General features: G+C 45.6%; 1 protein-coding gene across 1 annotated transcript; it reads right to left on the reverse strand.

The window, feature by feature from the left end:
- Positions 1-12,183: 12,183 nt before the first annotated feature.
- Positions 12,184-44,535, reverse strand: ATP1A1 (ATPase Na+/K+ transporting subunit alpha 1). Its single transcript, XM_055584624.1, has 23 exons — positions 44,209-44,535; positions 32,890-32,994; positions 32,210-32,269; positions 29,956-30,159; positions 29,197-29,310; positions 28,679-28,813; positions 28,450-28,567; positions 27,731-27,999; positions 26,998-27,196; positions 26,674-26,783; positions 24,633-24,767; positions 23,767-23,959; positions 21,387-21,562; positions 20,262-20,398; positions 18,840-18,990; positions 18,079-18,247; positions 17,810-17,964; positions 17,316-17,439; positions 16,022-16,167; positions 15,766-15,896; positions 15,176-15,277; positions 13,039-13,130; positions 12,184-12,547 (listed from the first exon to the last, which is right to left on the reverse strand). Exons 1-23 carry the CDS (start codon positions 44,218-44,220, stop codon positions 12,519-12,521), a joined length of 3,066 nt encoding a protein of 1,021 aa, XP_055440599.1. The 5' UTR covers positions 44,221-44,535; the 3' UTR covers positions 12,184-12,518.
- Between the last annotated feature and the right edge of the window lie 27,554 nt (positions 44,536-72,089).

Consider the following 72,089-nt stretch of genomic DNA (forward strand, 5'->3'; position numbering starts at 1 on the left):
CTAGGGCAACAGTTCTTCATCTTGGCTGCAAGGAGGAATCAGCAGGAGAACATTGACAACTCCCACTGGCTGGGTTCCACTTCCTGTGCTCCTGATTTAACTGGCCTAGGAAGCAGCCTGGCCGTGGAGATCATTAAAGCTCTCCAGCTGATTTTGTTTTGCAACAAAGGATGAGAACCACTGTTTTAGGGCCTTACTATCTCTTCCTATGGCTTCCCAGGTGGCTCAGTGGTAAAGAAATCTGCCTGCCAATACAAGAGACACAGGTTAGATCCCTGGGTTGGGAAGATCCCCTGGAGGAGGAAATGGCAATCCACTCCAGTATTCTGGCCTGCAGAAACTCATGAAGCCTGGTGGGCTCCAGTCTGGGGGTTCACAAAGAGTTGAACATGACTGCAAATGAGCATGCGCACATCTTTTCCTGTGGCTTCCCAGGTGGCCTAGCGGTAAAGAATCTGCCTGCCAGTGTAGGAGATGCGAATTTGATCCTTGGTCAGCAAGATCCATGACCAACTCACTCCAGTATTCTTGCCTGGGAAATCCCATGGACAGAGGAGCCTGGAAGGCTACAACATCAGTCTCTTCCTGCATTCCACAGGTGGATGTGGAAAGAGAGTGAGGACATTGAAGGGTGTATGGGCCAGGCCTGGAGTTGACCTGTAGGAGTGTAGCTGCAGCTTACAGGGCAGACTGGGAAGTGTGGTCTCACTGGGAGCTCAGGAGGAAAGGGAGCATCGTTTGCTGAAAAACCAGTGAGTTGCTGCCATAACTCCATGCTGCTTTGGAACAAGCATACCTGGAGAGATAGATGCCCACAAGTGTGGATTCAGGAGTCTCTGTGAGCCAGTGTGAGGGTGCAGGAGTTCAAGGCTTTAGGGTGAGTAAGTCCGGGTAAAAGCTACCAGTGGTAACCTGGGGTGCTTTTATGTCCCTGGAGGAAGGCATCTTGATATAGTTGAAAGATTCAAGGCTTATAGACCTGTGCTCCTTCCTCAACCACCTTTTATGAGTTACTAATCTCTCCAGCTCTCAGTTTTCCTTTTCTGTAAAGTGGGAACAATATCTACCTATTTGCTTCATAGGTAGCCCACCAGGCTCCTCTTTCCATGGGATTTCCCAGGCAAGAATACTGGAGTGGGTTGCCCTTTCCTTCTCCAGGGAAACTTCTCAACCCAGGGATCGAACCTGTGATTCCTGTAACTGGCAAGCACTGCCAGGCAGATTCTTTACCACTGAGCCACCTGGGAAGCCCCTAATCTCTCCAAACCTCAGTTTCCCTCCTCTGTAAAATGGGAACAATATCTACCTATCTGTATCTGCTTTGGAGGATTAAGTGAAATAAACCTAAAGCCCAAAGAGTGCTGAAGGCACGTAGTACATGTTCAGGGAATGTTAGTTCCCTTTCGTTTAGAAAACGCTGCCCAACTGGTACCAGAGACCCTTCCTTAGTCGCTCAGTCGTGTCCAACTCTTTGCGACCCCATGGACTGTAGCCCACCCAGGTCCTGTGTCCTGGGATTGTCCAGGCACCAGAGATAAAAGAACTGAAACAGGTGACCTGCCAAGACTCTGGGCTTCTCCCTCCAGGTCATGCATATGCGATGAAGCTCTGGCTGGGAGTGATTTGCTGTCTATTCTTTGGGAGAAAATACCCCACAGAACTCAAGGCTGAAACTTGATTTCTGGGATAATTTATTTGGCAAGATGTCCTTGTGTGTCTGTCATTTTGGGAAGAAATTAAAAACTTGCAACTAGTTTTGTGTGTGTTAGGCACCCAGCCATGTCCAGCTCTTTTCGACCCCATGGACTGTAGCCCACCAGGCTCCTCTGTCCATGGAATTCTCCAGGCAGGAATACTAGAGTGGATTGCCATTCCCTTCTCCAGGGGATCTTCCCGACCCAAGGATCGAACCTCCCAAGTTGCAGGCAGATTCTTTACCATCTGAGCCATCAGGGAAGCCTGTTGCAACTAGTTTTAAAGGGAGCAGTTATTTATACTACAAAATATTCTTTGAGTTAATGAACAACCTTTTTAAGCAACTTTGCTTTCCTGTGCACAAATTAACTACACTGGGGCAGCCTGGCATGCTAGAAGGGAAGGGATCACTGCTTTCTACAGAAGGCAGAGCTGGGAAGGGCGATGTGAGCTCCTGACCACTGAGAAGCAATCATTAACACAGAACCTGAGAATGTAAGGGAACTTCCATCCTTCCACAGTTCTGCAACATTCTGGGAAGCAGATCCACCACCAGCTTAATAGGAGAGGCAGCACAGAGCTGGCCTGAGGTTACAACCACCCGCCTTCATGCTCACTGCCCAGTCCCCAACTGCAGGTTTACTCACCCAGCAGCTCCTGAGGGCAAATCCATTTGAGGAACTGTGGAACACCATGTGCTTAACTTCCAAGAAACTTTCCATGATCTTATGTTTTAACACCAACTCTAACCTTTGTTTTTCATAAAAACTGCCCTTCTGCAGTTCTTGGCCCCAGCCCTAGCTTTCTGCCACAGCGTCGACATGTTCTTGCTGCTGCTGCTGCTAAGTCGCTTCAGTCGTGTCTGACTCTGTGTGACCCCCTAGACGGCAGCCCACCAGGCTCCCCCGTCCCTGGGATTCTCCAGGCAAGAACACCAGAGTGGGTTGCCATTTCCTTCTCCAACGTGTGAAAAGTGAAAGTGAAGTCGCTCAGTCGTGTCCGACTCTTCGAGACCCCGTGGACGGCAGACATGTTCTTAGTGCTTGCTAAATATGGGCCAGGTACAAAGTCTTAGGAGTCTGGGCTTCAAGACAGACTCGCCCATCTCTGTCACTCCTTAGCTGTGTGACTTCAGGCAAGTTACTCCACTTCTCTGAGCCTGTTTCCTCATTTGTAAAATAGTTGTAGTATAGGCCATTGCCTGGCCCGAGTAGCTATTTCTCTTCTGGGAACACCACGTTTGCTCTCCTAGGTTTGTCTTCAGTGGGTATTTGAAGCCCAGTTACTGTGCAGATGTGCTGGTGGGCGAGTGTGGGAAGTGAGTTTCCCTTTAATGAACCCTGATGAAGAGTCAGGTACTCCTCATGTAATCTTCAGTTGCCTCCGTTTTGCAGACAGAAAGAGGGTTATTTATTTGTTTTTAATTATTTATTTATTGTTTGGGGCTATGCTGAGCCGTCGTTGCTACGGGGGTTTTTCTCTAGTTACAGTGAGGTGGGACTACTCTCTCGTTGTGGTGCCCAGGCTTCTCATTGCAGTCGCCTCTCCTGTTGCAGAGCACAGGCCCTAGGGCGCTCAAGCTTTAGTAGTTGTGGCCCATGGGCTCGGAAGTTGCACTTCCTGGGTTCTAGAGTACAAGCTCAGTAGTTGTGGCATGTGGGCTTAGTTGCTCCGTGGCACGTGGGATCTTCCGGTCCTGGGGATTGAATGCATGTCTCCTGCATTGGCAGGCGGATTCTTTACTGCTAAGCCACCAGGGAAGCCCAGAAGGAGGTTTAGAGAAAGTCCAGGTCTTCGTCCAGATCTCCCACTTCACAAACTGAGGAAACAGACCTCCCACACCACTGCTGAGACCGCTTCTCTCTAGGCACACAGGCTGAGAGGGACAAGGAATAAAAAGGAAACCCAGCACCTGAAACCATCTGAGCCCAGCCAGGAGGCTCTCTGGAGCTCTGCACGCCTGGGTCTGCCTCCAGGAGGACAGAGAGCAGGAGACCCACCAGCTAGGCCTTGCCTTTGCTTTCAGCTACAAGATGCTATGGACAAGTCTCTGCCTCTTTTAATTATAAGTCTTGGTATGAGTCACTTTGGTTCCATCTTATTTGAAACTCTCCGGGCTTCTAGCATCAAGAAGATGTGTTTTTTGTTTCTGGTCTGATTGGGTAGGGTCCACTGTCCTGTTTGCGTTCATAGATCCTTTTTTCCCTCCCTCTAGTCTGCTGTTGAGCTCTGCTAGTGCTTTGCTGTTGCTGTTAGTTCAGTTACCGTATTCTTCAGCTCTGTGACTTCTATTTGGTGCTTTCATATATCTCTTATATCTTCTTATTGACATTCTCAGTGTGCTCATCCATTTTTCTCCCAATTAGGGTGTTACGATCGTTATTTTTAGTTCTTCAGATAAATCATTTATCTTTATTTCCTTAAGGGCCTTTTCTGGGATTTTGTCTTGTTCTTTCATTTGGAACATATTCCCCTATTTCATTTCCCTCGACTCTCTTTTGATTTGTATGCATTAGATGAAACAGCCACCTCCCAAGTCATGAAACAGGGACATTATGTAAGAGATGAACTTAATTGTTCACCTTGCCCTAGCTCTTGGTTGCCTCTCAGACCTTTGTGATTGTCTTAGCAGCCTATTTTTAGTGGTTAGGGCGATGCCAAAGAATGTTCAAATTACTGTACGGTTGTGCTCATTTCACATGCTAGCAAAGTCATGCTCAAAATCCTTCAAGCTAGGTTTCAGCAGTACATGAACCAAGAACTTCCAGATGTACAAGCTGGAGTTAGAAAAGGCAGGGGAACCAGAGATCAAATACCAACATCTGTTGGATCATAGAGAAAGCAAGGGAATTCCAGAAAAACATCTCCTTCTGCTTCATTGACTACACCAAACCCTTTTAGTGTGTGGATCACAACAAACCGTGGAAAGTTCTTAAAGAGATGGGAATACCAGACCACCTTACCTGTCTCCTGAGAAAACCTGTATGCAGGTCAAGAAGTAACCATTAGAACTGGACATGGAACAACAGACTGGTTCCAAATTGGGAAAGGAGTACACTGAAGCTGTATATTGTCACCCTGCTTATTTAACTTATATGCAGAGTACATCATCCAAAATGCTGGCCTGGATGAATCACATGCTGGAATAAAGGTTGCCAGGAGCAATATCAATAACCTCAGATATGCAGACGATACCATTCTAATGGCAGAAAGTTAAGACAAACTAAAGACTACTTGATAAGGGTGAAAGAAGAGAGTGAAAAATCTGGTTAAAACTCAGCATTCAACAAAGATCATGGCATCTGGTCCCATCACTTCATGGCAAATAGATGGGTAAAAAGTGGAAAGAGTGACAGGCTTTATTTTCTTGGGCTCCAAGATCACTCAAGATGGTGACTGTAGCCATGAAATTAAAAGACACTTGCTCCTTGGAAGAAAAGCTATGACAAACCTAGACAGTGTATTAAAAAGCAGAGACATCACTTTGTTGACATAAGTCCATATAGTTAAAGCAATGGTTTTTCCAGTAGTCATGTACAGATTTAAGAGCTGGACCATAAAGATGGCTGAGCACTGAAGAATTGATGTTTTTGAACTGTGGTGCCAGAGAAGACCCTTGAGTCCCTTGAACACAAGGAGATCAAACCAGTCAATCTTAAAGGAAATTAACCCTGAATATTCATTGAAAGGACTGATGCTGAAGCTGAAGCTCCAATCCTTTGGCCACTTGATGCAAAGAGCTGACTCATTTGAAAAAATCCTGATGCTGGGTAAGACCAAAGGTAGAAGAAAAGGGATGACATAGGATGGCATCACCGACTCAATGGATGTGAATTTGAGTAAACTGGGAGATGGTGAAGGACAGGGAAGCCTGGCATGCTGCAGTCCACGGGATGGCAAAGAATCAGACACAACTGAGCAGCTGAACAACCACCACCACCACCCCATAGTTAAGGGTGTGCCAAGACCGTTCAGTGTCTCAGAGGAAAAGACCTCAGCACCTAGATTCAGACTGACTAGGATCCAGACCCTGAGGCAATAGATTTTAAAGTATGCAAATAGTATACAGTCCAGTGGGACTGCAAACGTAAGTCCTACAGGCCATTAGAGCTAGATCATGGCATCCGGTCCCCTCACTTCATGGGAAATAGACGGGGAAACAGTGGAAACAGTGGCAGACTATTTTTTTGGGCTCCCAAATCACTGCAGATGGTGATTGCAGCCATGAAATTAAAAGGCACTTACTCCTTGGAAGGAAAGTTATGACCAACCTAGATAGCATATTCAAAAGCAGAGCCATTACTTTGCCAACAAGGGTCCGTCTAGTCAAGGCTATGTTTTTTCCAGTGGTCATGTATGGGTGTGAGAGCTGGACTGGGAAGAAAGCTGAGCACCAAAGAATTGATGCTTTTGAACTGTGGTGTTGGAGAAGACTTTTGAGAGTCCCTTGGACTGCAAGGAGGTCCAACCAGTCCATCCTAAAGGAGATCAGTCCTGAGTGTTCATTGGAAGGACTGATGTTGAAGCTGAAACTCCAATACTTTGGCCACCTGATGCGAAGAACTGACTCTTTGTTAAAGACCCCGATGCTGGGAAAGATTGAAGGCGGGAGGAGAAGGGGACGACAGAGGATGAGATGGCTGGATGGCATCACCGACTCCATGGACATGAGTTTGAGTAGACTCCGGGAGTTGGTGTTGGACAGGGAGGTCTGGTGTGCTGCGATTCATGGGGTCGCAAAGAGTCGGACTTGACTGAGCGACTGAACTGAACTGAACTGAATGTCAAGATGTCCTCTGGGTAGCTGTTGTAAAAAAAATGGGGTTGCTAGATGATGAAAGTTCCTTTTTGGAAACTTCAAGTTCTGGTTGCAGTTACCTGGAATGAGGCAGAAGGAGCGCACAGAGATGGCTTCTGTAATCCCTCAAGTCCACCTCAGTAGGGGCCTAGATGTGTACCAGACCAGAAGGCTACCCCTCAGCCTACAGCTTCAGGACAAGAAAGTAGGCCTCTTGCTCAGGAAGACTAGGGGTGTATTTCAATCTGCTGTTTGTGCTTTGCCCTGGGGTGGGATGGTCTATCTGTCACAGGCCTGTGGGACTCAGGGATGCAAGCCCCCCTGCCCACGAGAGCCAGGCAATCAGTGTCTCCTGGGTGCCAGACCGAAAACCTGGGGCACCAGGCATGTGCAAAAACTCCTCTCCAGGAAATGCTGATGCTCTCGAGTGCAGAGGGAGAGTACAAAGATAGAGCCCGCATTCCGAGGTCTCTGGAAAGGTTTCTGTAGAACTTTAGGTGCGTGTCTGATTGGAACCCTCAGGTCTCACCTATGAAGATAGCCTACAGGCCCCTTTCATAGAAAGACCGGTCTCCTTGGAAACCATTGCCTCATGATGTATGCCTTGTGGGGTTGGGGGTTGGCTGTTTAAAAACTCTTTCTCCTTTGGTTACAGTTTTGTGGGACACTTGAGCATAAAAGCCTCGCTGGGCACCAGAGCCAGATGATCTCAAGGTGTCCCTTGAGTGGCAGCCACAAAAATCAGGGTGTCAGAAGGGGGTTCAAGCTCCTTCCTGGGAGGTCCTGACAAGCTGGGGGCAAGGCGGAGTGGGGGTGCTTGATGGTGTCTGACAGTAGGCTTCATCCCTGGAAAGAATCCTGCAGGCCCTAGATGTGTGTTGAATTAGGTGTCTGCCCCCGGACTGATGCTATAAGATATGCAAGTAAGCCTATTTCATGTAAAGTCTGGGCACCTTTCAATTGGCTCCCTTTGTGTTGGTCTCTGGGATGAACCTAAACACGGGAGCCCTTTAAGAGCTGTTCCTCCATTCACTACAGCCTATGAGCCTTGTGGCTGTGAGGCCGATTGGTTTTCAAAGCTAGAAGTCTGCAGAGGGGGGTAGGGAGGGGGAGGTGGGGTGGGGGTGGGGGTGGCGGCGGCATGTCTCTCAAGTGCAGGTCTTAAAGTAGGGGCACCTTTGTCCCCAGGAAGAAACTCTGGTTTTAGACTCCCCCCTGACTGTGGGTCATCGCACAGTGGGTAAAGTCTTCCAAGGGCTTTGCCTGATGTGGAGGAGTTGCTCAGCTAGTTTTTCAGAGGTTTTCGTTTTCAGAGGAAAATGTTCCATGTGTTCGGCACGTCCGTGGGAGGAGGTGAACTTAGGATCTTCCTACATTGTCATCTTGTGCCGGAACCCGCTCTTCTCTTTAAATAGTGTTGGCCACTCTGCTAAGTGCCAACTTCTCTTTTTAAGGCGCTGAACTGAGCACCAAGGATAAAACAGAAAAGAACAGACCAGCTCCCAGACCTCATGGGGCTTATAGGTTTCCAGGCAAAAATAGATGTTAGATTCATTATTACATAATTGAGTAATACATAGTGAGAACAGTGAGTTCTATGAAGAAGCAGAGTACTGATCAACTACCTAAAAGGAGATTCTAACTTAATCGGGGAGTGGGAAGGGTTTCTCGTGAGATTATTTGAGGCCCAGGGATTTGAAAGCTCTGGAACTGAGGCAGGCCTGTCTTGGTGTCTCTGTGTACATCTCCTCCTCTTCTCTGTCTTCTTGTGTCACTTGCCATGGTCTGCCAGTCCATTTCTTGCCATCCTAATTCCATCCATGACTCATTTTTAATAATCCCCTAATTTCCAGTTTCAGAGTCTTGAGAAATGGGGAGAGGCCCTAACTCATAGATTTCTGGCAAGCCTGGGCATGGATTTCCTTTGGGGACTGTCAGTTCTGATCCAAAAACAGACCCAAGATGAAGGTGAAATGTTAAAAATATGGCTGTTTTGGGTAGCAGGAAAAACGTAACAAGCACGTGTTCATTCATTCAACAAGCACTGATCGTGTCTGATGTTAAGGAGGGTGTGGCCTGGTTCACTGCTCTAGGGAACTCTAGTTCCCTGGTGAGGGAATAAACCAATAGACAAAGGTCTGGGGGGTACAGCAAGGTGTGCACGAGGGAGGGGCCACTGAACCTTTCCAAGGGAGCAAAGGCCTGAAAGGCACCTAGAAAGGTCAGTTGATTAGCCAGGAGGACTGGCTAGGTTAGCAGGTTGATCCAAGGTGGATGATTGGAAGGAGGATGCCAAGGGGAACTGCAGACTGCAGAAGCAGCATAGAGCCCATTAGGACCGCTCAGGAATTTGGATGGCTGACCAGAGATGGGTTTATGTGCTGAGGTCAGGGTGAAGACAGGCCTGGTGGGAGGCAGCCAAGTAGAGCTTGGAGGATGGTGTAGAGCAATAGTTCTCAGATTTTGACACGCATCAGAATCACCTGTAAGGCTTATATAAAAGAGACTGCGGTTCTCGTCCCTCTCTCTCCCAACCAGTTTCTGATTCAATAGTTTGAATTAGAATGCACTTTTCTAACAAGCTCCTAGGTGATACTGGTCTAGAGATGACCCTTTCTGAGAGCCACTGAATTAGAGGAAGGCAGAAAGTGGAGACCAGCCAGGACATCCAGATGTGAAGGGCAGTGACAACAAAGGCTTTACCAGCCACTGTGCTAATCTCTTTATGTGTAATCTCACATAATCCTTTTAACAACTCTGAAATGCCACCCTTATTCTAGAGTAAATGAAGCGCAAAGAGACTAAATTCCATGCCCGTGGTCAGTTAGTGACAGGACCACTGTGTCCAGGCTGTAGAGACACAAAGCCCTTGCTCTCAGCCACCACACGGGAACCAGCAGTGGGTGGTGACTGGTGGGGTGGCGGGGCCACAGCAAGATCAGGGAGAGAAGCCTCAGGTGACTTCTAGGGTTCTGAAGTGGCCACAGGGTGACAGATGTCTTTGCCCAGAGCACGTTCATTGTGAGGGACCTCAGTCAGATTCAGTTTTGTCACTGGGGTTGAGGCTCCACAGTGTGCTGTGCTCTTTCTGAATAGACGTTGAGAAAAATGGATTTATGGGTCTGGGGCTCAGGCTTCCCTGGTGGCTCAGACGGTAAAGAATCTGCCTGTGATGCGGGATACCTGAGTATGATCCCTGGGTCGGGAAGATCTCCTGGAGAAGGAAATGGCAACCCACTCCAGTATTCTTGCCTGGAGGATTCCAGGGACAGAGGAGCCTGGCAGGCTACAGTCCATGGGATCCAACACAACTGAGCGACTCACACAGAGGAAGAATATAGGTGGGAAAGGGAGTGGGAACCTCCCCGAGGGAACTAGCAACAGAGGGGCAGGTGGAGATGAGGGCAGAAAGGTAAGGAGTGGGCAGAGGTGATGTCAGAAAGACAAGGCAGTTGATTTCAGGAGACGTGTGATGGCGTCATAGATGCTGCAGAGGCCGAGGAAGTACCCAGTGGATTTGACACTCAGGAGGTCAGTGGCAGCCTCAGCTGTAACAATTCTGGTGGGCCAGAGTTAATGGGAGGCAGTGGAAGGAGGCAGGCGGGATGATGGCTGATAAGCCAATAGAGGGAAGACGTGATGGGTACTCTCCTTAGAAGCCTGTCCATGAAAGGAAGGAGGGTGAGACCTCAAGAGATAAGGAACCAGTAATGACACCAAAAAATGACTGGCAAGAGCTCAGATATTGATGTGGCCAAAGGGGCACGTGGTCAGAAGTGTCAAGAGGGCATTACCCCAAACATGTTTAGGAGGCATTGCGGGGAAATGTGGCTGGGGGTCAGGAGGGCTCAGTTGCAGATTTGTAGGGGTAGACAGTAGCTGATGCCAGTGTTCAGGAGCCGTTTCTGTTGTTCTGGAGCAAATCGTAGCTCTTACTGACAGGGCTAAAGTTAATGGGTGAGTGTTGGGTAGGACGAGGCCTGGGCTGCCTATAGGAGACTTGGGAAGATCTGGCCCTTTAGGAGGCCTGGCTTTGATGCCAGCTTTGCCTACCCCCGTATCTGAGGTCTCTAGATCAAATGTTTGGCTATAAAACTTTTTATGCAAGGGACTCTCAAAACAGAACAAGGACAGAGAGATTCTGGTGGAAAGAGGGCAGGAGGTTCCGGCCAGCCCTTGTGTTGCTCTGCCCCTGCCTCCCCATGCTCCTGAAGTCCAGGCCTGCATAGAGTGCGAGGAGCCCTGGCAGAAAGCTATCTGTGGTCACCTACAAGTCTACAGTCTCAGGCTGCTTCAAATGCCTCTAAGTCAGGGAATACCCATGACCTTCATCAGGGTTATGTTCACTGGTCAGCTGTCCAGGGGTGCCACAAAACAGATATATGGGGATTAGAGACAGCAAGCCTCTGAAGTCCCTGCTGGTGTAAGCATGTGGGCAGCCTCATTCCTGCCCTCAGAGCTATATATTCTCAGGGGGGACACAGAGATCACTTGTCTGCCAGCCCTGAGCCTGAGATCTTTTAGTTCTTAGCTTTATCCTAAGTTTCCTTATGTTGGGCTGAACAAGTGGCTCTTTAACAATGACTTGCCCACAGGCATAGACATGATCCTGGAGAAAGAAGGGAAGAACTGATGTGTTGGATGAGGGAGGCACAGGTCACCCTGCCCTCCCAGTTCCCCAGTGGGAGAGGCTGGGGACGATGCCCGGTTGGTACGTGCGAGTCACTTATTCCCCTCCCATCTGCGTAGCTTGGAAGTGAGTAGCACAAGAGGCAGGAGCAATGAATCAAGCTTTTCAGAGAAAAACCACAAACTTGAACCCAAACTATCATCATCTGGCAGATAATGATCACTAGTGCCAGAGATAAGGGCTCCCCGCTTATTGAGTCTACTTGAAGCAAGGACAGCCTTGAAGTACAGCTAGTAAACAGCACTCAGGATGGATTACTGAATGATGGGACTTGAAGGGGTCTTTTACACTAACTTTACGAAAGCAGAAGGAATACTTGATCTTGACCCTGCAGTAAACAAATCTTTCCACCTTTTTTCTTAAGTACCTTCTGGCACATAACCACTCTCTGAAATGAAGCTGTTCGATGCTAAATTAGGAACGAGTTATATGGAAGGGAAGCAGCTGGTGATGTGCACATGTATTCCAACCAGCTGTGTATAGGTAGCTTCCTACTTCTCAGATCTTGGTACAGAGACACTTTTTGAGGCCGGAGTGGTCCTGGTGATTGGAGACCACGGCTGCGGCTGCACCCAGGATGGGAAGGGGGTGGGGGTGGGCCTTCTCTGAGGGTCTGAAAATCTTTCTCCTGACAGGTGTGTTCATCAAGAAACAGATGTGGAGGCAGCAGTGGGGGGGTTTCAGCCATAGCCCCTGCAGTAGAGCCCATGGGGAACCCCATCCAGGTGAGCTTGTCTCCTCAGACACAAAAGCATGGGCAGGAAGTTTCCCTCAGCCTGTGGTTCTGAAACTTGAATGTGAATCAGCATCACCTGGAGACTTATTGAACAGATTGCTGGCTAGAGTCTTGTTCCATGGCCGTGGCTTCGCTGTGCTAACCAGTCCCCAGGTGATGCTGATGAGGCTGCCAGCCAGGGACGCGTGCGCTGGGAAGCACCGTTCCAGATGAATCTTGCGTGGACATCCGGACCACAGAACTGATGAAGGCTGTGAGGCGGACTCCATTATAATAGCCATCTTTATTTGTAAAAATCCGAATATAAAATGTATTCTTTCAGTCTTTCCAAGTTTTCCATTTTACAAAAACAAAAAGGCACATAAAAACCTTCCCCACGGTCGTTTCCACAGACGGATGTTTCTCGGGCAGCCCTCCCCCCACCCCCACCCCCCCCATAGAGCTACATGCTTCATTCCGGGACGTCTCCCTTCCCCACATGCTTCGGTGCTTTCCTACCAGGGTGGAATTCTGAATTCCAAGACTGAAGTACACAAAGAGGGGGTGGGTGGTGGGTGCAGAGTTTGTGGCATGATGCTCCACGGCGTGCAGGAGGGGGTCTAGTAGTAGGTCTCCTTCTCCACCCAACCTGCGGGTAGCAGACAGAGAGACAGAGGTCAGCAACTGTGAGCTTTGGGGAACTAAGTCTACGGGGCCCTCAACTGTATGTCGGAGAAGGCAATGGCACCCCACTCCAGTACTCTTGCCTGGAAAATCCCATGGACGGAGGAGCCTGGTAGGCTGCAGTCCATGGGGTCGCTAAGAGTCGGACACGACTGAAGTGACTTAGCAGCAACTGTATGTGTTTTTAAGAGTAATGTTTTAATTGGAAAGACAGTTTAGACTTCTGACCAAGTTTCTACCACATCCTATTCAGGTTGTATTTGATCAGTTCTAAAACCTCAGTTGAGATCTCCATGGGCTGTGGATGGGCTGTGACTGGAGTTAGTTAGCGTCCCGTGGACTTAGCTAATCAGGCTGACTGTGGAGGAGCCCAGACACTTTGAAAGAAACAGAGCAAGAGCCAGAACTAGGCAGCCCTCCCCAGCCCCAGTCCTAACTGAAAATGCCTGTACTCACCGCCAGGACGTCGCCTGATGATGAGCTTCCGGACTTCATCATACACGAAGATGAGAAGAGAGTAGGGGAAGGCACAGAACCACCAGGTAGGTCTGGAAGCAGAACCAGGCAGCAATTTACATGTGGACACCACTCAAAGGCAGGCAGAGACTGCACGTCAGCAAAGGGACAGCGGAACACATCAGCCCCAAAGGAGAAGCCAGGCACAGTCCTGGCTAACTGCTGAGCACTCACACAGAACTCATGATAAACACACCCCACTTCTGCACGCTCAGAGCCTAGAGGCGCAGAAGACAGCAGACTGCCACCTTCAGCTGGGTTTCCATGAGAACCGGCTGGTACTGTAGGTCAGCTTCGATTTTTTTTGTTGTCAATTCCAGAGCCAACAGGATATTTCCTTTTCTAAAATATTTAAGAAACTCAAGTACATTTGGCTCATATCCTGGCATTTGAAGAGAAAAGAACTGCCAGTGTGGGTCATGACTGGTTTAATCATCCCCTGAATCTGGTCTCTGACAGTAGAGTTTAGAAGAGTCAGGAGTGTGTTGAGTCCCAGACCTGGGGAGTAAGCAGCTGAGTCCTAGCAGAGATCCGAGGCCTTTGGGGACCCAGGGGCTGCTGCCACAGTCCCCAGCCTGGAGACAGGCACCCTGGGCAGCCTCTAGAGGAGGCTGACACTTTGACTCCCAACTTCCCAGGGCAACCACAGGAGGAAGGCCGTCCCAGGGCAGGGCTCTGGCATCTCCCCCTCTTCCTGTCTGGTGTGTCCTCCACAGCTGCTAAAAGACGACTTCGCTTGACTTGGGAACCTTTGTAACTAAGCCACCTTCCACACTGGGTAGAACCCACTGGGAACAAGTTCTCTCTCAAGTCACAGCAAAAGATGCTCCGAGGCATCAGTTTGTTGTGCGACTTTTCTTTTTGGCCTTTTTCAAGAGCTCTGATCCTCCTGGTCTTCTCTTAAAACAATGGCCCAAGATGATAGAATTCAGCTTGGGCAAGGCTTGCCCCTGTTGTGTGCAAACTCTGTGGGGGGCTGGGAATACAAAGCCAAAAAATGATCCTGTGGTCCTTGCTTTGAAGATTGTCGTCTATGGAGCGCACAAGCAATGGCAGAGGGGTGCAGCTGCGCGGGCCCGGGAAGCCAAGAGCAAGGGAAGCCCCAGGGGAAGCAACCTGGAAAGCCATCAGGGCTGGTGGAGTGGGGCGGAACGGCCTCCCAAACATGAAGGCAGAGGAGGAGTGCTCAATCCACCTAAAGCAAGCCTGGATGGGTACAAGGCTAGGGAGACCGTCTGGCACAGTAACGTGACCCTGGATGCCAGTCTACCCTTACACCGCCGACAGGGAACCCACGAGGTCTGGTTACTTCTGGGATGAGAACAGGGAGAAGTGCTGAGGGCAACAGGCTACTTGAGAGTCCAGATGGGTTTGAACAAGGATGGGGAGAATGACGTTCAGATCACAAGTCGCACTTTCTGTGGCTTAGCATATTCTAATGAGGATGCAGCTGCCTAACCTGAACCAGTTGGCAAATACCACAAACACACTCAATCCTTCAAAACACTCTTGGGAGTCTGTGGCAAATTCTGCATGTGAAAATTCAATCTATCAAAGGTGTTGTCTTTCACCATGTTCAAGGCCAGTTGGGTTCTGACCGAAGACAAGTGGCTGGCTTCCTACCTATGCATGATCTCCTGACACTACCAGTGCTCGACTATAAAGACCTCAGATTTGCGGCTCCACCATCCTCCTCTGAGAGCAGAGGAGTCAGAGGCCCCAGAGATGAGGGGCTTGCGATGTGATGCACTTCACTCACTGGGTGAGCAAATCAAGATTTGGACTTGTGACCCCAACTTCACAGCTGAGGATGCCCCCAGCTGGCCTCAAGACAACTGGGCTTTGGCGCTCAGCTCAGCTGGCTGGTGAGCAAGCCCAAGGGTCAGAGCCTGGGTGGCCCTAGCAACGCTGATTCCTGGTCTGCATCACTGAGTCAGCCTTTGTTTCCCAGTTCAGAGGAATTCTTGTACCTATCACCCAACAGCTCTGAAATAAACAGCTACTAACTTGTGCCATGTGAGGAACAAGCCATGCTAGTTATTTCCAACTTTTTGGACCTAAAAGAAGAGGGACTTACTTGAGGGGATACATCCTCAGGGCAACACCCATTCCAGGGCAGTAGGAAAGAAAAGCAGCAAGGGCTGTCTCTTCAAAGAGGCCAAATATTAAGATCTTGTTCCTAAAAACAAGGAGGGGAGAGAGGTTAAAAAACTGCAAATAAAAGTATATCTTCTAACATTGTTTTTTATTATTTTTTTTAATGTGGACCATTTTTAAAGCCTTTATTGAATTTGTTACAACATTGCTTCTGCTTCATGTTTTGGTCTTTTCTGCCCATGAGGCATGTAGCTCCCTGACCAGGGTTCGAACCTATGTCCCCTGAATTGGAAGGTGAAATCTTAACCACTGGAGTGCCAGGGGAATCCCTATTATGTTTACATGGCAGGTTGATGTCTTCATAGGTCTTTATGTATTTGTACTTAGGAACCTGAGTTCAGATGAAAAAACCTAGAAAATGACATTTTGCTTCATGAATTAGCTCCCCAGACAAGATTCTAGAACTTCTGTCCAATGTGTCAGGTGCTGGGCTTTTTATTTAGCGCAGGGTTCAGACATCCATCACCAGACCCGTCTTTGAGCTGAGACCCCCGACTGTGGCCTACTCACTTCATCCCCTGCTGGAAGACGGAATTCCTCCTGGTCTTGCAGATGACCAGGTCAGCCCACTGCACCACCACGATACTGACAAAGAAGGCCGTGTGGCAGGTGAACTCCACGATCTTCCTCTGTTCGTAGGTCTGAAACGCACAAGGCAGACGGATGAGCCTGGCTCTTGGCCCTTGTGTCCAGAGGCCGTGAGGCCCTGTCCTTTGGTGCTAGAGGAGCTCTGTCTGGCACTGGTGGGCGGGCAGCCTTCACTCACCCACTGCTGCCCATAGCTGTCCTCCACATCGTTGATCCAACGGTCATCCCAGGTCACTCGGATGCCCAGCAGGTGATTTGGGAGGAAGCCGTTCTCAGCCATGATAACAAAGTAAGTGAAGAAACCCCCCAGGGCCTGGATCATACCTGAGAAGTTGAAAAGAACTTGAATGCCAGGGCCTGGTACAAATCATCTGCGGGCACACTCTTCACCCACACCTGTTCCACTTCGAGTCACTTTTTAGAGCTTAAAAGAGGGACCTGGCCCTTGTTCTTAAAAACACCCACCTCTATTCCTTGGTCATCTGCTTCTATCAGGACATGACCCTTAGGGGTAAAAATCCACATCCCCATTTTTTAATTCCTGAAAAAAAATTACGACTCCTGTTCCATCTCTCAAAATTTTTACACATGGCCTTTTTGCCAGCCACTGTGGAAATCATGAATGTGGCACTTTCTGACCTGATCCTCCACTTCCCCCACTTCCAGGATCCTTCTCTCTGGGATCCAATCCAACTATACTGCCTTCAACTCTTTGGGGTGGGATTTCATCCTATACTCTGGACCATTTTCCTACTTCAAAATTAGGCCTTTCTAGCCATCAGCCAATTGCTTTGTTGTCAGAAATGGTTAAATCAATCTTTGCCATATTTCCATAACGTACTTGATTTGTTGCATTTTTACCCAAGGGTTCACAGTGATGCAATTAGTCTAGAAGAACAAGTTGCTGCTGGTGGCTTTATGAAGTTCTGCTAAAGGCAGTGTTTAGGATCAAAGGGCATTTTCACTGTCCACCAGCTAGACTACCTGTTAGCTGGTTCTGTTCCATGAGTGGAACAGAAATCAAGCACTGGGGGTGGGGAGAGTGAGGCTGCAGAGTTGCTATGTGATGGTGACCAGTCAGCCAAACCTCCAAACTCCACTGGGTGCAGAGTTAAGAGTTTGCCGAGTCCAATCAGTGGTAGTACCTTATTTCCCCAGAAAAGCTGCCTTTGAGTTAATACTGCAGCTCTTAGGAGCAGTGCCTGGCATTCAAAAGGCTCCATGAGCAGGGGCCTTTCTTTGTTCTAAAGCAGACGAGCTCAGTTGCAACTGCCCAATCTAAAGAACTAAGGTTTCTGGGAAGATGGCAAAAGATGTCTTCTCACTTGGAAGGGAATCTAAAAAAAATCCCCAGCACTAGCCTAGATCCTGGCTCATCTTAGATTTGGAAGTTACCCAACTTCTGAAGCCTCAGAAACCCTGTCTGAGGGTTCTGAGTCACCCCTACAGATACTTGAAATCTGCTGGCTCACCAATCTGTCCATAGGCCATGCTGATCAGCCGCTCGTTCACGAGTTTGTCCGTCTGGGGGTTTCTGGGCTGCCTCTTCATGATGTCGCTCTCAGCCTGCTCATAAGCCAGGGAGATAGCAGGGACCTGAAGGAGGGGCGAGAAGTCATCAGAAACCGGCAAGCTCATGTTGTGACCCTTTTGTTTGTTCTCAAATTCTTGCTCTCCCTTAAAAAAAATGTTTTCCATAACGAGATATTACAAGTCCCCCTTCTTTTTTAAAAAAAGGGCAAAATGATACAAAAGGGAAGATTTCTATCTGCTAAATAGGTATTGACAGCTGTCTTAAAGAATGATTAACACTGAATCTTTGATGCTGAGGCTGCCACACACAGGCCAAAAAATTCTCAGTAGTGACGTTTCCAAATGCTGGCCACAGGGACCCAGAGAGCACAGCGGTGAGTGCTAATGCCACACCTTAGCACTGTGATGTGTGGAAGGTGTGCCAGTCACTCACCATGTCCGTTCCCAAGTCGATGCAGAGGATGGTGACGGTCCCCAGAGGGAGTGGAATGTTTGCAATAATAAATATCAGGAAGGGGGTAATCTCAGGAATGTTACTGGTGAGGGTATAAGCAATGGATTTCTTCAAGTTATCAAAGATCAGACGACCTGTGAAAGCAAGACTGTTTTTAACGCAGAGCTTAATGAAAAGGACCGGAAATCACACGCAGAAATGGATATTGCTCAGCAGCATCTAGACCAGGTTTCACGCAGCACTCTCACCTTCCTCTACTCCAGTCACAATTGAGGCAAAGTTGTCATCTAGGAGAATCATGTCAGCAGCTTGCTTAGACACGTCTGAGCCTGCAATCCCCATGGCAACCCCAATGTCTGCCTTCTTCAAAGCCGGGGAGTCATTGACACCGTCTCCAGTTACAGCCACGATGGCACCCTGCCAGGAAAAGGAGTGGAATTGCGTGGTTGGGCATAAGTGAGGTGCAGCCTCTATTTGCTTCTCATTACAGACACTGTTCCTTTCCCATTGAGACTCTATCTAGACTTAGATCTATCTCAGCCAGGAATGCACACCACTAATACCAAACAACAGGATCCAGGAGACACCCCCACCTTGTTCACAAGGTCTACCTGAAGTCGTGACTCGGGTGAGTATCACTCAGGAAAGTCCCGCTCCTTTATGCACCATCACCCCCAGGTCCCTCCCAACTATGGGATGAACCTCCTGGACACTCACATCTCTGGTGTGGACATCAGGACCTGCACTGCTCTTCTGGTGCTGAGTGCTGAAGCTCTGACTCTGGGCCACAGCGAAGACCAGTACAGTAGAGCATGTGTCTTGGCTAAACCATGATCCAATCACCACCCTCTCTACGCCTGGAGCTTCTTACTGGCCCATGTATACTGAGACAGAGACGAGCTAGCTGGCTCAGGTTTCCAGCACTGTTGCCTTGTTTTTTGTTTTTACTGGAACTGCAATCACTGAGGTCAGCAGCGCCTGAAAGAGCCCGCCCCGCCTGTGTGCCGACCTGTCTCTGGCAGCCTTCCACAATGATGAGCTTCTGCTGCGGAGAGGTCCTGGCGAACACAATCTCCGTGTGGTACTTCAAGATGTCATCCAGCTGCTCGGGAGTCATGTCCTTCAGATCACTTCCATGCACCACGCAGGCCCGGGCATCCCTACGATCAGGACCAAAAAAAAAAAAAAAAAAAAAAAAACAAAAAAAAAAACCACACACACAAATAAAGGTCACCTGTCTGTCCCTTCTTCACTGAGAACAGAAGTTCTCTCATTATGCAGTGTTGCGTTGGTTGCTCAGTCATATCCGACTCTCTGCTACCCCACAGGCTGTAGCCCACCAGGCTCCTCTGTCCATGGGATTCTCCAGGCAAGAATACTGGAGTGGGTTGCCATTTCCTCCTCCAGGGGCTCTTCCCGACCTGGGGATTGAACCCAGGTCTCTGGCATTGCAGGTGGATTCTTTACCACCTGAGCCACCAGGGAAGCGTAACACCATAAAGCCAGGAGGAACTGTCCCATTAAGTAAAAGGTATTACCTGTGCAGTGTTTTACAGGTTACAAAGCATACTCATGTATATTATCTCATTCAAGATTCACGACCACCATGAGGCAGGCCTGCCTCTCACCTTCCTTACCCCATGTTTACAGGATGCATCGAAACAATGTAACTAAGTTTTAGACAGTGGCAGAGCTGATGAAAGACCAAACCCAAAGTAGGGTTCGCTGGGGGTGGCCCTAAGCCTTAACAAAACGTTAAAAAAGCAAAACTAATTTGTCTCAAGTTATCTATTTCACTGTATTGCCAAAATTCTCCTTGCTGGCCTGAGTCATAGTGCCTTGCCCACTTCGTTAGTGTGGACCTGAAAATGACAAGGTGCTAGGTGCTGGGCAGTAAGGAGAAGGGGAACAGCATGAACTCAGAAGCCAGACTCCTGAGTGTACCGTGCGACTCGGCCTCAGCTTCCCTGCTCTGCAAGCTGGGAGCACTACCGACCTCTGTGGGTTTCCATGGCAAATGCTTAGAACAGTAAGCACCATCTAAGTGTTGCTTACAATGATTGCTCTTATTGAAAACCCTCCCTGGGGTGTTCAGGGCTGGTGCACTGGGATGACCCTGAGGGATGGGATGGGGAGGGAGGCCTGAAGGAGGGTCAGGATGGGGAACACATGTACACCCATGGCTGATTCATGTGAATGTATGGCAAAAGCCACCACAATATTGTCGTCATTAGCCTCCAATTAAAATAAATTTTAAAAAAAGAAAAAAAAAAAGAAAACCCTCCCTGGGAAGCAGGCTGCTTTCTGCCACTGAAGGGGCCTCCCGACCCAGAGTAACCCTAGAAGGAAACCACGTAGAACCAAGCTGAAGATGCCCGACTACCAGCATCTGCACATTCCAGGCAGCAGTGCTCTGACCTTCCCGCCTTACCTGGGGTTCACCTGGCTCACTGGGATGTTGAGGCGGGCAGCAATGTCTTCTACAGTCTCATTACCTTCTGAGATGATCCCCACACCTTTGGCAATGGCTTTGGCAGTGATGGGATGGTCTCCGGTGACCATGATGACCTGTGGCAGAAAAGAGGACAATCTGCTGAATGCAGCTGCCAAGCAAATGACCTTGAGAAGTCTTACAAGTGGGTAAGAATAAATATCAAGGATGACTCAGCTTGCAATATCAAAGGGAAAGAAACGCAAACAGAAAACTGATAAACACGAACTAGCCCAAAACACAAACACGAGTTCACAGAAGACACCAAGCAAAACCCAGATTTTATCTTGGCACACAATCACACAGGATAAACAGTTATCTTTTTACACCATCAAACAAAGATACTCAGATTTACTAAACCCAACAACAACAACAAAAGAATGAAAATCTCATGCTGGTGCGTAATAGGGCCCACACATTGCTGGTCAGCATCCTGAAACTGGCCCAATTTGGAGGGAAAGCAGTAAGTAACAAGACTTCAAATCAATTACTGTTCTTTTTGACCCTATGATTACAGTAAGAATACAATCAAAGTGGTAGGAGAAGAGTTTTACAAAGCTTTTCAGAGCAGTATTACTCGTGAGAATGAGAAGCTGGAAATAAGCCAAACAACCGGTAACACGGCAGACTGTATAAACCACACTGAATCGGCACACCTGAACACTCTGCAACTTAAGACAGACACAGAGTGGTACACCAAACATTCCCTTCAAAACCAACTGTCTGAAAACACAAGACAGGCCATTCATTGCATGAGGAGTATTAATTTAGAATAAGGCAATATTTCAAAATTTAAAACCTTACCAAGTCTTCAGCGCTTTTTAATTTGCTCAGTTACATTTCTCTTAAAGGTTTTTTTTTTTTTTACTTTTCGATCCCTCATCTGCAGCTTACACCAACATTTTAATACCATTTGGCTTTCTCCGGGGGTAACTAAAAAGCTTTGGAGATGAGAAATGGATACTCCAGGTGAGAAACACCAGCAATCACGTGGACCCTGAGGGGCACTAAGTAGGGCATCCAGAACTGCTAAGAGGTGATGCCACGGTGGGGTGGGGGCAGTACCTTGATTCCAGCACTTCGGCATTTGCCCACAGCATCTGGGACAGCAGCCCGTGGTGGGTCAATCATGGAGATGAGTCCCACGAAGCAGAGATTATCAAGAGGGAAGTTGACATCGTCGGTATCAAACTGGAAACCTTCGGGAAACTGCTCATCTGGCAGCAGCAAGTGGCAAAAACCTGCAGGAGGGCAGGGAGTCTGTGAGGACTTCCAGTGACAGAGGAAGCTGCAGGACCCCAGCTTGTTGTGCAGCAGTTTGTTAGTTTGGAAAGCTTTTTTTTAAAAATTCTACTTTTATAACCAAATGAGTTTCACTGAACATTTATGAATGATAGAGTCCTTGGAAACCACGCAACAGACAGAATCCATCACCAAGCCTCTGAGGATGAGGTTCTGTTTAATGTGAAGAAATGGGAGTCTGAGCACCATGGTTTCAGTCCCAAATTGGGAAAGGAGTATGTCAAGCTTGTATATTGTCACCCTGCTTATTTAACTTATATGCAGAGTACATCATGAGAAATGCCGGGCTGGATGAAGCACAAACTGGAATTAAAATTGCCAGGAGAAATATCAATAACCTCAGATACACAGATGGCACCACCCTTATGGCAGAAAGTGAAGAGGAACTAAAGAGCCTCTTGATGAGTGTGAAAGAGGAAAGTGAAAAAGCTGGCTTAAAACTCAACATTCAAAAACTAAGATCATGGCATCCAGTCCCATCACTTCATGACAAATAGATGGGGAAACAATGGAAACAGTGTTAGACTTAATTCTGGGGGGCTCCAAAATCACTGCAGATGGTGACTGCAGCCATGAAATTAAAAGACCCTTGCTCCTTGGAAGAAAAGCTATGACAAACCTAGACAGCATATTAAAAAGCAGAAACATTACTTTACTGACAAAGGTCCATATAGTCAAAGCTATGATTTTTCCATCATGCACAGATGTGAGAGTTGGACTATAAAGAAGGCTGAGTGCCATAGAATTGATGCTTTTGAACTGTGGTGCTGGAGAAGACGCTTGAGAGTCCCCTGGACAGCAAGGAGATCCAACCAGTCAATCCTAAAGGAAATCAGTCATAAATATTCATTGGAAGAACTGATGCTGAAGCTGAAGCTCCAATCCTCTGGCTACCTGATGTGAAGAACTGACTCACTGGAAAAGAGCCTGATCCTGGGAAAGACTGAAGGCGGGAGGAGAAGGGGATGACAGAGAATGAGATGGTTGGATGGCATGACCGACTCGACGGACAGGAGTTAGAGCAAGCTCCAGGAGTTGGTGATGGGCAGGGAAGCCTGGAGTGCTGCAGTCCATGGGGTCAGAGAGTCAGAAATGACTGAGCGATTGAATGGAAGTGAACTGAGACCCCGCCTCCTCAGTTACTTGGACTTTGGCACATCATGTGATTACTTGTCTCTACTCTCCTCTCTGGAGAAAAAACCAAGGCCATGGCTCTGCTCACTGTTCATCTAACCAAAACATACACTGCTGAGCAGCTGTGTAGAAGAAGGAAGCCAAGCTTCTTTGAGGATAAATGCAGATCAGACACACTCTGCCCAAGGGGTTCATCATCTAGTATTATTGTTGTTAATACAAGAATCGTGATACTTAAGACATTTCTTTCGATGTATGGAGGTTACAATGTCCTTTAAAGTGGTATCAAGTGTTTTGTAGATTCATAGGAGAGACTGCTTCTACTGTGGGGTGGTGGAGGTGCAGAAACAGGGAAAAAAAAAAAAAAAAAAACACTTAAGAATGACCTTTCAGTTGAATAGAGACCTAAGACACCTCAAGTTAGACTGAAGAACAGGAGAGAACAAGAGTATGGGGACCAGGTAATCAGTTCTAAGTTACCCAACTAAGGAGAACAGAGGAATTACATTAATGATGTAATTCAGTTTTTATCTGTACAAAAGATGACAGATGCCACTTTCCCTATGACACTGGGTGAACGTGCTTCTTGTCCGCAGTGGCTGACACAGAACAGGTGGCATCCAAGGCTCCAAATTCACCATTCACCTAATCTGTGAGCTGGTGACACAAGCGCCCAGGTAATTCACAGCCATTCTGTGGCAGCTGGGAAGCGGCTTTATTCTAGATGCCCTAGGAATGAATGAATTTTCATTTCATGAAGCTTACAGATCATGGACATAGCAACAAAAGCCAGACAACTACTCTTTCCCCCTCCTTTTCTGAGCAAACAGAACTGACCAGCATGAGATTAAAGGTCTAAGTCAGAATCAGAGGCAAACCGGCAGGATTTTGTTGCCCCATGTCTTCAGCGCTTATTGTTTTGAAAACAAAGGGGGCAAATAAAGGCAAGTTAACGAGAAGCAGAGGTTAACGCGGTAACTTGCAGTTGTTTCCCGGACTATCAGCGTACCCAGCACACGCTCTCCGAGGCCACCCAGCTCCAGGTAGGCATTCTGAAAAGCGTCCTTCAGCTCCTCGTCCAGGGGCTGCTCCTTGCCATGGATGAGGATGGAGCTGCAGCGGTCCAGGATCCTTTCTGGGGCACCTTTCATCACCAGTAGGTGCCGGGGCTCACCTGCATTGGCGTTCTTGTGGATGGATAACTGTGAAGAATGGAAAAGGATGCAAACTTTAGATAGCTGGGCCTGACAGCCCATGGAAGGAGATTTTTTTTTTTTGGCTGCGACATGTGGCTTGTGGGATCTTAGTTCCCTGACTAGGGATTGAACCCAGGCCCATGGCAGTGAAAACGACATCCTAACCAGTGGAGCACTAGGGAAGTCCCTAGTAACTGTTCTGAAAGATACAAGAGCCCTTATTTCTGAATTTAGTGTCTTACACCCTGTAGCACACTTTGAATGCTACAGAGGAAGAGCGTGGCAAGGTGCTCACGCATCCCTGACACATGTTCACGTACACAATTTTCCCAAAGAAAATTCAGAACAGGGACTGGCAGACTCACGTGCACCCGCAGCCCTGCCCAGCCCTCTCCCCCATCCCCACACCCACTCCAACCCACAAAGGAGAACTCAAAAGGGCCTGGACAACACGTTAGAAAGAAGAGGCTCCATTTATCCTACTAATGTTCAAATAAATGAGAATTTTCTACACGGACACAGAGTCAGATGTTAAATTCAAGCACTCATAAAGAGTGTGACTAATTCGTTTTCAGAAAGCATTTAAACCTGGAAAATTCCAAAAGGGTGGATGGATCTTTTTCCAGCCTATGTCCTTCCTTTCTGTGCCCCCTGGCAATGAGATCCCAGATGCTCAGACCTGGTACTTGTTGGTGGAGTTGAACGGGATCTCGACGATCTTGGTGTATCTCTCTCTCATCTCCTTCACAGAACCGCAGCACACCTCAATGCACTTCAGGAGCGCAGACTCTGAGGCATCGCCCGCTACAGCCCGCTGTGAACAGATGTCTCCATTAGTCACCCTGAAAGCGCTTCGCCCTGTAGCACTTGAGCACCACACCACTGAAACCCAGGAGAAAGCTTGGACTGTCTTCCCATCTGTCAGGAGGAGAGGGGAGGTGGGCGAGGAAGAGCACCGTTCTGGGGTGTGACCACCCATCACAGTCCTTTATCTCAAATTCCAAACTCCTCCTGGCCGCCTGCCCTCCTCACCCTACCCAAAATGGTGCGAGGTGTCACTGACCCTTGGGAGAGGCATGACACAGTCTTCCAACCCTCTCCAGGCTTTTATTTTTTTTAACCTTCCCTGGGCCTGCTGAGAAGTCTCAAAGACAGTATTGTTCCCAACTACCTATTTCTAGTTATGAATCAGAAAATACAGAGTGAGAATGTAAATAGTTACAGTCCCCTTCACTGCCCTGCAATTTAAGAAGAAAATGCCCTGGGTTCTCAGGAGGGAGGGCAAATGGTCTGTGTCAAGGACTAAGCAGGACTTTACACTCTAAACATAATTTAATTGTGCAGGATTATCTGGGCCTGAATGATGCGAACTTGAAGTGATTTTTAGTTCCAACACTAATGTCCTCAGCTACCATTTTAAAGCCCACACTTCAGGTAACACACATTTGTGTGCTATATACTGTGACACATTTTGACACACTAAAACCATTTTCGGCTGTACTCAACTTTCACACAGAAGAATATTTTACACCTTTGGCACACCAGACCACATGTGCAGATGGGCAAATGAATGCTCCCTTATAAATATAGGAGTTCTTTTTAATAAGAAATGTGGCCAGGTTTCGTAAAAAGCAGGAAGTAAGTGGGAAGTAAGTAGGATCACTTTAATAAAAGACAATTATCAAAGCAGAATAGGGCTGTAGGCCCCTCTTTTTTTTTGATAATGTCATTAACATAACATGGCCCCAGACCCCTGAAATAACAGCTCATGCTACCTTTCTGGAGCTTTCAAATGAGAAAAGGTTGGATACTTTTGAGTCCCTGTGCTCAAAGCCTAGAAAATTTCCACTTTGAGGTAAGGAAAACGATGAAGCAGACATCTCAAGCTTTATCCCAAGATGAACAACATCCCCAAATCAACAACAATTCAATGCCAAGAAACTCCTTTAAAGAATAAAGGAGCCCCATCCTCACAACAGAGGCCATCTCAGTTCCATCTGAGCCATATTCTCTTGGACAACACAGTTTCTACCCAGATCCACCACAGGCAGCTTCGGGGAGAGTGAGCAGCCCCAAGGGCTCCACGCAGCTCCTCTCGGCCTCAAAGACCTTGTATAGCTCATGACCTTTCTGGGACCAAGTCTTTACTGGGTCACACAGTAATATCTTAGTCATTGCAAATTTCATGCGAATTCCAGAAGGCTGAGCTTGATTAGCTTATTTTTGCATCATTAGTAAGCAAGCTAAGAACAAATAAGATAAGAGAAATAGCTGAGCTATTTTAAGAAAATAAATGGCTTAAGGGATTGACTGGAATCTGCTGTATCATAATATGCAAATACGATTATTGAGTCACAAAAGTAGCCCTCACTGTCCACTAGGTGAGGTGATTAGGATATAAACTCAAGAGGAGTCAAGCCGGATTTTACGAGTTAGGTGGATTGCCTGGCCCCCTCCCACTTAAGTCAGTTCTTCCCATACATTCCCCCTTTACTGATCTTTATTGACCACAGGGTATTGTAAGTACTTGGGGATCTACAGGCAATACAACTCAGGTTACACACAGCAAAGAGTTACACACCACTCCAAGTGTCTTACAACAGACAACGACTTTACAACACCCAAAGGTCACATGCTGTTTAAAGGGAACCCTCAGGTGGTGGCTCCTGTGTGGCATGAGCACAGCCTGAAGGCAATCGTAACAGAACCTCTGAGTGTACCTTCAGGATAGGCAGGTTATCCTGGTTAGCCTGAAACACGGCCCTGTTACAAAGACCTGCGATTCTGGACAGAGCGAGCCACGTGGCCGAAGTCTTGTCAAATGAAACACCTGGTGGAGGCAAAAAGAGACAAGAACAAAGTGCTTAGCTGTGTACTGAAGTCCCAGAAAGATGTGAAATGACACATCTCCTTTCCCCATAAACTAGTCAGGGTTCAGGCATTTTCCCAACCATGCTTGAATTGACCAGAAACATCGAAAACCCATGACGCTCTACCCAGCTTCAAGCAGGGGAGGCTGAGCTGTGGGGGCGGGCCGGCCTTACCGCTCTGATTCTCTGTCGTGTCCGCCTCGTGGATTTGGTTGTCGAACCACATGTGGGCCACTGTCATTCGGTTCTGGGTCAGAGTTCCAGTTTTGTCTGAGCAGATGGTGGACGTGGATCCCAAGGTCTCCACAGCCTCCAGGTTCTTCACTAAGCAGTTTTTCCTGGCCATGCGCTTCGCAGTCAGCGTCAGGCACACCTAAAGCATTGGGAACAGATTATTAATACTTCAAATGGCCAGGCAGCTGTTCTATAGGAACTCTGGCTACCCCTGCCCCCGTAGACGTCTTTCTTAAAACTAAATCTCTCTAACCTTCCTCTGAAGTCGGAAGAAATAATAACGGCCACGTGTATATGGGGCTCCTTCCACCCCCCTCCAAAAAGGCTATTAAGCAAAGTGAAAATAGTCAGGATTTACCATATTCTGTTTTTCCCACTCAGCCCTAAGTTCTTCTCCTTTCTGGGCTACACTGTTCTGGATCATGTGATAATTCAAGGGGGGAAAAAAAAAAGTATGCTTCTGGTTTACTATCTTCCACATAAAAATGTGCTGAGGTCTTCTCACTGTCTAACCCTACCCAGCTGGCTCCGAAGAAAACCCATATATAAACACATGCAAGAAAAAAAACACAAAAAACCAAGTCGGCAGCCCCCAAGGAGAGGGCAGTGGATGAACCTCACTCTGAGGCAGGCCTTCAGAGTGGGCAAGCATCACCTTCCCCCAGCCTCTTACCGTGACGGTGGCCAGCAAACCCTCTGGCACGTTGGCTACAATGATGCCGATGAGGAAGATGACAGCCTCCAGCCAGGTGTACTCAAGGATCAGAGAAAGGATGAAGAAAGACACGCCCAGGAACACAGCCACACCCGTGATGATGTGGATAAAATGTTCAATTTCCGCAGCAATGGGAGTCTGGCCCCCCTCCAGCCCAGAAGCCAGCGTGGCAATTCTGCCCATCACGGTTCGATCCCCAGTATACACGACAATGCCACGTGCAGTGCCTTAAAAAAGAGTACGGGAAATTGTACCCCATTTTATCAGTGCAGCTGCAGAATTTGCACAACTACACAGCACGGTTGAAAAAAGAGAAGGAACACCCATCATTTTAAGGGCCACATCTTTGGTAGTATATGCTGTTTGTTTTAAACTATATGGACTCTGGGATTTCACTCCATTAGCAGGACCGCAGCTCCAAACCTTACTTGAGCTTAGTGTTGCCAACACAAGAGGGCCATGTGAGGCAGAGGGAACAGGGAAAAACAGCCACGAGGTTTACTGTGTCTTCCTGCCAGCATGTCAACTGCTTCTGCCGTGTTTGACTAAGGTGGTCAGAAATGGGACCCACAAAACAAAGAGAAATTGTGGCCGTGGGGTTATTTTTTTTGGTGATTGTCATTAAAGCCCAAGATAAATGCCACGCTGTGCTGAAGAGTACTTCAGAACGGTCCTACCTTCAACACAGTTGGTTGAAAAAAAGGCAATGTTCCGTGTCTCCAGGGGATTTTCATTGGTGAAATCTGGAGACCTGGTCTGTGGCTCTGATTCTCCCGTGAGCGAGGAGTTATCCACCTGCCCATGAATAAAGTCAAACATGTCATGTGAGTGACACGAGCCTCATCTGGGGCTGCGGGATCACTCCACTCCCTCTGCCCCAAGCGCGGAGGCTCTGTTTAAACCTACCTTGCAGCCATTCGCAGAAATGATCCTGAGATCGGCAGGAATTCGATCCCCTCCTTTCACTTCCACCAGATCTCCGACGACAACCTCTTCCGCGTTTATGCTCATTTTCTCACCATTTCGAATCACGAGGGCTTGCTTTTGGAAGGGGACACGTTTACACCATTCCGTCAGGTAAGAATGGATACCACCGGGAAGGCAGTGTCCAAATCACAAAACCATCTGTGATCTTAACTATCTGCATTACAACCAAGACTTAGCTTTTTATGTACACGAGTTAACGAAAGCTTGCTCAGGCTACCTAAGAGGCAGTCTTCACGTTGCCGTTGTGTGGTACGCTCAGAGGGAAGACGCTCCCTTTCCAGGGTGTAAGAAAAACAGATGTGGTCTTGGGTGGGGGAGAAGGTGTCCCTCTCTCTCTGGTGGAGCCACTGAATACTCGGAAGGCCTTAACCCCACACTGGTTCACACTATTGGCGCTGCAAGTTGCCAGATGGGGAAAGACAAAAAGCAGCAGGTACCTGAGGAACCATGTTTTTGAAGGACTCCATGATCTTTGAGCTTTTAGCTTCTTGATAGTAGGAGAAACACCCGGTTATGATGACGACCGCGGACAGCACCACACCAAGGTACAGCTGCAACAGAACAGACAAGTTAGGGCGGCACAGCTCTCAGTGAAGGACTGGGGACATTCAGCTAATTGACTGAATAAAAAACACTTTAAAAAAAAAAAGAGAGAGAGAGAGATCAAGGCTTCAGAAATACAAAACTCATGCCTTCATGCTTCTTCCTAGAGACAGTGTCCAAGAAAGTCAGAAACGGAGTCACACTGATACTTGGTCACTAGCCTGGGGAAGCGTTCCAGATGAATCAGTTTCTCCTGCTTTGTTAAACGTATTTCAAGACAGCTTGTGACCTGAAGAATGGCTACCAAACATTTCTGGATGTGTGCAATGTTCCAATGTTAAAAACTATGCCCTCCACTTAGTGGCAACAGGACCTGCATAGGGCCTGAGCAGAGCTGCCGGTTCATGGTAGCAGCGTGCAGGGCAGATGCCCAGCTTGGAAGAACATCTAAACACAGGGAGGGGACAGAGAGAGAACCCGAAGTGAAGAAGGAAGACGTACGGGCCCTGAAGGCAATTGATGCTGATGTTACTTTTCCCAGAGTTTAAAACCATCAAGTAACCCGTAGTGACTGAAAATAAACAGCTGGCAGAGGGTGGCCTGTTAGGTGTTTACGCATACCTAACAATCCACACTAGAACTATGGTACTCACATTATCATTTTGAGGTTCCTCTTCTGTAGCAGCTTGGATACCATAGGCCAGGAAGCAAAGAACTGCTCCAATCCACAGTAACATTGAGAACCCTCCAAACAGCTGTCGACAGAACTTGACCCATTCAGGGGTCGTGGGAGGGGGCGTGAGGGCGTTGGGTCCATCTCTGGCTAGGATCTCGGCAGCTCGAGCAGTTGTTAAGCCCTGAAAAGCAGAGGGATATAAGTAAGACCAACTGCTCCAGGGCTCACAAGCTAACACAGCTACCTGACAGCTGAGAAGGAAGCAGAGAGAAACTACATGTCCCAGGCCAACGCAGAAGCTAGAAAATCCTGGTGACCACCCTATGGTTCAGGCCAACAAGAGCCCAAGTGTCCTGAAGAACCTACAACATTCAGACTTTTCTTTTAAAATTGATCCATGGACAGACTGGAATCTGGTACGGTCTCTTCTGAGTTTTACAGAAGGAATTCATGCCAAATTGCATTTACCAAAAAGACATCCCACCTTAACTAACTGATTCAGTTTTGCAAATTAAGAGCTTAAGAGTTTCCTGTGTATTGAATCTGTCAAGGAAGTGGAAAAAGAAAAAAACACTATTCATATCAAAGGAGGAAAAAAAAAATCTGTCAGAATCCACCCTGTTACTGGGTTAACTGCCAAGTTTCAGTATAGAACTTCATTCCTTGGATGGCAATTAAAACACCTGTCTGGTGGGGAAGGGGTCACACTTGTGTAATATCTGAGCTAATAACCCCAGGACACCCATCAGTTAAGAAGTAGTCAATGGGGGCGTTCTCTGGTGGTCCAGTGATTAAGACGTGGGCTTTTACTGCCAAGGGCCCAGGTCTGATCCCTGGTTAGGGAACAAGAGCCTATGAGCCACTTGGGGTGGCCAAAAAATTAACAAATAAAATCTTAAAAAAAAGTATTCACTGGAAGAAAAGCCCACTGGACTGAGGCCCTGCTGTTTCCTAATGGGCCTTAAATCTGAGATGCACTGACAGCAGATAAGAGACACACAGCTCCCACCATGAGGGGAAAATGTGGCTACTTTCACAAAAGACATAAAAGACATGTTTGCCTGAAGCATGTATATATATTTTGTTCTCAAGTTATCTTTAATATTGGAATTAACGAGGGAATATGGGGAAAGGGACAAGAATACCTACGGGGTCCACATGGACTTATTTCAGGACCTTCCTCTGCCTCAAGTTCATGACACAATCCCTGGACAGAATGACCACCACCGACACCAGCCATCTGAGCTGTCTCTGCAGCTCAGAGACACTGAGCTGCATTGAATCCAGTACTTCCAGTATTGGGCACTGAATCCAGTACTTCCAGTTAACTTTAATTCTCACTACAACCTTTACCCAACCCTTTCATTAATCCCATTTTACAAGACAACAGCCCCACAGCATTTGAGTAAGTGACCTAGGTTGCCGAGAAACACACGTCATAGGAACCTAGAGTAAACTTCAGTGAGATAACCCACATGAGGTGCTCAGAGAACAACTGCCTGCTGGGTCTTAGTGCCAGGCCTCCTCTCAGAGCCTAAGGCCCCAAACTTCTCAGAGCTTGTTGGTAATTTACTGAAAAAACAGCTCCATCGTAGCTGGCACTCAAGTCATTCCTTGGACTTATTAGTGACTGTCCAGAAAACAACAAACCCCCCCCACCCGCCCCGATTTTACTTTTATATTGTTTGCGGCAAACAATTAACACATAAAAATCCACTAGATAACAAGGATATACAGTATATATTTTACTGAAGTTTCTTTGAACTGTGTAAAAAAAATTTCCTAATAAATGACAGAATAAACCAAGGTTCTGACCTACTACCATGAGCTAGCTGATAAAAATACAGACATCTGAATTGTTCAAGATTCAACTAGTTGAAATTTTCAACTCAATTCAACAATGTCAAAGAATAAACAGAACATCTGTGTTCACAAGGTCAGGTGGTGAGCATGACCTTGCATCTGTTCGGTTTCAAATCCTGGAGCTCCTACTGGTTGGCTGTCACTTGCTACAAGATGGGGAAAATAATGCCTATTTTCAAAAAGTTTCAGGGGAAACAAAATAGTAAAACAGCATACAAGAGCCCAAGTTCTGTGCATGTCACATAGCAGACATGATATGGATGGTGGCTATCAATATTCTGGAGTCGCCAAGGTTAGGCCTGTGATACCAGGGGAAAATGTGAGGAGAAAGATCAGAATTCTATGCAAAAATAAAAATTAGAACATACTCGGTTCAAGTCTGTTCCATATTTGCGATGAAGTTCATCAAGGCTAAGTTTATGATCATCCTAAGGAAAAACAAAAGGAAAAGAATTAAACATTTTATCACTAAAAAAAGAATTAAAAACCCATCAGGGTCATCCCTCACTATCATCAGGCTCAGAATACAAGTTAGTATATGTACTCTCACCATTGCCAATGGCTTGGTGACCACACAGCTCCTACTGAGTGGTCTTCACTAGCGAATGGCTCAAGCTGTATGATGGGGGCCTTCACAGCCTGACCAGGCAGATTCTAGATAGGTTGCATCCATGGAGGCCTCCACCACCTGAAGAGGTTGGAAGTTCCCTACACGCAGTATGATTCAGAAACACAGAAGCAAAGGCCCATGATATCAACCGCTCCTCTGTGGACCTTTGGTTGAATACTGAGTATTGAATATTAAATACAGAGTATTGAATACAGAGTATTAAATAACTTGTCCAACCCGCTGACATCTTTTACAATGAAAATTTTCCATACCAACCTCTACGATTCAGTAACATTTGTAGGACTGCTATAATCTCTTTACTTTGAAAATGAAGCAAATCTGATTGAAGAATGGCTGGGGGAGGGGCACCACACACTCAAGGATGTAAGATACAATTCCTATTTAAGAACAGAAAGCACCCTTCCTGCTGGTACTTACCATAGAAACTTCTTTCTTCAGCTCGTCCATATCCCTCTCTTTCTTAGCTTTTTTCTTGTCGCTATGCTCTGAAACAGCTGCCGGTTCATATTTATCACGTCCAACCTATAGAGGAACAAGGGAAAGGTGTGACTGTGAATTAGGAACAGCACCTCAAAATTCAAGGTGGTAGAGAAAGGGATTTTCAGGAGTTTTAGGTGAGCATCTTGAAAAGTTATTGGGCTAATATCCATGGAAATATATGTGCTGATGATGCATATTCAACAACAGTCCAGTATTATCCAGAATAGTGCCAACTCTAGCTCAAGACAGGCCATCTGCACCCTAGGGCACTAAGACCACTGGGAAGGCCTTGTCAGGACTCAGAATGGCCCTACCAGCTGCTTCCATTTGGGGTGAGGGGCCGGGGAGAAGGTTGTACTGTCAACATTTCCATACCATGGCCCTTCATCTTCCCCATTGAAAGATGAAACTATCTTCACATCACTAACTTAGAGTATAATACACTATACTTATGCACTTGTACTCTGAATCAGACATCAAATCCTGGGCTCTACCACTTAACAGCTGTGTGTCCTTGGGCAAATCACTGATTCTGAAATTGCACTATTCTCTTCCCCAGCATGGAGATAATGGTGCCCATTCCCTTAGATGTTTGAGAGGACTAAATGATATACACCTAAATGCTAATGACTTTATTATCATGTTTAATTCTTATCTTTGCAAAGAAGTCATTACATACCAACTTTAAATATAATACCTTTAGGGCTTGCCTAAGAGTACGAACTTTTTTACCTTATTTAAAAAAAGAAGTCAGCCCAAGAGTCCTTCAAATTCTTTAAGTGAAAAACAAAAAAGGGAGTCCCCACCCCAATCTGCAGCCTGAGAATAAAACTCCCAAATGAAAAGTCCCTGGAAATGTTTTGACAGAGGCAGGATATAGGAGAAGCATGTGCATTATCACACAATTCACAGGATCCACCTACGCCTCTTGAAAACTGGAACAATTTTTACAGAAAACGTTGATTCCATAGTTTAAATTTAGATTGTTCCACTCCCCCACCTCCTGTCGAAAATGCTTGTGCTCAGCTACACAAAGCCGGAACTTAGTGCTCCTAAGGGCGGTCTCCAGAGCAGAAGAGACCCCTCACTCCAGAGGCCCCCAGCCCACAATCTGCTTGCAACCACCACCATCTCCTAAGAAGGGCAAAGAAAAGGCAATTTTCTTACAATGGGTGCTCTGTGGTGCAATTTCTGTTCATTCATGGCTCTCCCTTATTCATTTCTAATTTTCAGAAGTACACCAGCTACTAAAGCAGTAAGTAGAAAAACACTGTCTAGATTAAAATTATACTGTGTTGAAAATAAAAAAATCAAAACATATCGATATAGCAGATATGGTTGTAAATAAATACAATAATCACTTGAATTTGAAAAAATACCCTAAGACTCTAAAGAGATTGTAACTTCAAGTTCGTGCTGCCAAGACATAAGGACATGTACAGTATTCACACTGCTCAACTTGTGTGGTTACATGTACAGTGTTCCCTGCAGATTAATTTTTTCAAAGTGTCCTTTAGCTTCTGTATCTTATCTGTTAAGAATGAAGCAGAGCTAAAGATAGTCAACATTCTCAACATTCCCTCCACTATGGAGCAACCACACTGGTGAGAGCCTCTCTGGTAGAGCCCTGGTGCCAGAGTTAAAATGGAAAATCATCACACACACTGGAAGCAAATAGACAACACAAACCAAAAAAAAAATGGCCGCCCCCTCAGCCCTCCTCACCACAGACCACTGCATTTCCTTCATATATTTAATGAGGAAGCACAAGCCTGAAACTTTATATTAAACACATTGACTAGGGAGCTCTCAAAGACTCACGTGGCCAGTTTGTATTGATTTTTAAAATCCAGTCCACAAATTCTCTAAGCAAAGTTGAGTATCATTAAAGGTATTTAATTTAAATATATGAAAATCAAGAGTTAAAATCCCTCTGCCTCATCATCTGTAGGCTTTATTTTCTGGCTTTCAACATTTTACATTCTGAAAGAGGGGGAGAGAGTTATTAGAGCAGCTAAAACTTGGATATGTTCCAAAGTTCTATCCCCATTTACAAAACAGACCCCTTGCCTGAAGCTTCACAGTTCTCAATGCTTAAGGTAGCTGGAAATAGAGGCTCCCTAATAACCCTCCCCTTTCTCCATCAATTCATGGCACACTAAGAGGCGGTAAGTTTAAAACAGGAGATTTGTGAAAGAGACAGGGGAAGTACTAACAAGAGATAGTTCTTTTCCTTCAAGATTTTAATTGCTTCACCAGGCACTGTTTGTCCAGAAGACCAGGCTGCTTATGCAATTCAGTTCTTTCCTAGGAAGCTTCCCCTATGGCCCAGAGGTTAAAGCGTCTGCCTCCAATGCTGGAGACCCGGGTTTGATCCCTGGATCGGGAAGATCCCCTGGAGAAGACAATGGTAACCCACTCCTGTATTCTTGCCTGGAGAATCCCATGGACGGAGAAGCCTGGTAGGCTACAGTCCGTGGGGTCGCAAAGAGTCAGACCCGACTGAGTTACTTCGCTTTTTCGCTTTCTTTTCTACAAGTAAAACAATAATACTACTTCATCTTGATGGGAACCAAACATTACTCCAGTCCCTACCAATCTCAATTACTAGTTTCAAAGCAGGGAAAAAAAAAAATCTGTGTGTGTGTAATGGTAGAATGCAGGGTGGAACAGGGAACAACTTAAAATTGGGTAGATAACATTTTATTATTTCTTTGAAAAGCATTTGGGAAAAACAAAGGTCATGGAAAGGGGAATGATAACATGGCCTCCCCAATCTACTCCTATGACCTTCCCACTCCTCCAGGTATACAAGTCAATTTTTCAATTAGGAAGTGCCCGGAGGCCAGGCAGGTACCACGCTCTGTGCGCAGCACCCTTGGGGCACCACTGTACTGTCTCCCTAGGATAAGTACAATGGAGGCTCAAGGTTACCGTTATACCCTCTCCAAAAGGGCCATTTGTGAACCTTCCCCCAGCCCCGCCCCCCCGTCATTCTAATTTAGGAAGTGGGAGGTCACAACAAGGGCAGGGGCTTGCCCAGTGTGACACAGGCTCAAATCAAAAGTGTTATTACTTCACCCCGTGCTTCCAGGGGATTTCATTTTCTCAAAGGTTCACTGTGAGTTCTGCCACCACTTGATCTGGGTAGAGGGAAAGGGTGCTCAGGATGTGGGGAGAGAAAATTCCTAATCAAAGGAGCCAAGGCTGAAAACCTGGAGCAAGGTTCATTTATTTAGTATTTATTTTAAATTGTTTCAAATTAGTTTATTTAGGGGTTTCATTTTCATTTCTCAATAGACTATGTATTTTCCAGTTGCTTCTTCATCTGAATTAGCTCATCTAGTTCTGAATGGTTACTGAGTGTCATCTTGATTAGCCAACCATCTTCACAACAAAATGCTATGACAAGCCCTGGATTTTTGGCAAGAGCTTCAGTGACTTCTCCTGATAGAAGAGAAGAGAGTTCACTTGCAGCTTTCCCCACAGCCCCAAGCACCAAACTCCTTTTGTTTGTTCAATTCTGTCCCAACTGCAGGCAGACAACAGTAAACAACATCTTCCAAAGCTTCCTGTGCAAAGCTGCTGATTCCCACTGGCTCGATCCCTGGGTTGGGAAGATCCCCCGGAGAAGGAAATGGCAACCCACTCCAGTATTCTTGCCTGGAAAAATCCCATGGACAAAGGAGCCTGGTAGGCTAGAGTTCATGGAGTCGCACAGAGTCAGACACGACTGAGCGACTTCACTTCACTGCTCTAACAGCATTTTCTGTTGTCATCTATTCATGTTTGTGAATCTACACACAGAGCAGAACGGGGCTGGTATGCAGCACAGGGGAGGTGCCCACCCTCAGCACTCCAGCCCCCAGGCTGAAGCCCCAACCTTCACTTCTTTAAAAGCACAGACTGAATCCTTACAATGAGCATGACCTGTTGGGGCTGGCGAGGCACCTTCCTCCTCTTCAGTAATTGACAACTTAAAGGGGGAGGAGTGGGAAGCAGATATGACAGGTACAGAGAATTATCCATATGAAAGTGAAAGTCATTCAGTCATGTCCGACTCGGTGACCCCATGTACTATACAGTCCATAGAATTCTCCAGGCCAGAATACTGGAGTGGGTTGCCATTTCCTTCTCCAGGGGATCTTCCTGACCCAGGGATTGAACCGGAGTCTCCTGCATTGCAGACGGATTCCTTATCAGCTGAGCCACAAGGGAAGCCAAGAATTATCCCTGAATTTTTTAAAAAGGCACACAAAGAAGGTACAATGAGTTTAGGAGAGAAGCTTCTATCCCAGAGGTTGAGTCACTGGAGGTCTGAATAAGCTAAAGTTGCCCCGAGGCCCACAGATCCATCTCTACAAGCCCTCAGGAGGGCAGGCCTTGGAAACGTCCTCAATTGAGCAGAGTGGACATCTGACCACAGTTCCCACCCTATCAGCACAATCCCCTGTGGCCAATAGGGAGGTCAGAGGCCTTTCAAACTTCAGAAGTTGCTGTTGACGAAGTCTGGAGGGTACTTGGGAGCAGAGACATCTATACCCTTGGGATAAGACTACGGATGGTGCTTTTAAGTCAGCCCCAGGTCATTCTAGCTCTGCCATATGCCAGCAAGACAATCCTGAACAGTCAGCCTGTTTCTTCCTGGCCTAAAATGGAAATAACACTTGGGGGTAACGACTGAAGCCTCTAGATGGCATTCCAATAGTCGGATGAATCAAGGGGCCACCGTCAAATCCCAAAACAAAACACCTAAAACTAGCACTGTTTCTAAAACTGACAAAGCAAGCTTTGGACTATCAAGAGGGGCCAGAAGAAGGGTAACAGTAACTGCCCCAAATGCAGCCCATTTAAAAGCTTGCCAAGAGGGCTGTAGAAAGGGTACCTCTGATTCCAGTCAGGCAGGGAAGTCGAAGGGATGATCTCTCTCTGATCCTGCTGGTTGCCTAGGAGTACTGCCTAGAGTGGACTACATCTTTCTTTTATATATAAAGGGGCGGGGGCGGGGGGGGGGGGGGGGGCGCGCGCGGATCTTCCTGATGTATTATTACATCATTATCAAACCTAATAGTGTATGTGAAGGTACTCTGCAAAGCACTACACGAAAGTTATTATAACTTGGTTTTAATTAACTTATATCACTGCCGTTCCTCATTGACTATGAAAAGTCATAACCTTAAAAAAAGAAACCTCATTTTGGGCATTTGTTAATTTTATCATCAACTAAAACAAAGAAAACATAAAATATTACCACACCAAGTTCATTACAGCTCTGATCACTCCCAAATGACTAAGTAGTTTATGTACAAAGAATTTTCTCTTGCCAGGGATCTGAGGCTGGAGATGGGAGAGGGCAGGCACTGCTGTGATTCTGCAGGCACTGCTGTGATTCTACAGCCACGCTGCAGCCCAGAGCAGCATTTAAGGCGGTGAGGAAGAGGAGGTGACCCAAAGGACCACCCTACCTTCACATTCCTTGTCTCCCTCACCTAAACCGCGGTGGAGCTGGGGAATACCAAGCAGCCAGGCCATAGCAGGGGGTCTCTTTGTGAACTCAGCTCAGTCCCTCCAAACTTGGGCTGCAGTCCATCAGCCAGCAGAGTGCAAAGAAAACAGCTCCAGCACTAGCCGGTGGGTTCCCTCAGCCCAAAATGAACTCGGCTTAAAACCTTCCTCCCCAATCTACCTGCATGTGAAATTTAAGGAGCCTGACAGCCCACCCTACCTGCAATAGTTAGTATACATTCATGATCATTCAAAAAAAAATCTAAAGCATCTAAATAATCAATATACTTTAGATTTACTACCTCTTTAAAAATGTGCTTTTTCAGTTGTTTTAAAAATGGGGTGATACTTTTTACCTCTATACTAGGTACCTGGGTTGTGAAGAGTTAAAATATTCTGCCTATTCCCCCCATTTGCTGCCCTCCTCATCTCTTTTCTCATTTTGTCAGACCACTCTGGCTAGTGCTACTCAAACGAAGTTGTTGGTTTGAGAGACCATGGACTAACAACTGGCACAAGCATTAAAAGCACACTGAATTAATTTCCAAAGTCCTGATCACTCCCCTCAATTGGTACCCCAAAGCCTAGGGTGGGAAGTAATATAGCTGTAGGGCTGAAAAGAACAAAAGCAGTGATAACCTGGAGAAATGCCCCCTGAGTTGAAACAAAACCAATATGGCACCATAGAAGCATCATATGGAGGATAAAAGAAAAATGCAAGAGGATAACACCCCAAAGTGCATGAGGCTCTGCCCTCACCATGCGGACAAACGGGAAAGATAAACTAAGAACCAAGTCCCCCCGATCCATGAAACCTGAACAATGAAAACAAGGCAGGTCCCAAAGACCAAAGCACAAGCATCCAGGATCCACTTTTCAGATCACCAACAGAAAAAAATCTACTAGCTGTTACTAAACAGGGTTTGAATAAAACCAGATACAGAACTAATTAACGTTCAGATATAATTCACTGTCAAGTCACAACGGAACTAAGGAATGGGGTCTACTGGCCAAAATTCCCTTGGCTCAGGATGCATATGAAACCAGACAGAAAAACTGCAGGGTGGGTTGGGGGGTAGAGTGGGGTGCTTCTATTCTCTCTGACAGAATCTGCTATCTCAAACATCAGTCAAATAAATGAAGAACTTCTTGTGGATTCCTGATGACAGATTTAAGCACAACTAAGGAGGTGACTCATATGCAGAGGAATAGTCTCCCTCCGACTCCAGCCAAAGAATACACTTCCTCTCACACACACACTCGATTCATAGCAACGTGAGAAAGTTCAAGCCTGATTTGGTTACGTCTCCTTTTCCAAAAATACATCAACGAAGATGAGTTTAAGAAAATAGTGGATTTTGAAAGTCTCTGTCCTTCACATTATCACTTACTGGACCTATAATTTCAGCGGAATCCAGAACTGGACAGCTCTGGCAGGGCCGGGGAAACATTCTGCCCAGCGCCGTGCTGGCCAAAAGCAGCCCCTCTGATTACTGCGAGGCCATCTGATCTGACGCTCGTGTTTCTTCTTCTGGCTTGCTGGCTGGCAGAGGGCCCTGGGCAGCTAGGAGGAGGCACCATGGCACAAATGTTCGTCCTCCCACCCCTCACAGAGGGCTGAAAAGCCCATTTCATTTCATACGACCTTGACCAAGACTCTGAAAATGTAAAGCCTTTTACCTGAAAAGTGAACGTAGACAAGAACTTAAAAAGCCATCACCCCAGCAGAGTCCACTGACACTTTCACTTGGCCTCCCCGGAGAGGGTAATTCATAATACTTTCCATTCTTTTCAACCCTCAGTATTTTCCTTTTTTTCAGGTGAAAGAAAAACTGTTTTCTAGTTTTGAAAAGGCTTAAGACTAACTGGTGAACAGCACAAACCCATACTTGATACATGTTTGATCTCTCAATGCCCAAAGCCCAGCAATAACAGGTGCCACTCGCACTTGCCCTGCACTCTAAACCAAACAGAGCTGAGGTCACTTGGGTGAGTACTCTAGTTAAGGGTCCGATGAGAAACTGACGCTTCGGGGCTTTAAAAACCTTTTTTGTTTTAAATAAACTAGTTTTACTTTTCCACACAAACTCCTTTCAAGAAAATTATCTTTAAATCCACCGTCATTCTTAAATTTGGATATACTCTGTTCAAGAACACAGCCTGACTGAACAGAGAGTCACTAATCTATCCATTTGTTGCTAAAATAACCAGGAAACAACGCTCTAAAAGGGTTCTGGGGTGGAGAATGGATGGGCTATGTAACGTTGAATCCACTTTTTTCTTTTTAAAATGCAATTTAAGAATAACACTTGGGCAGGGGGTGGGGGCTGGATATTTTAAGTTTTACTCTTCACCTGCCTAAACATTTTACTAGGTTTTTAAAAATTCCTCCCCCTCCTTTTGGGGGAGGGGGGGTTGTCAGGCCGAGCCTACTCTCCATCTTCTCAGATTTATGATGCAGACCTCCCCTTTCCTACCCTCCCACCCAAAGGTGAGTCACCAGTGTTACAAACTTACTGGCAGAGAAAACTACAAATTAACTAACAGTAAGTTTCCCAAAGAGAATACACCCTCAGAGCAGCAGCAGGGTACAGAAAGCGGGGGCGGGGGGGAGGTAGCAGGGGGAAAAAAAAAATCATACTCATATACACTGAACACTTGACAGGCAAAGGGTCTGATGCAACCCCAACCTTCTTCTCTGGCTGGGCCCAGGCAACTTTCCATCCTGAGAACTCTGCCTTATGATGTTTTCAGTCCAAAGTACTGGCTTTACAGCAGCCATAGGAGATTCAGTCACTTTCAAGTTGAGCTCCAAAAGGGCAGCTGACAGTGTGACCCTGCAACCAGGGTTTCTGCTGACACGTGTATACCTTGTGTAACCTCCACCTGCACCTTCTTCCCAGCTCTTCTTTACATCTCTACCCATAAGCTATAAGCTATGGTTTCTTTTCTAGGTAACTAAGTTAATGTTCTAACAATGGAGAACTGCGGTGAAAGGCCTGGTGACATCCCTCCTCCCCACCCTGGTCTTCTGTAAACTTGAGAAAAAGAAAAGTTTCTTGTGTATCTTTGGTTGGCTAAAGAATTGGGGGTGGTAGGCCGAGCTGCGGATTTAAGCCAAGTCACTGGCAAAAGCAGCCAGTATGAAAAAAAAAAAAAAGGACAAAATCCTATTTCATCCAAGAATGATTCAGCAGGAGCTGGTTCTTTCATTTCATTACCCAAAGCTTAGGAGATCGATTTTTTAAGGAGAACTAAAATCACCTGAAATACAGTCAAAACCTGGGCCCCCAACAGTAGTGGGAAGAGGAGGGGAAGAAATGAACGATGACCTTAAAAATTAGCTGCCAGCACAGGCTTCTTGGTTAACCAATTATCAGCAGGGCTTTAGTCACCACTCCACCCACATTTTAATCCCCATGTGGAAAAATCCCAACATTTCAGCATAAAATATCCTTCTGAACATTTGGACTATCAGAGTAAGTCACTAGGGACAAAAGCAGTTATTTTATCCCAGGAGAATTACCACCACCACCACCAGAACACACACACACACACACCACCACCACAACACACACACACCACCACCAGCACACACACACACACACACACACACACACCTGCTCCCTAATGTTCAATTCATCAGAGTACTCAAAATACTAATGACAACCCAGCAGATAAGCAGCATATCAGCCTGTGTTAACCAGTTACAATTCTAACTTTGGGTTTGCTAGCCCCTAGACATGTTATTAGAATCCGTAAGACATCGAGGTTGAACCTCCACAGCCCAGGTACGCTGTTATCTTTACCACTACTGTGCAAGTGTGGGGTTACCCAAGGGACATACAGGTCTATGGACATAATTTACTGAAACATTTTTCACTAATCCAACATAACAAACACCCCAGTTTCATCTGAAAAACAACTTTAGAGTTCTGCATATAAGTCATTGTTAAGGAGTAAGTGAGTGAGTATTTAGGCTTGGACACTACAGGCTGTTCACGTATCAGGAACATCTGGTGTGTCACGAACCAACCATTTGACCTTGAGCAAATCCCTTCACCTTCCTAGGCCAAGCTCGGGTACATATCTAGGAGGCTCTCCAGTCCTGCAATCAGTAATGTGTGGCTCCAGAAATCAACTATTTTTCTGAAGAAGAGACATAGAAATGAGCTTTTAAGAGCCTGTTTACTGGAATGACCTAGGGTTTGATAGTGTGTACCAGCACAGGCCACTAACCCAGTTTGCACCCCCCGAGTACAGAGGCTGGCGCTCAGTTCTCTTCAGCTACTTGACCTGAGCCAGCAGCCCTCCACATTTTATGCTTTTTAAAGATTCAAGCTGTGCATTCCCACTTCTCCTTCCCTTCTCCACCAGGTCCAAACCTTTCAATGACCTCCTTCAAAATCCATTTAGAGTCCCCAAAGAATGAACCCTCCCTCTTCCCCCATCACTCACTCCACACGGAGGAGCCCTCAGACCCTTCAAAGTCCTACTAAGCGCCGGACAGCGTGCAAGCCCTGGACACAATGGAGGGGATGCTCTCCTACCGGTATTCTCACGACCTGGTCATTTTATCCCATCAATTGATACTTCTGATCGTCATTTTGTATAAACTTTTCTCGACTGGACTTTGGCCTCGGGCCTATAAGTTAACTGTCTGAGTTACAAAAATGCAGGAACCAGCCGTCGTTCTGGTAATCCCACAGTGCTACTCTCTCCTGCCTGGGGAGGAGGAGATTCGTTCCTTCTAGAATCTCTCTTTCGTGCGTAGACACTCCTAACCTGTACTGTCCTCGCTTCCCTTCCTTTTTTCGTATTTATAGTATCCGGAGACACTGGTGGATCAGTCTGTGCTCCTTCCAGGCTATTCCAAAAAAATCTACATTCACCCTCCCCACCATCAAGATGACCACTCCTGTTGCTCAGGCTGCCCCGAGTGCATCCCGTGTTTATGGAAAGTGGCCCATCAAAGCTCTCAAAAGTATACCTTCAAGGCCATCCTAGAGCGAAGGCACACCCTTTCTGGCACCAGCCCGCCCGACCGGCTCCACACTAAGGGGAAGCCAGTTTTTTTCTTTTTTTTACCCTTTGGGGGAGGGCGGCCGCCTCTGCGGACAACTGGGTAAACCCTGGCGCCTCCAGGAGGAGCCTAGGACCCCAAGGCCGGCCCCGCATAGCAAGCCCCCTAGGGCCCGGGCCGGAGCCGCGGCGAGAACCGCAGCCCGGGAACCGGCCGGGCAGAGCGCCCACAGGGGAAGGGGAGGAGCACGCCTTTCCTCCCGGCGAGAAGGGCGGAGGGAGAAAGGAAGGCGAGAGACGGGAGGTGAGGGCGGGCGGAAGGAGGGAGGGAAGGAGCGGGCTGGGGATGCCGCCGGCGGCCCGCTCCCGGCCAGGGCCGCCCGGCTGCCGTGCTCCCTCCTTCTCCTCCAGAGCCGGCGGCTCCCAAGCGCCGCCTCCAGGAGCCCCGGACCCCGGGCGCGCTCGGCCTCGGGGGCCCGCAGACCCTCAGGGTCTGCGCTCCGGCCCCTCGGCGCTCTCTTTCCCCGTCCGCCGCTCATTACCGCACTCCCTCCATTTCCAAAGTGCGTCGCCTTTTAAGCCTCGCCGCTCTGCCAACCCGTTCCGCGCTGCGCCGCTTCCTCCTCCTCCGCCTCCCGCCGGCTGCGGTCGCCCTCCAGACTTCCTCCCCTTCCTCCGCCTCCCGACCAGGGCTCCCCGCGCGCCTCCCCTGGCTCGCCCGACACTCACCCCCTTCCCCATAGCTGCGGTGGTGTGCGCCCCGAGCCGGGTCCTTCTGTTCAGAGAATGAGAGAGAAAAGAAGAGAGCGGCTCCCGGCCAAGCAAGCGCGGCCGGGGGAGCGAAGAGGAAGGAGCTAGGGCTGCCGCAAGGCGGGAAGGAGGGAAGACGGCAGGCGGCACGGGCCGATGCCTTCTGCCGCCGCCGCCGCCGCCGGGGCTGCTACTGCTGCTGCTGCCACGTGTCCACCTCCTCCCGCCGCTGCTCTGAGCCCCAGACCCCGCCGCAGCTCAAGCCCGCGCCTCCTCCTCACTTCCTAAAATATGCAACCTGCGTGCTAGCCCCGCCCACGCCAGGCACGTCACCGTTACCGGAGCAACCTGACACCGACCACGGGCCTGGCTCCGCCCCCCCGCCCCAACCCCACCCCCAGGCCGGGGCCGTGCCGGCTGCGACCGGCCAGGGCTCCAGGCAGGAGGGCGCCGGGGCCTGGGGCGCGCGTGCCCACGTCCCGGGCGGCCGAGACCGTGCCTCTGCGGGGCGCCCCGGCTGGCTGGGCAGCAGGGATTCGGCGGCCATGCAGCTCCCGCGTCCCTCGTGACCGGCCCGCTTTGGAGCGCAAGCAAGGTCCGCAGTGGGTGCGGGGATGTCCCTGGAACTGGGCCCCCGAATCTCCGAGGACCCGGGACAGAATCGTCGCGCGGAGGGGCTTTTCTGGGAATCAGGGAGCTCATCTGGAGCTAAAGAAACACCAGGTTGAGGTGGGGAGTCCGGAGAGGCTGTAGCCAGCGTTTGAAGGAGGGACTGCGCGTCCCTGCAGACCCCAGGCCCTGCGCCTACCTGCGGATGGCTTCCCCGACCAGGCTCTAGGGCCAGACTCTCGGTGCTCTCACGAATGCCTCGTATGGTCTTGGGATCCCCGTTGTTTATATCCCACAGGGCCTGGGCTGGCGTTGCCAGAGGTCCCAAGCGCCCTCCCCCTACTTTGCTTCAACACCCCCAAATAATAATCCAGAGGGCCTGCGATTAATTCATTCATGTTGCTGTGTGAATATAAACTGTTTGTCCTGTTTGGGGATTCACTTTAACGGGGGAGGGACACCTGAAACCCAAGGGAATGCATATCTTTAGCAAAAGGGACTCCGCGGAGGGGAAGATGTTTGAGGGTCTGTCTCCTGGCCTTCCACCTGGCGCAGCAGGGCCTCTCTCACCTCAGCCTTTGCTTCTCTGAGGGATCTGGGCCCAGAGTGTGGTGAGGAGCCCAGAAACCCCCCAGAGGGCCCTGGCCTGGCTGCGCTGTGTGGCATTCCTCCCATTACAGCTTCTGCAGAGGCTGCAATGGATGAAGGTTTCCTGGAGTTAAAAAGCAAGGTGTTATTAACAATGTTTTCAGGAAGTCAAGCATGCTCTGGGAAAGCACAAGGTTTGCAGGAGAGAGTCACTCCATGTCTCTGGGAATTCTGACAACAGACAGGGAAAACATTAACTTCCTAAGCAAGCTAAAACTGGCCCTGTTAATTTCAACTATTAATTTAACATGGAAAAATAAAGAGGTGAAGCCTTGAAAGAAACTGGGAAGAAGGAAGGGAAGGAAGAAAATCGAAGAGGGAAAAAACTAGCAACTGTGTTAGTTGTTAGGCCATTAGAGTAAGTCTTGTTCCTTCTTAGAAGAAACTGTTTCTTTCCTCTTGCCCAAGAATGCATTGTTCAGGACTGGTGCCTTCTCCAGTGACCTTCAGGCTTGGTTAAATCAGCGCAGGCCATGAAGAACAGAGGAACTGTAAATTCAAATTCATGCCTGCTGGGGAAAGAACCCCCAAATCCAGAACAGAGTTCCCAATGCTGCTAATTTAACAGAAGGAATTTATCAAGTGTTATCAGGGCTCTGCCTCTAAAGGTCTAGAAAATGCTTTATTTTCATGCACTATATCCCCCATTACTGCTAACCTGTAGGAGGATTTTGCTTACTAAAGATCTCTCAGCTTGTTTGAGATTAATTATCCCTTGGGCCCTGCTCGGAGCGGAAAAAACACAGCAAGAACAACAAAATGTAGAAAGCAAAATTCTAAACAATGTAGGTTTCTCCTGCTGGTGGATCACCTTTTCCACCCTAACTAACTAAAATTATCACTTTTTAAATTTTCATTCAACAACATAACCCTGAAAGATCAGACATTTATTTAAAAATCCCTTGGCCTTTTCAGCAGTTTATTTGGCAGCTGAAGATTGCTGAAGGTCCTTTCAAGAGGACCTCAAAGTTCTAGCTATATTCTAGACTGGGGAAAAGGCATAAAAGGAAGAAGTATTAAAATCTGAAATTTACTTTTGCTCCACTTTATAGCACTTTTACATATGAAATCCTCCCTGGGATTCTCACAAGTCTAGAAGGCAAAGGGCTTTAGCTGCATTTTACAGAGTGGGAAACAGGAGGTTTGAGGATTTTCTCAAAACAAGGCCACTCAGCAAGTGATGGAGGAGCCTGGTCTCAAAATTGCAAGATGGGAACCGTCTTCCTACTTGTAAAATTTGGTCTCTGAGCATGGCACCAGGAAATTTTTGGTGGAAGGATACTAATTGCTTTCAACGGGGCTGTCCTCACAAGTACAGAGGGTTTCCATGTACTTCTCCTCTTTTATAACCAAGAAGATCCCAGCGAAAGCCTCTTTTGCCTATTTCTACTCTTCATCAGTCTACCGTGTGAATCATTGAGTCTGAGAACATTTTATAAAAATGTTTGCTATAGATCAACAAACACTCCCTCACCCCTGTTTTCACCCACTTAATCCCACTTCTCAAGGTGTATCCCATTCCATTTTCAAGTCATTTGATAATCCATTTTTTAATTCCAGTCCTGTTGAAAGACACATAATTTGACAAAAACATTTCAGAATATCAGACAAGTTATGTTGGTGCTACTGTTCCTCTAATGTTGATGTTTCTATAAGTGCTCAGCCAAGTGTTACGGTCCAGGCACTTTTGGGCAATTCTCAGGAGTGTTTTTAGGGATAAAGTTTATCGTAAGGTGTTGAGGACAAATCTTAAGAGGTGAAGGGAAAAAAATATGGTAAGGAAGCTGGAGCTGAAAACTTTTTAATGGGAAAGAGTGATGAAAAGAATCCCTGCTGGATTGTACAATGGAGCCCTGAGCATGCCTATAAAATTAAGACAAAGAGACATTGTGGACAAAACTGAGGTGCAGAAGTCACAGATGCCTTGGGACGTGGGTGACCAAAGGGAGAAATACCATTTTGGGGGACAGGCCTCTTTCCCCTCTTGGGAGAGCTTTCTGAATGGAACCTTGGAAAGCAAACATTCCCCTCATTTTATGTGAAGAAACTGAGGCTCAGGGAGTGATTGGAACTGGACAGTCCCTGAACATTGGCAGAACTATTGGGCATCTTTTCAAACTCCCAGAGCAGTGCTGAGGATAAAGAAACTTCCAGAAGAGAATGTGGGGACAAATTCCGTCTCTTTAGTCTATCTACCTCTTATACTATCAGTTCTAATTAAGCTCCTAGCTTGGGAAACAATTAAACTGATGGAACCAGAGACTCAGCATTTACAGCCCCCAAGGCTGCCAAATGTGGATGGCTTCGAGGAGGATTTGACACAACCACAGAGTGTTGGCCCAGTCATTGTGAGTAGTCAGGAGACGTCTGAAAAACATGATGCAAGTCAGTGTTTTGAGCCAAGAGTGCTAGCACTTTGAGTAAGTACTTGCTGAAATGAATAAACATGCCATTGCAATTAAGGGCTTTAGAAAAAGAGTTGGAACCTACAACAAAGTTAGCATTTTCCATTGGAAGCAAACACTTGGGAGATCAATGAGCTCGGAAACTGGAAAGATAGAAGTCTTTGGTCCAGCTTGCACTAGAGGTATCATGGAAACAATCTTAGGCATGCATCTTTATTTTTAACCATTTCCTTGGTACTCCAGGAAGCCACTTAGCTGCCACTGTTACTGCAATAAAAGTTACAATGTTTACTGCATTAAAGCCAGTTCTTCTCACAAATTCAAAGTTTCTCCTAGCCAATATCTATCCCACCACTGCAAATCTGCTTGTCCCCATCTAGCAGCAGATGTAATACCCATTGCTTTAAAAGCACAGTTCTAGGGACTTCCCTGGTGGTCCAGTGGCTAAGTCTCCATGCTCCTAATGTAGAGGGCCTGGGTTTGATCCCTGGTTAGGGAACTAGGAACCAGGCTCCCCCGTCCCTGGGATTCTCCAGGCAAGAGTACTGGAGTGGGTTGCCAGTCCCTCCCCCAGGGGATCTTCCCGACCTAGGTATCAAACCCCGGTCTCCTGCGTTGCAGGTAGATTCTTTACCATCTGAGCCACCTGGGAAGCCCTCCTTTATTACAACTGCCACTTAAACAATTTGCTCTTATTAATAGCTGTCTTTGTAAAGAAAACAATTATAAAGGACTCTTTAGTTGTCCCCCCCAAGTGTTTTACACTGTGTCCTCAAATTCAGAGTCAGGCTCGGTCTTCTTTTCTAGCACTTTCCAACACACTGCTACTCCCTTCACCCCAGGGATTATTATTGTGATAATAGTATCAAAACATTATTAAATGTTACAATATCCTGGCATGTAAAAATGCATATTTTGTTCTCTACAAATCAACCACCATGGGGCATTGCAAACAAAAATTAAATGGCAACAAACAAAGGGTCTGGAACTAAAAGTATTCTACTGCCAGAGTCCTATCTGCGTCCAGGCAGCATAGACATTGCTTCAGGCAGGCTTACAAGCCAGCACGGGCAAGCTGGAGGCACGAGGAGAGGCAGCAGGAGCAGACTGTCGTGGAAGCCTCCTTGTTCTCAGGGGAAAACAGCCATGAGCACTGAGGAAATGAGGGCTGCCATTGGGGTGGATAGATCTGCTATTCTTGGCCTTTAAATCTTCCATGGAAAAACAATTGAGAAAGTTCTGTGAAGGCTGGTTCCACTGAGAACAGCACTCTTCCTTAGATCCCTTTGCACTAAAATGGGGTTTCAGGGACTTTGCAGATTTTCCCTTCACTGAAGTGAGAAATCACCATAATATGAGAGAATACAGAATCATCAAAAAGTGGTTTGGTCCATTTACAAAAGTCTGGGAGTTTTTGAAGAAAGTAACCCCAAAGTAGGTCAGGTACAAAAATAGTAACCAGCTCAATTCATTTTTAACAGCTTAGGTTTTACTCTGGAGGCTGCCATTTGGTTGATGGGTAACCTCTACATGTGGACTCTTACTGATAAGCCCGCTAGAGAAGTTCCCTCTCTTTCATCCCTTCTCCCACCCCTACCTCTGGCACTCTCCATTGTTTAACAGAAGTAAGAGCTAACTCATGCCAAAACAAACAAACAAAAATTAAATTTAAAACCCCCAAACAAACAAACCCCAAAACCCAAAATAGCCATTACTGGGGATCTACTCTGAGCCTAACATCATGCTTGATGCTGGCATATAACGACAACTAAGACATATTTTCTACCCTCAAATAGTTCACCATCTGGCATAAAGTAAGACATGTAAAGAGATATTAGTAACACAGTGAGAGGTGCTGTATCTATGTAGCATATCATGGGGACATGAAGGAAGAAGTGGTCAGTTCTGCCTGTGGAGCTGAAAGGGCTTCCCTGGCTGGATCTTGAAAGACAGATGAGAGTTCATGAAGTGGAGCCTCTTGTGAGTGCACGCGCGTGCATGTGTGTGTGTGTGTGCACGCGCATGTGTACTCGTGTGTGTGCTTGTGTACTGTGGGGTGGTTGTAAGCAAAAGCAGCCGCATGGGAAGACCCTTGGCACCTAAATAAACTTAATCTATTGGAGAGGACTGGCCAGGAGTTTAAAATCACTAGAGCATAGGTTGTGTGTGTGTGTGAAAGAGAAAGAACACAGTAGGAGATAAGCCTGGAGAGGTGAGCAAGGTCGATTGTGGAAGACTTCGGTACCATTCTAAGGGCTTGGACTTTATCCTGTAGGCCATAGGGAGACACTGCAGGGTTTTAAGCAGGGAGGTGTCATGATCAGATTTGTGCTTTGGAAAGATTTCCGTGGTAGTATTTGCTTGCTCCTTGGAAAAGCTACGAGAAAGCTAGACAGTATATTAAAAAACATAGACATCATTTTGCTGACAAATGTCCATAAAAAAACAGTAGTCAAAGCTATGGTTTTTCCAGGAGTCATGTACGGATGCGAGAGTTGGACCACAAAGAAGGCTGAGTGCTGAAGAACAGATGCTTTTAAAAATTGTAGTCCTAGAGAAGACTCTTGAGAGTCCCTTGGACAGCAAGGAGATCAAACCAGTCAATCCTAAAGGAAATCATACCTGAATATTCATTGGAAGGACTGATGTTGAAGCTGAAGCTCCAATACCTTGGCTGACTCACTGGAAAAGACCCTGATCCTGGGAAAGATTGAAGGCAGGAGGAGAAGGGGACGACAGAGGATGAGATGGTTGGATGGCATCACCAACTCATTGGACATGAGTTTGAGCAAGCTCCAGGAGATAGTGAAGGACAGGGAAGCCTTGCATGCTGCAGTCCATGGGGTCATAAAGAGTCAGACACAACTTAGCAACTGAACAACAACAACCAGAGCTCTGGGATAAGCTTTCAGAATCAGTGCATTTACCAAAGCTCTTCTGATCGTATTATTGGATTCAGAATCTCAGGACATCCATGTTTAGCTCTGAGATGGCATGTTACTTTTTTTCTTCCTTTTTTGTGCATTTACATGCATGTCTTGATCCTCATCATGATCCCGATTATCTACTCCTTCCCCCAAACAGAGGCTTTCAAGTTGCTAGATATGGTGGAAAATTGGGATTTGGACATAATTTTAGCAATCTGTTAGGATACAAATCCCTGACCTTAAAAGGTGGCTCAATTTGAGTCTTCCTTCCTCAAATGTAACTTTGGAGCCTATTTTATCTGTAACCATATTACCAGGGCTGCTGCTGTGAGAATCAGTTGACATGATACTCTTAAGGAAACATTGCCTGTCACATTGTAACTGTTCAAACAGTGTAAGGAATGATCTTGTTGATTTCAAATTCCTACTCAGCCTGCGAGAAACAAGGTTCAAAGAAGGATGAAGACATCCACAAAAATTTGTCTAGAGGACAAGGGAGTGAGAACAGAACCGGCTTTGTGCTGGTTTTCCTCTTGCCCCAGCAACCTCCCGTATGCAACAGCGGGCCTGTCTAGGGATATACAGCCAGCTTGTAGCAGAAACCACAGTGCAGAATGGAGGAGCTTGGCGAGAAAGGGTTGGGTAACGCTCCACCTGTCTGAACTGGTCTAGTTATCACCAAACCGCAGGTGAGGACTAGGGAAATAAACCCTGCGCTGAAACACAACAACACTGGCCTCACTGAGAAATCGTCACCTTCAGAATAAGAAGCTTGACTATCCATGTTCTGGACTGCAGGGGCTGATACAGGGTAGCCTCTCTGGTTGGGGATGTGGGGTGTGGGCAGGGGACCGGGAAGGGGAGGGAGAGAAAGCATTGTGTCCAAGTGTAACTTAAAACCATTACAGGTTGTTTTTTTTTCCCCCCTTTTTACATCCTCCCTCCCCCTTCACACACAGAAAGAGAGAGAGAGAGGAAGAGAAAGAGAGGAAGGAAGGTAACACCTGCTAAGGTAGTCTCTAATTGGCAAGCCAGAGTTCTTTCTCTTCCTAAGAATGACCCAAGAGAATGCTGGGTTTCAGGACCATCACTCCCATTCCTGGTAAAAGTCTGCCAGACACGGTGCTGCAGGCTAGAGCTGCAGGGAGCTTGGGGCTGCGGAGTGAGCGGATAGGGAGAGGGAGTGTGGGGGGAGGCGGGGGCAAGAATCCACTTCCCTGTCATGCCTTTAAACTCATCAACCAGAAGTGCTCAAACTCAATGTATTCTCTTCCCCCTTTGGTTTTTTTCATAATGGGGGGAAAAAAGGTGATGTTAAAGTTTTGAATAAAGAAACAGCTGCCATCTGGGTAATTGAATTCTGCTTAAAGCAGGCCACCTGGTTTCCATCAGCAGCTCTTGGCAGGTATGGAAGTGTCAGTCGAGGTCTTGCATTGACTTCTAAATGCAGGCTGGCGTTCCACGCACAGTACAGAAAGCTTAATTTCTGAGTAGCGAAAGCGGTGTTCTATCAGGTTACCTCAAGGCATGGTAGATTTCTCAGACTGCAGACATTTAGAATTAAAGCAGTTGTGTTGGTCTCATCCATTCCTGGTCACATGCTGCCTTTAAAAAAAAAACAAAAACTGAAAAGCTGGTTTTCTTTGGCTTCCTGTTTGGACATTCATGTCATAGAAATATGTGTGAGTGAAATCACCTTGCTTTCTTAGAGGTTTCGGGAGGCTGAGTGTTTCCAGTTCCTTGGATGGTGGAAAGAGGGGTGGGCAGCCTGGGAGGAATATCAGGTGTCTATGGGCTGGATGCCATGCTCTGCCTTTCTTAGCAGCCTTCTCAGTTGCCGCCCCTGTGCCTCAAAGGGAGGCACCATCAAGCAGCTTGAATGGGGTTGCAGTCCTGTTTCCTGACTTGAGACGCCCACACATCAGGAAAAATCAGTACCTTTTATGCAACTCGTAACCCCGCCTCCTGTTTACATGCACAGCAGAGCTGGTGTCAAGCAGGAGGGTTGGTGAGGACAGAGATATACCCGTGGCGGATTCATGTTGATGTATGGCAAAACCAATACAATATTGTAAAGTAATTAGCCTCCAATTAAAATAAATAAATTTATGTTAAAAAAAAAAGAAATATAGGCTAATCGAAAAAAAAAAAGAAAAGAAACAGAATGCTGGGAACTTGGGTGGTCTTGAACAAGTCCTTACACTTTTCTTCAAGTCTGTTTCCCTGTATCTGAAATGTCTATAACAGAACTGAGTACAATCAGGAGCCGTGTTCAGGTAACATGGGATACTAGAGTTGGGAGTAGAGCTCTGCACTGGACAGAAATCTTACTCACAGGCAGTTATGTTTTACAAGGGACACTGAGCTTATGGAATGAGACTTCTACACCACAGATAACCTGGTCTGCTCTCCTCCTTTACAGAGGAATCAAGTCTGCATATGCTTTTCCTAGTATGACCGACCACCTGCTTAATGTCAAAATGAGACCCCAGTCACTTATCTTTCCAGCATGCTATGCTGTTTCCTTTGCTTTAGGACCACTTGAAAACATCTACTCAAGGACAGAGCTGTTTTGCTTCCAAACCAAAAACTGAGGGTTATCCAAAACATTCAATTTAAAGAGCCAGCTTTTTGAAAATAGAATTTTCCATGATGCACTGGGTACTCATACAGGTTCATCTTAAAAATCTTGACCTCTTTTCACATCAAGGGAGCTATATCTGCACACACACACAAAGATACACACACATAGACAAAACTATTATTTTGAATTTGAGAGAATTCAAGGAAGTCTTGGGCTTCCCTGGTGGCTCAGATAGTAAAGCGTCCGCCTGCAATGCGGGAGACCCGGGTTCAATCCCTGGGTTGGGAAGATCCCCTGGAGAAGGAAATGGCAACCCACTCCAGTATTCTTGCCTGAAGAATCCCATGGACAGAGGACCTTGATAGGCTACAGTCCATGGGGTCGCAAAGAGTCAGACACGACTGAATGACTTCACTTCACTTCACTTCAAGGAAGCCTTGGATGGTGTCAGTGTAAAATTCAATTAAAATCTCTTGCAGGGGTCCCAGGCTTTGGACAAGACTCCTTCACTTCTTTCCTGGGAAGCCTGCTGTCTGTTCAGTGACAGTCTCCTGGACCTGGCATCACACCTGTGTGGGGTTTCCTCAAGCTGCTAGGTGACAATGCCCAGCTCCATTCCATGGGCATCTTGTCTCCAACATCCTCAAATTTCTCTTCCTTCTGCCAGCTGATGGAGGAGCATTCGAAAAAGAACACAGAGGGCAGTAGCGTGGGGGCCGGGGACTGGAAGCAGAGCTGGAGTGAGGCTTGGGCAGATAACGGGGGAGGGGGGAGTCTGAGGCAGTTGGAGTAGCCTCCAGTTGCCTGGTCCAACTCCCAGCAGGCTCTCTTCTGCTCCCTCAGCCTGGCTCAGATCTCATTTCTTAATCCAATAAAGAGGCACTTGCCTAAATTTGAAAAGGTGCCATAAAATTATTTTATCCCCCATATCCTGTCCTGAAGCAGTTAAGTTCCAATTTCCTCTTCAAAACAAGTTTCTGTCTGATAGGGCTCTTTCAATATTGATCTACAATCAGTAATATATTATAGCCACTGAAGCATTACTGTCTCATTACTCTCCTCTTTCTTGCCAAATGGACAGTGTCTCAAATCTCCTTGTTCCTTCGCCCACTCTTGTTTCTCCCTCTGCTGCCACAACATCCATCTATCCACAGCCATGCCTTAACACAGAGCAGCCTCTCCTGGCTCCTCTGAAATAATCAGAAAAACTCCATCTGGCCAAGTCTGGATCATGTTTAATGTACAGAAAATCAGATCCCCACACTTTAGAATAGTGGTGGTGGGCGGTGTAGTACTGATTCTAGATCCTTTTGCTGGGGGGCAGGGTGGGGGGGTTACCGATTAACCCCAGTGCCCTCGAGGTAAGAGCTTCTGGGTTAGTGGCAAAATTCCTACCTTTTTCAACACAGGGATCAGAGATTTCTTTGGTAACCTCCTTTTCCTTTTTAAGGTTGCCCCTCGTACCATAAATCATACCCCACTGGTAATAAAATGTTGCCTTTTTGGGGGAGAACTACATTGTGATTTTTCCTGGGTGTTGCTTGCAGCCTCCAAAAACATGAAGAAAACAAATCTGGTGAAATATTGAACATTTTCACCCTAAAGTTGGAAATGAGTGATTGTTACCCATTACCACCACTTCTACACCATAACAGAAGTCCTGAGACCAGCTGTTCAGCCCATGCCTATAAGCAGCTTCCTCCTCCTTCCTCCAACTCAACAGTGGTCCACACCCTCCTGTTTCTCCATCACTAGTGGACTGCATGTTTCTATGGCAGCCACACCTCCAAAGAAGTCTGAATCTCCATTCCCTTTCAGTGGGTTCTTTAAAGTTTCCATGCATCTGGGCTTCCCTCTGTGGTCCAGTGGTTAAGAATCAGCCTGCCAATGCAGGGGACTCAAGCTCAATCTCTGGTCCAGGATGACACAGGGCAACTAAACCTGTGCACAACTGCTGAGCCCATGTGCCACAATTACTGAAGCCTATGCACCCTGGAGCATATGCTCTTCAACAAGAGAAGCCACTGCAGTGAGAAGCCCACACACCACAGCTAGAGAGTGAGCCACCACTCTCCGCAACTAGAGAAAGCTTGCACGCAGCAACAAAGACCCAGCCCAGCCAAAAATAAACACATAAATAAAATAAAAAATAAAAAGTTTCCAAGTACCTTCACATTTACTATTCCTCTGCCCCAGAGGTCATAGGTCCTTTCTACTGTGGCTCCTTCTGTACCCCTTAGAGGCATATCCAGGATTCTGAATAGTCACCTTTTTACTCATGGTAAAAAAAATTTTATATTAGAATTTTTCCATTCAAAGTCTGGTCTGGTTTTTATCTCTCCATTGAACCCTGACTGATACCAGAACTAAATAAATGCAAGAATAAATAATGTTCATGGACTGGGAAGACTCACTATTGCAAAGAAGTCATTCTCTCTAAACTGAGCTATAGATTTAAGAAAACAGGCCTCTCCTAAGTGGCATTAGACAACTATAAAATATCCAAAAATAGTTGATTGTTGCTGCAGTATGTTTCTGGAAACCATGTGGAAAATCCTAAATCTAATTTTACCCATGGGATCTGTGTTTTAATTGGATGTTGCCTTTTTTAAAGTATTTTTATTTAATTTTATTTTTTTATTAGCCACACAGTATGCCTGAGGGATCTTAGTTCTCCAACCAGGGATCAAACCCAGCCCCCCTGCAATGGAAACAGAGTCTCAACAACTGGACCACCAAGGAAGTCCTGGATGTTGCATTCTTGATCAAAGACTTGGCCTCAGATAAATCAGAGATGCTAAATATGTCATAGAAGCAAAGATTCAGAGGTTAAATTAGTTGCTGTCAACCCTGGCTGAGCATTAGAATTAGCAAACAAGATTTAAAAAAAATTAGCAAATCAGTGCCTGGGCCTCACTGGTAACCAGTTAAAGCCATATATATATGGCTTTAACTATATACATATATATATGTGTGTGTGTGTGTGTATATATATATATATATACATACACATATACATTTTTTTGAAATAAATGCATTTATGGCTGTACTGGGTCTTCATTATTGGGCTTTCTCTTGTTGTGGGTGCAGGTTTCTCATTGCAGCAGCTTCGCTTGTTGCAGAGCATGGGCTCTAGGGCTTGGGCTTCAGTAGTTGCAGCACTCAGGCTCTAGAGTCTATGGGGCTTCATTCCTTATGGTGAGTGGGCTCAGTAGTTGTGGCCCAAGGACTCTAGAGCGCAGGCTCAGTAGTTGTGGCTCATAGGCTTAGTTGCCCCTTGGGATGTGGAATCTTCCCTGACCAGGGATAGAACCTGTTTCCCCTGCATTGGCAGGTGGATTCTTAACCACTGGACTACCAGGTAAGTCCAAAGCCAAGTCTTCATAGGTGAGCTCAGGTAATTATCATTATTATTTTTGAATCAAGAGCTATGACAAAAAGAAAGAAATAGCTGTCATTTGGGACTTAAAAAAAAATTAAAAGAACCACGAACCACTTGAAAAGCAAATCATAAGATTTATTGCTTCTCCAAGTGGAAATTTAGAGATCCTACAGGGATGAATGAGTCATCTCACATGGTAGTAAGACAATGCATACTGCATCTACTGTCCACAAAGTCTGAATATGAACTAGTGCCCTCAAGGTACAATGTCCTAAGGCAGATGGTTGATGAGTTAATGAGTACTATATCTCTGTATGAGGAATTTGCCTTGGAGCCTCTGGAAAAGAATTTACACAGTACCTGTTCTTAAGAGGTGTTCAAGGTAAAAAGAGCACAATGATTCTAAAATTAGACATCCAGTAATTTAAAACATGGAATATTGGCCTTTGCTGATGCTAGCATTGGTATCTAAGGTGATCTCAACTGGAAATTGTGGTAATCCAGAGATACATTTAAGGATACATTTAATCCAGAGATACATTTAAGGATTTTTCCCTTCCCTTGGCAAAAGGCTGGTGAGGGCTGTGACTCAGGGAAGTGAAGCCTTGCCTTGGCCTCAGGGTCTCCTCCAGGTGCAGTGAGGAAGCTGGTCCCTGAGAGTACAGCCACCAAAAGGCTACAAGGAGAGACCAGCCCTGGAGTTTATATAACTCCAAGAGGTTGGCTTCTCTTTTAGATTCCAATTCTCTGTCATGAGTTATGAGATTAGAAGCAGGCACTTCATGACACTTCGCATGTCCATTTTATCCATTTTAAAATAGAAAAATTATATCTATTCCCTATATACCTCTAAAGATACTTTAAGACAAATTAAATTCCATTGAAAAGATATCTGAGCATTTTAGTATTTTTTCTGATTATAAGAGTGACGTTTATTGAACTGAATATGGAAATTACAGAGAGATAGTTATATAATAAAGAAAATAAAACTCAACCATAATATCACTTATAACCTCACAATCATTTTAAACAAAACACAAATGAAGAACATTCTCTGTATGCAGTTTTCTATCCTTTTTTTTATAGATTTCATAATGCACATTACCATTTTATCTTAAAGTTTCCTTAAAAAATACTATTTAATGGCTATATAATATTCCATTTTATGGCAATTTCATGATTTGTTTATTCATGGTGAGATATACAATATGAATATTTTTAAAATATAAGAAAAGTTAATAATCCAAGAAATTTTGGTTATTATTTATAACAGTATATTTCAAGATTTAAAAAATATACATGGGGAAGGAAATGGCAACTCACTCTTATATTCTTGCCTGGGAAATTCCATGGACAGAGGAGCCTGGCGGGCTACAGTCCATGGAGTTGCAAAGAGTAGGACACGACCAAGCAACTAATACTTTCACTTTAAAAAATAAAAAATATACAGATAACAATTGGAAACAATCTCAGAATCATGGAAAACAAGATTTAAAAAATACAGTCGAGAACAATTTTATTTTTAAAGGTCACCTCGCTCACAAAGAACAAAGAGAACATGCAATAATTGCCTCTAACTACATTTCCATTGACTTCCACGTGGTAATTTTATCTTTAATACCCCCTACTCATTTGACTTAAGGTTTCAGTGTTACCATTTCCTTTTAGAAAAAAAAAATTGTAATTTAATTAGAAATCTGCCACCTCTCCAGTCCTATCCTCTTCATTCTTTCTCTTGAAAAATAAAGTGAGAGGGGTAGGAGCAAAGGAAAAACAGAACAACTGATTATTATTTTATATTAACCCTCCTCCCTCCCCAATGTTACCCACCATATGCAATGAATAGAAGCTGGAAAAGCCCAAAAGAATACGGAAATATCCTCAAACTTTCTTTTAGGAACTTTGTAATTTGTTGCATTATTCATTTATTCAAGACCATTGCCATGGGCTCTATGTCTCAGATTACTTAGTTTATCTGAAAGATAAACTCAGGAATGTGTGAATTCACTGTAACTAAGGGGTTAAGTCAGGTCAGGCCCAACAATTGTGTTCATCCTTCCTAACACTGGAATTCCAGGCAGATCAATTCAAAGTGCTCTTTGAGATAGCACTTAACTGAGTAGTTGCTTATTATAGCAAGTTCCATCTAGCAAGTCCACTTCCGCCACAAAGGTCAGCTGATGCCCAAGTGTGATGCGAGGAAACAAAAAGATCTGTCACTCCTTTTCTGATAGATCTGGGCTCCCTTCATTCACTCAAAGTGTTCATTGAGAGTCCACTCTGCGCATAGCACTGGTCTAAGCACACAAACGAGATAGATCAAGTCCCGGCTGTTGCGCAGTTTCTAGCCTAATGGAAAAGTGGGCTGCCCTCTGTGGGGTTGCACAGAGTCGGACACGACTGAAGTGAGTTAGCAGCAGCAGCAGCAAAGCAAAAGAGGGATTCCTATTTATTTCAACTATGCTTTAAACACATGTAACATCTCCCTGGTAGCTCAGGCAGTAAAGAATCTGCCTACAATGCAAGAGACCCCCGTTCAATTCTTGGGTTGGGAAGATCCCCTGGAGAAGGGATAGACTACCCACCCCAGTATTCATGGGCTTCTCTGGTGGCTCAGACGGTAAAGAATCTGCCTGAAATGTGGGAGACCTGGGTTCGATCCCTGGGTTGGGAAGATTCTCTGGAGGAGGGCACGGCAATCCACTCCAATATTCTTACTTGGAGAATCCCCATGGACAGAGGAGCCTGGAGGGCTACAGTCCATGGGGTCGCAAAGAACTGGACATGACTGAGTGACTAAGCACACACACACAGCACAACTACAGGTATTTGGGATTCTGCTCAAACTATCTCTTTGCCGACGAGTATCTTATCACCCACAGCAGCTTCCTCCTAGACTCCGAAGACCAGATGTTCAGAGTTAATGTTTTCTGGACTGCTTTTGAAAGCCCAAGGCCAGTGGTGGTCTTCATGGGGTGGGAGCTTCTCCTTCTGGCCACAGATTTAAAAACCTTTGATGAAAGCATTTGGTTTCTGGAGACATGATTATAAATCATGTCTTTGATGTCCTTGTCTGGCATAAATGTGGTAGAAATTTTTAATCATTGGTAAAGTTTTTAGGGAGAAGGCAATGGCACCCCACTCCAGTACTCTTGCCTGGAAAATCCCATGGACAGAGAAGCCTGGTAGGCTGCAGTCCGTGGGGTCGCTAAGTGTCAGACACAACTGAGCGACTTCACTTTCACTTTTCCCTTTCATGCATTGGAGAAGGAAATGGCAACCCACTCCGTGTTCTTGCCTGGAGAATCCCAGGGATGGCGGAGCCTGGTGGGCTGCCGTCTATGGGGTCGCACAGAGCCGGACATGACTGAAACGACTTAGCAGCAGCAAGTTCACTGAAAAATACAAAAAACATACAAACTCTAGGAACACAAAACATTAAAATAATAAAATAAAAAACAATAACAAATAAAACATAGACAAAAATCTCCCAGATTCCATCATCTAGAATAACCATGATCAACACTTGGGGAATATCATTCCAAATATCTATGGACATTGACAACTAGAGGAAGAGAGTGTTAGGCAATGGGAGAAAAATAATTTTGCACATGGCACCATAAAATTTTTTGGTTAAATTTAAGTAGGATATTTTGCACTCATCTCACACGCTAGTAAAGTAATGCTCAAAATTCTCCAAGCCAGGCTTCAGCAATATGTGAACTGTGAACTTCCAGTTGTTCAAGCTGGTTTTAGAAAAGGCAGTGGAACCAGAGATCAAATTGCCAGCATCTGCTGGATCATGGAAAAGGCGAGAGAGTTCCAGAAGAACATCTATTTCTGCTTTCTTGACTATGGCAAAGCCTTTGACTGTGTGGATCACAATAAACTGTGGAAAATTCTGAAAGAGTTGGGAATACCAGACCACCTGACCTGCCTCTTGAGAAATCTGTATGCAGGTCAGGAAGCAACAGTTAGAACTGGACATGGAACAACAGACTGGTTCCAAATAGGAAAAAGAGTACGTCAAGGCTGTATATCGTCACCCTGCTTATTTAACTTCTATGCAGAGTACATCATGAGAAACACTGGGCTGGAAGAAGCACAAGCTGGAATCAAGATGGCCGGGAGAAATATCAATCACCTCAGATATGCAGATGACACCACCCTTATGGCAGAAAGTGAAGAGGAACTCAAAAGCCTCTTGATGAAAGTGAAAGTGGAGAGTGAAAAAGTTGGCTTAAAACTCAACATTCAGAAAACGAAGATCATGGCATCCGGTCCCATCACTTCATGGGAAATAGATGGGGAAACAGTGTCAGATTTTATTTTTCTAGGCTCCAAAATCACTGCAAATGGTGACTGCAGCCATGAAATTAAAAGACGCTTACTCCTTGGAAGGAAAGTTATGACCAACCTAGATAGCATATTCAAAAGCAGAGACATTACTTTGCCAACAAAGGTCCGTATAGTCAAGGCTATGGTTTTTCCAGTAGTCATGTATGGATGTGAGAGTTGGACTGTGAAGAAGGCTGAACACCAAAGAATTGATGCTTTTAAACTGTGGTGTTGGAGAAGAGTCTTGAGAGTCCCTTGGACTGCAAGGAGATCCAACCAGTCCATCCTAAAGGAGATCAGTCCTGGGTGTTCATTGGAAGGTCTGATGCTGAAGCTGAAACTCCAGTACTTTGCCCACCTCATGCGAAGAGTTGACTCATTGCAAAAGACCCTGATGCTGGGAGAGATTAGGGGCAGGAGGAGAAGGGGACGACAGAGGATGAGATGGCTAGATGGCATCACCAACTCAGTGGACACAAGTTTGAGTGAACTCTGGGAGTTGGTGATGGACAGGGAGGCCTGGTGTGCTGTGATTCATGGGGTTGCAAAGAGTCAGACACGACTGAGCGACTGAACTGAACTGAACTGAAGTAGGATATTGTTTGAATTTTATGGAATTAGTGCAAGTTACAAATAAAAAGATAGAAAAAAAGGGCAATGGATATGCATGTGTCCCATGAGAGGAATCCTGAGGCACTAATAACAATATGAGGAGAGAAATGTTCAACCTGACCATCAATCAGAGAAGAATCAGATATTTAAAGCATCACTGAGATGTTACTTCACATCATCAGACTGGCAAAATCTCTAAAGTCTGACAGGACCAAGTGGTGATAAGCATGGCTTGAAACAAATTTAACAGATTTCTAAAAAGCACACCATCCAACAAAACACAGAATACATATTCTTCCCAAGTGCACATGGAATATTTTCCATGATAACCATATGCTAAGCCATAAGACAGCCACAATAAATTTAGAAGGACTGACATTATACAAAATATGTGCTCTATCCACAATAGAATGAAATTAGAAAGCAGTAAACAGCAATTTGGGAAAATCTTAAACACATGGAAATTAAACAACAAACTCCTAAATAAACACTAGGTCAAAGGTGGGGAGGGAGGTGGGATGGGGGTTCAGGATGAGGGGGACATATGTATATCCATGGCCGATTCATGTTGATGTATGGCAAAAACCATCACAAAATTGTAAAATAATTTTCCTCCACTTAAAATAAATTAACTAATTAAAAAAAAAGTTACCAAGGAATTTAAAAATACTTTGAGGTGAATGAAAATAAAAACACAACATACCAAAAGTTAAGGATGCAACTACGGTAGTATTTAGAGGGAAATTAATAAATGTAAAAATGAAGATCTCAAATCAATACCCTATGTTGCTGCTGCTGTTCAGTTGCTAAGTTGTGTCCAACTCTCTGCAACCTCAGACTGTAGCCCTCCAGGCTCCTCTGTCCATGGGATTTCCCAGGCAAGAATACTGGAGTGGGTTGCTGTTTCCCTCTCTAGGGGATCTTCTGGATCCAGGAATCAAACCCATGTTTCCTGCATTGGCAGGCAAATTTCTTACCACTGAGCCACAAGGGAAGCTCTATCTTTTCACTTTGGAAACTAGAAAAAGAAGAGAAAACTAAACCCAAAGGAAACAAAAGGAGGGGGGAGAAAGGGAAACAGAAAAAAGAAATAAAAAGACAGAGTGGACAATAATAAAATAGAAAAGGATTACAGAAAATAAAACACCAAAAAAATTTTTTTTAAAGAGCAAGAAAATTAGGAAACTTTTGTTAGACTGTTCAAGGCAGGGAAAAGAGAGAAGACTTAAATTACTAAAATGAAAATGAAAGCGGGAAATCATTACCAATCTTACAGAAATATAAAGGATTAGAAAGAAATACAATGAACAATTGTATGTAAAATAGATAGTCTAAATGTGATGCACAAATTTCCAGACAGACACAAATTACCAAAACTAACTCATAAAGAATTAGAAAAGCTGAATAGACCTATAGCAAGAGATTGAATTAGTTAAAAAACAAAACAAAACAAAAAAACCCTACAACACAATACAACTAAAAAACCCCAATAATTACTTACAAAGGAAAACCCTGGCCTAAATTAGCTTCAACGGCAAATTACACCAACGGTTTAAAGAATACTTAACATGAATCATTTATACAGTCTTTCTAAAAGTAGAGGACAACTCATTCTATGAGGGTCAGTGTTTCACTGATGTGGAAACCAAAGACTACGAGAAAGAAAGAAAAAAGGGAGGAAATAGCAGGTCAGTATGTCTTATAAAAGTCATCAATAAAATATTAGCAAACCAAATCCAACAACTTAAAAGGGATCATTCCCAAGTGTGATCTATCCCAGGAATGTAAGCTTGATTTAACACTTGAAAACAAATTAATTCATAGACTACATGAATAGGATAAAGGACATCTACACGATCATCTCAATAGATGCTGAAAAAGCATTTGACAAAATCCAATACATTCCATGGCAAAAATGGTCAACATACGGGGGTAGAAGTAGTATTTAGTATTTCAACCTGAAAAAGATATCTACGCAACACTCAGAGCTAACGTAATTAATGGTAAAAAAATGAAAACTTTCTCTAAGATCAAGAGCAAGACAAGGATGTTTATTCTTATCACTACTCTTCCACATGAAGTTTTAAGCAAGGGTAGTTAGGCAAGAAAAGGAAATAAAAAGTATTCAGATTGGAAGGAAGAAATAATACTCTATTTACCAATGTTGTAATATTGTATATAGAAAACCCAAGGAACCCACAAAAATACTATAGAACTAATAAATGACATTGCAGGTATAACTCTGATATATATACATATACAAATTGTATGTCTATATTGAATTGTATTTCTCTACAGTAACAATGATCAATGTAAAAAATAAAATTAAGAAAATAATTCCACTTATTATAGCATCAAGAAGGATAAAATACTTAGGAACAAATTTAACAAAAGGAGGATAGATTTAAATAAATAGAAAGACATCCTGGGTTCATTGATTGGAAGACTTTTTACTTTTAAGATGGCAATACTCCCAAAATTGATCTACAGATTCATCATAGTCCTAAGATCTCAGATGCCCTTGTGGTTTTTTTTGTTTTGTTTTGATTTTCATTTTTGAAGATATGAACAGGGCTTCCCTGGTGGCTCAGTGGTAAAGAATCCACCTGCCAATACAAGAGACACAGATTCGATCCCTGGTCTGGAAGATCCCACATGTGGTGGAGCAAATAAGCCTGTGTGCCACAACTAATGAGACTGTGCTTTAGAGCTCGGGAGCCACAGCTACTGAGCCCACATGCCACAACTACGGAAGCTCCGAGCCGGAGAGCCCATGCTCCTCAGCAAGAGAAGCCACTGCAACGAGACGCCCGCCAACCGGAGTAGCCCTCACTTACTGCAACTAGAGAAAAGCCTGCACAGCAACAAGGGCCCAGCACAGCCAAAAATAGCTAAATCAATAAAACTTTTAAAAAGATATGAACAAATGAATTCTAAACTTCATATGGAAATACAAGGGCCAGTCAATGAGAATGGCCAAGGTGATCTTGAAAAAGAACAGAGTTGTAGCACTTGAACTTCTCCATTTCCAAACTTCTTACAGAGCTACAGTAATTAACACAATGTGATATTGGCAAAAGAACAGATGAATAGACCAGTGGAATAGAACTGAAAGTCTAGTCTCCACATTTCCGGTCCATTGATTTTCATCATGAGTGCCAGGACAATTCAGTGGGGGAAACGTTATTTTTTTTAAGAAATGATACTGCTGCTACTGCTGCTAAGTCGCTTCAGTCGTGTCCGACTCTGTGCGACCCCACAGACGGCAGCCCACCAGGCTCTGCCGTCCCTGGGATACTCCGGGCAAGAACACTGGAGTGGGTTGCCATTTCCTTCTCCAATGCATGAAAGTGAAAAGTGAAAGTGAAGTTGCTCAGTCGTGTCCAACTTTTAGCGACCTCATGGACTGCAGCCTACCAGGCTCCTCCATCCATGGATTCTCCAGGCAAGAGTACTGGAGTGGGGTGCCATCGCCTTCTCCGAGAAATGATACTAGGACAACTGATTATCAGTATGCTATATATATATATATATATATATATATATATATATATATATATATATATAAAGATAGACCATTATCTTACACCATCCACAAAAAGTAACTCAAAATGGGTTATAGATCTAAATGTGAGAAGTATATGTAAATTTTTATAGCCTTGAATTAGACAATCATCTCTCTTTACAATTCCAAAAGAATAAACAACAAATGAAAAAAATAAATTGAATTTCACCAAAATTAAGCACTTTGTTGCTTCAAAGGGTGCAATCAACAAAGTGAAGAGATAACTCATAGAGGAAAAAAATACTTGTAAGTCACTTACTTGATAAGGGATCTGTATCTAGAATATATAAAGAAGTCTTAAAATTCAATAATAAAGACAAATGTTCCACTTAAACATGTGCAAAGGATTTGGATAGACAATTCTTCAAATAGATATACAAATGGTCAATAAGTATATGGAAAGAGTCTCAACATCACTAGTCATTAGGGAAATGCAAATCAAAGCCACAAGATATCACTTCATACCCACTATTGATTCCTGTAATAAAAAGGTCATAAAAAAATAATCACTGATGAGAATGGGGAGAAAGCAGAATCCTCACACCCTGCTGATTGGAATATAACTTTGGAAAACAGCTGGTCAGTTCCTCAAAAAGATAAACACAGAGTTACCATGTGACTCCCCCAGCGATTTCACTCCTAGATATATTCTCTCCCCAAATCAAAACATAGCCACACAAAAACTTGTACACAGATGTTCATAACTTCTTTATTCAGAATATCCAAAAGTAGAAACAGCCCAAATGTTCATAGATTGATGAATGAATAAATTAGATATGTGATCATGGAATATTATTTGGCAGTAAAAAGAAATGCAGCACGAATACATGCTGACAACATGGATAAAGCTTGAGAACATTATGCTAAGTGAAAGAAGCCATTCAAAAAAGAACACATTTTATATGAGCTGATTTATGTGAAAAGTCCAGAAGAGGCAAATCTGTAGTTTTTCCAGTAGTCATGTACAGATGTGAGAGTTGGACTATAAAGAATGCTGAGCACTGAAGAACTGAAATGTGGTGCTGGAGAAGACTCTTGAGAGTCCCTTGGACAGCAAGGAGATCAAACTAGTCAATCCTAAAGGAAATCAACCCTGAATATTCACTGGAAGGACTGATGCTGAAGCTAAAGCTCCAATATTTTGGCTACCCGATGCAAAGAGCTGACTCACTGGAAAAGACTCTGATGATGGCAAAGGTAGAGGGCAGGAGGAGAAGGGGGCAACAGAAGATGAGATGGTTGGATGGCACCACTGACTCAATGGACGTGAGTTTGAGTAAACACCGGGAGATAGTGAAAGACAGGGAAGCCTGGCATCCTGCAGTCCACGGGGTTGCAAAGAGTCAGACACACTTAGCCACTGAACAACAACAAAACAGAGACTAAAAATAGATTAGTGGTTGTTTAGGACTAGGGGTGGGCTGGAAGGATTAGGGAGTACTGATGAGCTATTTCAAATCCTGAAAGATGATGCTGTGAAAGTGCTGCACTCAATATGCCAGCAAATTTGGAAAACTCAGCAGTGGCCACAGGACTGGAAAAGGTCAGTTTTCATTCCAATCCCAAAGAAAGGCAATGCCAAAGAATGCTCAAACTACTGCACAATTGCACTCATCTCACACGCTAGTAAAGTAATGCTCAAAATTCTCCAAGCCAGGCTTCAGCAATAAGTGAACCCTGAACTTCCTGATGTTCAAGCTGGTTTTAGAAAAGGCAGAGGAACCAGAGATCAAATTGCCAACATCTGCTGGATCATGGAAAAAGCAAGAGAGTTCCAGAAAAACATCTATTTCTGCTTTCTTAACTATGGCAAAACCTTTGACTATGTGGATCACAATAAATTGTGGAAAATTCTGAAAGAGATGGGAATACCAGACCACCTGACCTGCCTCTTGAGAAATCTGTATGCAGGTCAGGAAGCAACACTTAGAACTGCACATGGAACAACAGACTGGTTCCAAATAGGAAAAAGAGTTCGTCAAGGCTATATATCGTCACCCTGCTTATTTAACTTCTATGCAGAGTACATCATGAGAAACGCTGGGCTGGAAGAAACACAAGCTGGAATCAAGATGGCCGGGAGAAATATCAATCACCTCAGATATGCAGATGACACCACCCTTATGGCAGAAAGTGAAGAGGAACTCAAAAGCCTCTTGATGAAAGTGAAAGTGGAGAGTGAAAAAGTTGGCTTAAAGCTCAACATTCAGAAAACGAAGATCATGGCATCCGGTCCCATCACTTCATAGGAAATAGATGGGGAAACAGTGGAAACAGTGTCAGACTTTATTTTTCTGGGCTCCAAAATCACTGCAGATGGTGACTACAGCCATGAAATTAAAAGACGCTTACTCCTTGGAAGGAAAGTTATGACCAACCTAGATAGCATATTCAGAAGCAGAGACATTCCTTTGCCAACAAAGTTTTGTCTAGTCAAGGTTATGGTTTTTCCTGTGGTCGTGTATGGATGTGAGAGTTGGACTGTGAAGAAGGCTGAACACCGAAGAATTGCTGCTTTTGAACTGTGGTGTTGGAGAAGAGTCTTGAGAGTCCCTTGGACTGCAAGGAGATCCAACCAGTCCATTCTGAAGGAGATCAGCTCTGGGATTTCTTTGGAGGGAATGATGCTGAAGCTGAAACTCCAGTACTTTGGCCACCTCATGCGAAGAGTTGACTCATTGGAAAAGACTCTGATGCTGGGAGGGATTGGGGGTAGGAGGAAAAGGGGATGACAGAAGATGAGATGGCTGGATGGCATCACCGACTCGATGGACGTGAGTCTGAGTGAACTCCGGGAGTTGGTGATGGACAGGGAGGCCTGGCGTGCTGCGATTCATGGGGTCGCAAAGAGTCGGACACAACTGAGCGACTGAACTGAACTGAGCTGATGAGAGATTGTTAAGGATACAGTGTTTCCTTTCAGGGTGATTAAAATATTTTAAAACTGATGGTGATGGCTGCAAAACTCTGTGAATATACTAAAAACTATTGAATTGCACGCTTTTTCCCCACTAAAATAAAACTTTTACTTAAAAAAATAGTAGAACCAAAAGGTAGAAGTCAAAAACTTATGTTATTTCACTCTGAGAAAGAACTTTCCAGTAACTAGATCTAAGTGAAAATGAAATGGGCTGTCTTTGAGATGCCAAGCTCTCTGTGGGTAAGTAATAAGTATTCAAATGGTAGCTCTTAATTATCAGTTTAAAGTCTCAACCCTTCGTTTACAGATGTATGTGCTCCTGGAGCTGGCTATACCACCCTTCACCCAAAGAAGACCCTTACCCAAAAATGGTGTTACCAGAGTGTCTTCAGCTTCACCCGAATATCTAGAAACTCAGCCTGCTGGAGAATTCTGAGAAACTGTATAGACCATACTGCAGAGTCATCCCAACTGAAGGCTGAAGAAGTTGGGTTATTGATCTACCAACTTCCTTTCCATCACTTGTTGAGGGCTTCTCTGGTGCATTGACTCCTTGGCAATTCCAGCTTGTCTTGTGTATGGGCCAAATCTATTTCTGAAGCTAGAACAGGCAGGGAGTTGCAGATGTTCATATAAATAGCCTTTGGGTAGAGAGTGAATGTCAGGGGCCAGCATCTGCTGCAACACCCAGTGTCTAACTATAGCCCAGATGTCTGTTCTGGGCCACCACCTATATTGGCAACTAGATTTCTCCACCTATATCCATGAGCAGGGAGATAGGACTCGAGTGGGGAGTAAACTAGCCCTGGTCTCTGCTTATTACTCTCCAAAGGCATCTCAGATTCAACCTGCCCAACATGAGATTCATTGCTGCCTCTTCCAATCCATTCCTCTTTTTGTATTTCCTGTCTATGTAGATGGCCACTCAAGTCCTCAACCCAGAGATCTTCCTTGACTTTTGTATATCCCCAACATCCAATCATACCATGCTTGCCAGAGCCACCTTCTACCTTTCTGGACTTTTCTCAATCAGCTGTGTTTTAAAATACATTATTTATTTAAATAGGAATGCAACTAAGCTAGAAAGGGACCTTGATGATTTTCTTGGTGGCTTTCAAGATGAATGTCTATGGTATAGTGATCATACTTGTTGCCTTCGTCTTTCTGCCCAGCGAGGCTGGAAGCCCTTTGAGTGCAGGCACCACATCTCACATTTTTCTGCCTTCCAGACTGAGACAGGGCACCAATTCCAGTAACCCGTGTGTGTGTGCTGGCCTGCTCTCAACTTTAGGCACTGCAGGCACGGGGGCCTGGATTCACAAACCTTTTGGAAGCCCTTTAATTTTTTTTACATCAGAAGGAAGATGAACAGAACATAATAAAAATAATGTATAGTAATGAATCCAGTCTGGATTATATTTGCCTTTAGACCCACACAGTTGTGAAATACAATTGTTAATATTTTTTTTGTTCATTTTGTGGTCAAAAGGGGCCAGGATGACAAGAATGCCTGGGGCCCATGAGGGGGATATTTCAGTCCGACGCTCAGGTCAACATTACCTTCTCACAATGAAGCTGAAGTTTCTGGGCCTGTTGGGGGCTGCACTACTGCTGTTGCTTTTTATTTATGCTTGAAAGAATAGCTCAGTGAACTGTGTATTCTGCCTTATCCTACCTCCCTTTAAGACTCTAGGACAAAAATAGCCCCAAAGCCTTTTGGACTGGTTGAACTGAAGATAAGTTTAAATTTAAGAGGCTCTTAGCTTCAAACATGGGAGATAAGAGGAAAAAAATCCAGACAGTCTACTTCAGTTCTATCCCAATCAAACTTTTATTTCAAAGAACTATTTAAAGGACTTGACATATGTGAAACACAAAACTCTTTTTTTAAACCTTCAGGGATATGACAAAGAGCCTGAAATGAGACCTTTTCCTTCCCACAGCCTCAGATACCCTGTGAGTGCCAAGGTATGGGCTACGAACCCAGGGAGGGCAGCTCTGTTTTGCCTGCCCTCAGGCCATCTGGTAAACAAATTGTGTGTTTCCTGGACTCCCTGCAAGTTGCAATCTGCAAGCATTTGCCTGCAAATCAGGTTGAAATGAGCAAAGACAGCCTTGGAGGGGGATGTCTCAGAGGGCATTGCAGGCCAAGGGATATGTGTAATGTGGGGTGGGTAAGGATGGGGTGGAGCAGGTTGGGGAGGCAGAAAGTTGTTGCTAGGCAACCAGCCCGAGTGCCTTTGTAAATGTGGATGTATTTTGTTTGAAGCAGCAGCTGGCCACCACCACCTTCTTTTCTTTCCCTTCTCCTATTTATATCCAGAATGTAGACCTGATCTAGAAATCTCAGAGAGGTCCTGGGAAAATGGAGTAGGGAGCTGATTGAGGCTTTAGAAGACAGGTGCACATGAAAAGGCACATGATTTTACAGCTCAGGGTAGACCTGGATGTTGATACACACTAACCAAGATCTTAGGCAAGTGTGTTCAATCTCTCTGACACTCACATTCCTCTGTTGGAAACCTGGAGACACAACTGTCTGGCAGGAATGTTGTTAAGATTAGGAAAAGTGCATGCAGAGGCCCCAGCCCAGTACTTGGCACATAGTAGATGCTCAGTAATCGACAGTGAGTGTGAAGAGCATGGGCTCAGGCACCAGACTGCCACGTCCCAGCTTTGCCACTTATTAGCTATGTGACCTCGGGCATGTTTCTTAACATTTTAGTGCCTTCACTTTTTTTCCCCCCCATCTGTAAAATAGGGGATAATGATAGTGCTTACAGGGCTGTTTTGAAATGCATCAATAATGCAAAGTGTTTAGAATAGTGCCTGATCCACAGTAAGCACTCAGTACCCATCAACGATGAATCGTAGCACCATATATGCCATGTCTGAGTGGCCCTGCAGACCAGGTGCTAGCAGAGCGAACTTGCAGGAGCTCACTTTCAAGAGGATTTTGATTGTGGCCAGTGGTGACTGAAGAGAAGGTTGTTCCTCTGGTACCTTGAGAGCAGCCAAAAGTAAAAGTGGCTCAGTCATGTCTGACTCTTTGTGAGCCCATGGACTGTAGCCTGCCAGGCTCCTCTGTCCCTGGGATTCTCCAGGCAAGAATACTGGTGGGTTGCCATTTCCTTCTCCAGGGTATCGTCCTGACACAGGGATTGAACCCAGCTCTCCTGCACTGCGGGAGGATTCTTTACCGTCTGAGTTGCAAGGGAAGCCCCTTGAGAGAGGTATATGTATTCATTAAGCAAGGATTTTAGCAGAGTCCAGACTCTGATAAACTGCATAACTTTGGGCAAATTACTTAAGCTATTTTAGGTATAAGAGACTATTTTGTAAAATGAGTATAATCAGGATCCCTGTCCCATCTGGTGGTTATGAGGATTAAATGTGACTTGTCAGGTGCTCAGCATAAATGCCTGGCCCAGAGTAAGTAGTCAAAACCTGGCAGCTGATATCATTTCTAGAAAGAGAGAAGAAAGAGAGCAGTATGGGGCCTGTGTCCATCCCAACAGAGTCACGATAAGAAAGAGCTGCAGAAAAAAGCTGAAGATGCTGTTTTTGCAGGGCTCTGTCTTTGAGGGGGTGAGATGGATGAGCTAAGGCACCAACAAAGCCACTTTGGCCTCCAGGCAACCAACAGTGACTCAGACTAGGAGAGGTGTCCTTTTATCTTCACTGTGGGCCATCACAGCTGACCACTTGGGGACTGTGAGGGTTGCTGGTGGTTGTTTAGTCTCTAAGTCATGTCAGACTCTTGTGAACCCATGGACTGTAGCTCGCCAGGCTCTTCTGTCCATGGGACTTCTCAGACAAGAATACTGGAGTGGTTGCCAGTATTCTCCAGGGGATCTTACCGACCCAGGG

The sequence above is a fragment of the Bubalus kerabau genome, chromosome 6 (genome assembly GCF_029407905.1).
Source record: "Bubalus kerabau isolate K-KA32 ecotype Philippines breed swamp buffalo chromosome 6, PCC_UOA_SB_1v2, whole genome shotgun sequence".
NCBI lineage: Eukaryota > Metazoa > Chordata > Mammalia > Artiodactyla > Bovidae > Bubalus > Bubalus kerabau.

What these genes read in the sequence shown, in the direction of transcription:
- ATP1A1 (XM_055584624.1), bottom strand. An exon ending in TGTGACTGGAGTAGAGGAAG is followed by an intron (nt 17,965 to 18,078) that starts GTGAGAGTGCTG and finishes TTGCTTTCACAG; the next exon opens with GTCGTCTGATCTTTGATAAC. An exon ending in TCGACTTGGGAACGGACATG is followed by an intron (nt 17,440 to 17,809) that starts GTGAGTGACTGG and finishes CCCCTCCTTCAG; the next exon opens with GTCCCTGCTATCTCCCTGGC.